This window comes from Mesoplodon densirostris, chromosome 13 (genome assembly GCF_025265405.1).
Source record: "Mesoplodon densirostris isolate mMesDen1 chromosome 13, mMesDen1 primary haplotype, whole genome shotgun sequence".
Lineage (NCBI taxonomy): Eukaryota > Metazoa > Chordata > Mammalia > Artiodactyla > Ziphiidae > Mesoplodon > Mesoplodon densirostris.
Window position 1 is genome coordinate 58660728 of NC_082673.1, and position 72089 is coordinate 58732816.

At 40.3% G+C, this 72089-nt stretch overlaps 1 protein-coding gene across 1 annotated transcript; it reads right to left on the minus strand.

The window, feature by feature from the left end:
• Positions 1–9881: 9881 nt before the first annotated feature.
• YWHAZ (tyrosine 3-monooxygenase/tryptophan 5-monooxygenase activation protein zeta) lies at positions 9882–41964 on the minus strand. The gene is made up of 6 exons (XM_060115541.1): positions 41609–41964; positions 38448–38752; positions 16950–17073; positions 15987–16150; positions 15812–15907; positions 9882–11952 (listed from the first exon to the last, which is right to left on the minus strand). Exons 2-6 carry the CDS (start codon positions 38739–38741, stop codon positions 11893–11895), a joined length of 738 nt encoding a protein of 245 aa, XP_059971524.1. The 5' UTR covers positions 38742–38752; positions 41609–41964; the 3' UTR covers positions 9882–11892.
• Between the last annotated feature and the right edge of the window lie 30125 nt (positions 41965–72089).

The following is a 72089-nucleotide window of genomic DNA, read 5'->3' on the forward strand; positions in this document are numbered from 1 at the left end:
AAGGGCCAGGCAAGCTACAGCGGAGTAGATGGCTTGTTTGTTGATGTTGTTGAATCTGGTGGAGAAGAGGTAGGAAGAGAGATGGAAAGGGCAAGGGAGTAGCATGTGTGAAGGACCGTAGGTCCATCTTGGCATAATGAGGCATCTTGACAGGCTCCGTAAAGGACACCTCCATCCAGAGGTACTATTTGAACAACAACAGCTTAACTGGAAAGGCTTGGGCACCAGCCCATCAGAACGGGCAGCGGCTGCTGACAGCCAGAATGGCATTAATGGCTGAGTATCAGGCCTGCCTTTATGTATTATAAAAGCTTTTCAAGCATCTCCATTCTCACTAAGGGGTGTGGCCCTCTCTTATCAGGCTCCCCTGACCTCACTTTCTCTTTTATCAAATGGACAGTTCTCAGATCAGGGAGAAGAGTTGGCTCCGTGGGCTGGGTCCAGGCTGGGCTTCACTTCCAGGCCACCTGTGGAGTGGATGGCACAGTTGTCCCTTCTGCCTTGCTGCTTGGGTTTTAGGGGACTTGATCCGCCTGAGGGAGTTTAGGAGCTGCTTTTCCCTTTCTCAGCCTTTCTGAGGAGAAGGAGGAGGAAGCTAAATGTTTGAGCCCCATTGGAGGCTGCAGAGAATTCTGGAAGAGTGAATACTAAAAACAGGAGAAGTTTCTGAAAAGGGTTTCTCAGCCAGCAGTACTTTAGCCCTGGCTGGGGCGAGTCACTGCCATTCTGTGTGTACGAATGACTCATCTGAGTGACTCTCTCCCTTGCCAGAGGGGACACTGGTACTTATGGAGCACCTCCTATGTGCCAGACATTGAGCTACATGTGATGTGTATCATCTCATTCAATCATCCCCACACCTTGCAAGGATTCGATCCCAGACTGTCTCCACAGCCCACACTCAGATTCACTGCATGAACTTTTGCATCCCAACCATCCTTAGAGCCCACCTATTTCATATGAAGCTCTGGGTACTGTCAGAAAAAACAACCAACATTTGGAAATAAGGCAGATAAGGTGGACGGCACATCCTTTCCATATCATAGCAGGAAAAGACCACTCAAGAGTGTCTGGAATTACCCTGCCCAATGCAATAGCCACTAGCCATTGTGGCTAGTGAACTTCTGAGTGGTTGCCTCTGAATTGAAACATGCTGTAAGTGGAAAATCTACACTGGATTTCATAGACTCAGCATGGAAAAAAATTGTAACATAGCTTATTAATAATTTTCATGTTGATTACATGTTGAAGTGATAATATTTTAGATATATTGGGTTAAATAAAATTTATTATTAAAATTAATTTCACCTGCTTTTTTAATATGGCGACTCAAAAATTTAAAATTACGTATGTGGTTTGTATTTTATTTCTATTGTAAGCACTGGTCCAGTGAAATGTACTTAGTACATCTCATTGTTTCCTATTGATTAGAAGTCCCAGACTTAGTGAAGTTACTTGTTAATTTATAAATTTTGTCCAGAGGCTTCCCTGGTGGTGCAATGATTGGTGGTGCAGTGATTAAGAATCCACCTGCCAACACAGGGGACACGGGTTCGAGCCCTGGTCTGGGAAGATCCCACATGCCACGGAGCAACAAAGCCCGTGCGCCACAACTACTGAGCCTCCACTCTACAGCCCGCGAGCCACGACTACTGAGCCTGCGTGCCACTACTACTGAAGCCCATGCCTAGAGCCCGTGCTCCACAGCAAGAGAAGCCACCGCGATGAGAAGCCTGTGCACCGCAACAAAGAGTAGCCCCTGCTCGCCGCAACTAGAGAAAGCCCGCACGCAGCAACGAAGACCCAACGCAGCCAAATATAAATAAATAAATGAATTATAAATTTTGTCCAGTAAAGAGGCAGACAATTTCTGTTGAGTGGAATAACTCTTAAGGTTTAATTGGTTTTATATCTAACACAGCCATTGTGTCCTAACATTTTGCTATTAAATTTCGTTGTTAAATCCTAACATCTTGGCTTCTCACATATTGCTTCCCTCATTAATTAATGAGTTTCAAAGAATCCTTGACACGTTCATGACACATTTGAGAGTTGTGATTTTTACTTTTGAGACAAACACTGTCTAATAGAAATAGAATGCAAGCCACATATGTAATTTAAAATTTTCTAGTAGTCACATTAAAAAGTAAAATTAGGGCTTCCCTGGTGGCGCAGTGGCTGAGAGTCTGCCTGCCGATGCAGGGGACATGGGTTTGTGTCCTGGTCCAGGAAGATCCCACATGCCGTGAAGCGGCTGGGCCCATGAGCCATGGCTGGTGAGCCTGCGTGTCCGGAGCCTGTGCTCCGCAACGGGAGAGGCCACAACAGTGAGAGGCCCGCATACCGCAAAAAAAAAAAAAAGTAAAATTAATTTTTAAAATATATGCCTTTTAATTCTATATGCACCAAACATTATCATTTCTACCTATAATCAAGATAAAAACATCTTGATTGATAAAAACATTATCAATGAGATGTTTTACATTCTTTTTTCATACTAAGCCTCAGAAATCCAGCACAGCTCAGTCTGGACCAGACACATTTCAAGCTCTTCACAGTCCCCTGTGGCGAGTGGCTCCTGCATTGGACAGTGCGGGTTTTGACTTTATCCTTAGAAGTAAAGAATATGACCAACAAATAAAGGCAGCTTGAGACATCTGGGGTCCATGTGTGAGCTGGAAGGCAGTTGTCTCTATAAAGACAACCAGAGGCCTGGGCAGAGCGGGGCTATACCTGAAAGTGTGTCCCAGTGCTCACATCACTTCAGTGGGACTCCTGAAAAAAGGGCACAACCTGAAACTAATGAGAAAACATCAGGGAAAAATAAAGGAAACAATAAAAAAAAGAAACATTCTATAAATTAATTGGTCTGTACTCTTCAAAATGCCATGAAGACAAAAACCGAGAAATTGTTCCAGATTAAAGGAAACTAAAGAGACATAACTAAATACATACAACTGAAGATCCTGGATTGGATCTGAGACCCAGACAAAAAGTTTCTTTCTTCTGCCACAAAGGTCATTTGTAGGATAACTGGTAGATTTGAATAAGGTCTGCAGGTTAGATATTAGTATCACATCAGTGTAAATTTTCTGGTTTTGATAATTATATAGTTTCATATGAGACTATCTTTTTTTTTTTTTTTTTTTTGGCTGCACTGAGCGCCTTGCAGTATCTTAGTTCCTGGACCAGGGACCCAGCAGTGAAAGTGCTGAGTCCTACCCACTGGACTGCTGGGGAATTCCTGAGACTATGTTTTTAAAGAAATAAACACTCAAGCATATAGAGGTAAAAAGGCATCATATCTCTCAAATGATTCAGAAAAAAATATTCAGGGAGAAAAATGTGGTAATATATTGACATTTGGAAAATCTAGGTGAAAGGTACAAAAAAATTCTTTGTACTGTTTTTGCAACTTTTTTGTAAGTCTAAAATTTTAAAAAGAAGACTATTTCACGTTTGCTACTCTAGTTAAGAATATGCAACCAAAAAAGGCCTTTAACTCCAAATCACCTGAAGTTCCACAATGTTGAGTCTATTTCTTTGATGAGAGGCCACTCTCAAGTTTTGCTAAATGATACAATCAAGATTTTAAAAATAAGATACAATATATAATATATAAATGTTTGTTTTCTTAATAAAAGACAAGACTTTATTCTCAGGAAAAAATAGTTGCTATTTTGTGTCATTAGGCAGAAAAGATTTTATTTCCTGGGAAAAGTAAAATTCCTCATTGTTAGTGTTTTGCTTTAAAGTTCCTTGAAAGAAAGAAAAAAAATGAAACAAAAAAATCAAGTAGGAAATAGGAACATGTTTTCTTAGTTTACTGAGCTGGGTTTTAGTTCTAAATTAGATTACCAGCCAGATTACTCAATTACCTGTTCATTTTTTTCAGTGTCTTTTTAGTTTTTTTCATTTTGGTTTCTATTCTTTCTTTCACCTTCTTAATATATCAAACACATTTTATAACTTCTTTCAGATGGCTCTTTCACTCAAGCTCTCGGTGTGCTAATCCTTTGTCTTTTGCAGACTCACCCTTGTCATTTTTCACTGAGCTGAGATTGTTTTGTAAGTGGGGATGAAGATCTACTTGCACTTCCTGTTAAAGCTCCTTTCCTTTGTGGTCCACTGCTGGAGGGACTTGTGGGCAGCTTCCTTCTCCACGTCCTCACCTGGCCCACTCCTCCCTCAGCCACTGGCTGCACTGGCTCCACCGCGGTCGCCTTGGGTGGGGGGCGGAAAAGTCTCACAGGACAGAACCTGAAGGAAACTGGGCACTGCTCTCCTCTGACCATGACAGTTGTTACAGCCAACTTTCTTAGTCACGCGCGGATTCTTTGGAGACAAGTCACAGGTTAGATCTTGAGCACTCTCCCCATCGGCGGCTGCTGCTCTGCCCCTCAGACTATGGTACAGGGATCCTATCCAGGCAGCCCTTTTAGGCCAAGTCCCTTGTCTTGATCCTGGCTTCCTGGAAACACGTCTACATTCTTCGCCTCCGCAAACCCTGAGAGAGCGGATGATTTCTTAATGCAGTTACTTCTCACGGCTCTGCCATCAGCATTGCCAGCTAGACACTATCTCGACTTGAGAATTTCCAATGAGCCTAGCTTCACTCTGTGTCATATATTAGACTCCAGAATAGTTAGTGAAGTGCCCCCCTCCTCTCCTCCACTGAGCAGGCAGGTGATGGTGGAGGGACATGCCCAGCACTCTAAAGCATTCTCCAAAGAAATTGTCTCATTTCCAATTTTTCTGGCTCTTCTACTTTGATCCTTCATAAGACCCTCCAAGTACGGACTGAAGTCACCAAAAATGACTTTCTGGACACCTCTCTTGCAAATCCTGGGAAAGAAAAGAAAATAAAGGACCAACAACCATGTCCATTTGACCTAGTACCGTTTATGGATCATATAAGTAGATTTTGTACTTTAAACTCAAGTCAGTAGACTTTCCCTACAGAAACCAATTAAGAACTCTTGAATCCAAGAGAAGATGAGGAAAAAATATTGAAAACTTTAAGACCTGGCTATACAAAGGGTATGATAGGAGATGCCTCCGTGATTCAGGACTGAATGCAGTATGTTTCCTCTAAAGGTTAAGAAGTGAGGAACCTTAGGCTGAATCTGCTGAAGTGGTTTGGCTGGTATGACAAAATTCCTCAGGCCTCACAAGGACGTACTCAGAACATGCTACCAGAAGTTCTTGAAGACTTTCCTCTTTCGAGACCCTTCACTTTTCACTTGCTTCAGTGTTTCCTAATACAGCCTTCCCAGCTCAGTCATTCTTCTGCCTAAATCTCTGGTTCTTGCTTCCTGCTCCTGCGGAGCTAAATGGAAAGGATCGTAGGACAGTTTTAGGGTGTAATGTATGGGGTGGCAATTTTTAAGTCTCTATTGACAGTTTCACATGCTGTTTCATCAAACTTGCTATTTTTCATATTTTAAAACTCTGCCAATCTTTTTACCATTCAAGCAAGCCTTTGACTAATGAATTTATTGGCCTACTGTACTGTTTCCATTTAGTTCCTTTCCTTTCTGTGACTTCTCATGCCCAGAACTGGATTAATCATAATCCTTGTTTGACCCGTTCTTGAATGGATCTCTTTCTAATGATTATTTGTGAACCCAACCGCCCTGCTCCCAAGCTGATAACTTACTTACCTTGTCTTCCTGTCCTAGCCTGCCCCCCTGCTTCTTCTCCAGTTAACCTCTATTCTAAATTTTGTACTTGTCATTCATATCCTTGGCAAAGGAAAGTTTTGTCACATATATGTATGCCTAAGCGTAAGATCTGCTCATTTTTGAACTTTATATTGTACTGTTTTATGTAGTTTACTGGGGCTTTTTTTTTCCCTCAATATTGTTCTTAAAATTCAACCATGTTCCTGACTGGACTATAGTTGACTTATTTTCACAAATGAAGACGATGTCATCAGGAAAATATCCATTTCCTTTCAATGAACATTTGGATCGTCTCCAATTTTTTCTAATTCAAATTGTGCAGCTCTGAATAATCTTTTTAAATTTCCTGAGGGCACACATGCAAGTATTTTAAATACTTAAAAAAGATATGCTCATCAGAGAATTGCTCAGTTGTAGGGATGTGGAATGTTCAACTTCACAATACCATTGTTTTCCAAAGGGATGTACTAATTTAAACTCCCATCAGCAATGTATGAGAGATCTCCATCCACATCATCTCTAATGTCTGGTGTGGCCAGACTTTCAAACTATACTAATCAAGATTAATTGTGGTCTTGGTTTGCATTTTCCTGGTTAAGCCTCTTTTCATTTATTTATTGATCAGATATCTCTTCTATAAAAATGCACTTTCAAAATCTTTGTCCATTTTTCTATTTTATTATAATTCTTTATATATTTAAACCAATTTTTTGTCCATTAGGTTTTTTCTCAGGTGCTTCTTTCCACTTCCAGATATAAAAATTTCTATGCAGTTGAATTTATATTAACGTTCATATATTAAGATTCTGAATTTACATCTAATTTTTCTAGTTAGGTTTTCTGTGTCCATCTTAAGAGATCTTTCCTTACAAACTTCAAGGTCAGCAAGTTATTCACTTACATCTTAACATTCTAAAGTTTGCTCTTAAATCTTTCATTTTTCTTAATTTGATTTTTCCCACGCCTCGTGACTTGTGGGATCTTAGTTCCCCAACCAGGGATTAAATCCGTGCCCTCGGCAGTGAGTCCTAACCACTTGACTGCCAGGGAATTCCCTGGATTTGATTTTTATGCATGGCAGGAGTTAAGGAAAATAGTAGAAATGGCATTCATTAAAAATACAGGGGCTTCCCTGGTGGCGCAGTGGTTGAGAATCTGCCTGCTAATGCAGGGGACACGGGTTCGAGCCCTGGTCTGGGAGGATCCCACATGCCGTGGAGCAACTAGGCCCGTGAGCCACAACTACTGAGCCTGCGCATCTGGAGCCTGTGCTCCGCAACAAGAGGCCGCGATAGTGAGAGGCCTGTGCACCGCGATGAAGAGCGGCCCCCGCTCTCTGCAACTAGAGAAAGCCCTTGCACAGAAACAAAGACCCAACACAGCAAAAAATAAATTTTAAAAATACAATCAAAAACCCCCATAAAATCATGTTACCTTTCTTCTCTTGACACACTAGAAGTTCTAAAGTACCTACCTGTTTCCAAACTAAACCAGGATCATTAATGTGAAAAATCTTTTGTGACAGGTAAACTTTATCATTATCTCTGCTTGGGAAACATGATCTGCTGAGCAGATCCACAAACTTTTGTTTTGCAGACTGAAGTTCTCAAGTTTAGAAACAGCTTTTATTTTTGGGGGCTGGGGGCCGCCATGGTTTTACATGCCCTTGTTTTCCCAAACGTTACACATTCCCTCTCCTCCTACAGATTTCAGCAATGTGGACACTAAGTTATTACAGCTCATGAAGTAAACACATATCCCTGGGCTTTAGAAATTAGAATCCCAGAGACTGGGTGCTGGGAATAAGCACTTTAGCCCTGATTTGATCAAGAGCATTAAAAGTGAAAGCCACTTGCCTCTTACTCAGAAAGCAGAGCCTATTTCTTCTTCCTACACGCTCTCACAGAGTTCCTCACCTGTGAGCGCACAGAAGTCATCTTTAAATTCTCCTATCTTGATGCCTTGGTTCATACTCCATCGGATACCATCCATTCTGCAAGTCTGACTCAAACATAAATCTTCTCTGACAAGTCCTTCTTAATCACTCAGAACAGTGACTGGCCCTAACCAAACTCCGATAATAAAAAAAAAAATGTAAGCCCCTACTGAAATACTGATAGGTTTCAGAAGTTCTTGAATTGGAAATAAATTTACTACTGACAAGTCTTTGATTAACATTAGTTAAGTTTGGTCTTTCAGAAATTTTATGGAATGGACTTATAAGAAAAAAAGTACTCATCACCAACGGAGTCCCTGGCATCACCTAGGATTGATAATAGCTGTGCCTAAATATATGCATTCAATATATCCTTGGTTTCTGCATCCAAAAGACACATATGCTTGCTTGACCAGCAGGATGGTTGGATATTCTTACAAACTGAGTAATTATGGTACACAGGTCAGAAGCATGTCTTCCAAATAGTTGGTCTACCATCAAGTTTTCAAATACTTGGGGGTTGACCGTCATACATAAAGTAGACTTCAAAGGACCCAGGTGAGTAGCATAACCAGACTTGGATGTACACAAGCAACATTTTTAAGGTTAGTTTTCAGACTTTTAAAGCAGATCTACCACTGTGATGGGTTCTTGAATACCATTTTGTCATCCAAGAATATCAGTTTCCTTAGAGGCCTGTTGTAAAGTTTCTAAAGAAACAAAAAACAAAAATCCTACAAAGACCCAGCAGTATCTTATGTTTAGGTCTCTAGTCTACTAAAAGGAACTAGAATTAATCGAGATTGGGATTGCTATAGGTCACACTAAAAATAACAGCAAAGTACTTTACAGATGCAATTTCACATTCAGAGAAGTATCCAAGTCCAGCCATTTTCCAAGGGCCCCGTCTAAGCCACCACCTTAAGACTGTAGATATTTCAATTCCACCACTGTAATTTCCTATATGGTATGTTAACAAAATATAGTAAAGCAATTTATTTAGTGACTCCTTCACCTTTTCCCACAGGAAGGTATGTATCTTTGAGCACCAGTTAAAGTTCCTCACACACTGCAGGCTCTCGTGCAGTGACTATGATGTACTTGAATCCAAATAAACTGCCATTCTCTCCTAATGGAGAGATAAACCATTTAAATGATGCCACCACCGCTCACTGAAGTGTCAAATTCTTAGATCTACATTCAGAGCCTACTGAAGATTTTTCAACATCTCACCATTGTTAGAGTTCCCAAATTATTCAATCAAGTTGAGACCTGACCTCAAATAATCTAAGATTGCAGATTACAAATTGGCTTTAACTAGTTTTAAAATATGCACTGGGCCATGGCAGGATTGGTGACTATTTTTAGGGAAGACAGGAAAAGAACTGAGCTCCTACAGTTACTAAACCACTTGACATTACATTCTTTTAATTCTTTTACTCCCCCACCCCAATTTCTATCTTCATCGCACAAAAAACGAACAGTTATTAACTGGAAAAGCCAAGACCATAGGCCAAAGTGGCAGCAAAAATCCATCCTTTTAACTGATCACACTCCTGCCCACTCTCAAGGCACAACTCTGAAGTGGACATATACATTTAACAACTCCAATACTACACACACACACCAAATACATTACATTGCTGGAGTCTCCAAATTCCTGAAACTGCTGACAGAAACAGACATGAAGCCTGAATTTGGGGCAATTTAATAAATGTTATAAAAAATTTACTATTCAAATCTCAAGGCAAAAAAAAATCTCAGGTTGAAATCTTCCTTTATCTACTGGGCACTACTATGTAGAAACCTATTAACAGCTAATATTAATGAAGTATTATCACAATTTATTTCAGAATCAAACTAGTAGATGAGACTGAGGTACATAAATAGGCAAATGAGACAAGCTTTAGATTTTATTTATAATTTACTTGAATAAAACCCATCTCCTCAGTCTAACTTCATTCTCCGTAGCTATAAAATGATTATTTCATGTCCTTGGCCTGGGGGTCAGGAGAAATCAATAGAAAAAGAAAAGAGCTGTGCGTGAAGATGCATTATGATGTTGTCCCAAATGCATAAGAGATCTTTTTCTCCTTGAAAGAAAGACCCCAAGGCCTCCATTGCACTTTTATTTGAATGTAACATTTGGGACAATTGTCCCAAAGGGCTATTTCCCAATTTAATCTGAGGTCATAATAAAACAAGCAACAAAACAGTATTCGGGATTTCAGTTCTCACCCTTATCATCAAGACTCACTGCCTCCCATCATCAGTATTTATTGAGCATTTACAGTGTACTAGGCACAATAGAACATACAGAAAACATTGTCCCTGCTCTCGAGGAGCTTACATTCTAAAAGAAAAAAAAAAAATACACCTCTTTTAAAATGGTATTTTTGTTTGGTGTTTTCTGCAAGGTACTGAGGAAATAGCTTGTAGGGTGAGCTTTGGGTATAACTTAGCCCCATCATTATTCAAAGAGGGGAAGAGGAAGGATTTTAAAGGCAAAGACAATGACAGACCATTCAGGATAGGTAGGGTTTACAGGGAGATAAACACAATCTCATCAACTAGGGAGAGATTTGCTGCAGTGTATAGGATGAGGGAAATAGTTTGTGGGATGCAAGCAAAGGAAGCAGGGTATCCTTAGGCATTGAGTGGAGCCAGAAAGATCATGCGGCCTTTTCCCCAAGAACATGGCCACCAAGTAGGAACGGTTGGTGACAAGACACAAGGCTTAAAAAAGGTAATCCTGTGCACCTGACAAATAGAAAGAATAAAAGATCAAAATTGAAGGCAGGCTATAAGAGTATCAAGAAATTCTTAAAAACAAAAGTGATTTGGAAGCACGAAACTTACAGTTAATGCTACCCAATGTTATGATGGGCCAAGAACATTGCGGCTTCCTAAGTTAGAAAATGCCATATACCAAAATTTTAAATGGAACACATTACTTTTTTTTTCATTCAATCCCCCTGTCTCTGGAAAAAAAAAAAAATTTTTTTCAGGGGGAGGGGGGAGTAGGGACATGGCTGGGAACAGTAGTAGTTATCTTAGTAGTATTTTGTTGTTATGATAAACTTTGTATTCAAACTTAGTAAAAGCCCATTAGCTGCCAAGAGGGAATAAGGAATAAATTTCCAAAAATGTACAATTTTCTTTAGAGAAGTTTCAGAACCAAAAGACTAATTTACATGAAAAGCTGTAGAGAAAGTAGTTGAAAAGTCCATTCATAAAACTTTTATTCCACTTACATGAACTTAATACACGTGTTCTTAACAATTATGCTTGGATTGTTCATGAAAATTTCATAAGACATTAAACAAAGCTAGCCATCATCTCAAGTTATTTCCCTGTTAACTATTTTTACAGCACATGCATGTTAGGCAAGTATCAAAAAAAAAAAAAAAAAAAAAAAAACCCAAAAAACAAAATAAAAACAAAACAAAAAAAACCCACAAAAGCAAAAAAAAAAAAACCTAAAAAATGTTAAATACATGGGTTTTTTGTTTTACTGCTGTGCTTGATATACATGAAGTAATGAATATCAAGCAATTCATTTTTACTGCATCTTTACTTGTACATTTGTTCTTAGGTTGCCTAAAACATTTAAATACAAATAAAATGAGTGTAGCAAAAATAATGAAAGCAAACAGCAGTTAACTTTACAAATAATGGAATGTGAACCGTTTCTGCCCTTATCCAGAGTAAATTGGGTCACAACTAAAGGAACACTTCTGTAGCTGTAGTCAATGGTGTGCACATTGAGACTTGAGTATTCCACAGATAACACATGGTTTAACATGTAATATCTATGGGATATCTATTTCTACTATAGCCTTATAAGTGCTCCAAACCTTAAAGTACCCACAGCTACACCTGTGACTGGAACCAATTATCCCTTTTATTCCCCACCAGGACAAACCAATACGAGGCAGTTTTCCTTGCTTAGACATGGAAGCAGTTTTAACCCTGGCCCTTGTTAAGCCACAATGTACCAAAAGTACTCTGCCAGACATTTATAACTTGTATAACAATTCCACATCCCCGTATTGGCCACCTCAGGATGAGAACAGGTAACTCCCTAAATGTCAACTGGCTCTACTCCCCTAACCTTAAACATAAAACCACATGGGAAATACAGAAATTCAAATAGAAGGAACATAAACCTGTCATAAGTCGTAAACAAAAAACTATGTGTGGGACAGCATGGATGACAAATGGTCTACTGTGTAAATTTTAGAATGAGGCAGACAAAAGTTGGAAGGCCTTTTAATTTTCCCCTCCTTCTCCTGCTTCAGCTTCGTCTCCTTGGGTATCCGATGTCCACAACTAGTTAAAAGAGGAGGGGGGGGAGAGAGAAATTTTAGTGTATTTCAGTTTAAAAAAAACCTTAATATATATGCCAAAGTACCAGAATCTAAGCAGTTTTTGTTGGAAGGCTTTCTTTAAAAAATTGCAGCATTTAAGATAGCTTCAAGATGTAAAACGCCTCCAGGGAATTATATTCAATATCCTGTGATAAACCACAATGGAAAATAATATGAAAAAGAATGTATATGTGTATAACTGAATCCCTTTGCTCTATAGCAGAAATTAACACAACATTGTAAATCAACTATACTTCAATGCAATAAATTTTTAAAAAGATATAAAAGACCTCAATATAATACATTTATTTCCTCCCTAATCATTCTGTAAGCATAGTAAGTACACAGCAGAGTTGTCTTCAAATAACAAAGTCAGATACAGGAAATTCTTGGTTATTCATAGAAGGTGAAGAAAAAGTAGAAAAAATCATAGAAATGCTACAGTTCTAAAAATATCAATAGCTATCAGAATAGTAGATTGTCCCAAATAGCCCCAGTGAGAGACGGATGTATAAGTTTAGTGCAACTGAACCAGAATCATCAAATTCAGCCCATGCTCAAGGAGCTCAGGCTGACTACTTTCCCCTGGTAGACTTAGACTTTAGACTGCCACTCTAAAGAGAATACCACACTCTATGAAATTCAAGAGTCAGGATCAAGTCAGAACTAAAATACAAATTTAACTAACATTTTTAGTTTACAAAAAAACAAAAAACCAAAAAACTACCTTTGTGAATTTGTCTGATTCAAAATTAATAGATGAACACAAAACAGTATGGTCAGAACCAAATCTTCGAAGAGGTAAAAACTGAATTGTCCCATAGTAGTAGGCCTATGGTGTCTATTAATTTTTAGATTAATGTTACAGTTTTTCAGCAATTTCAAAAGATGATTTCAAAATTATCTCAGCTGTTTCAAATATTTTTTTACAAGTCTTAGCACTCTATAATGATTTTTAGAGGTAATTATAAAAGGATTGTTTCAAGATACCTTAAATTTATATTGCTTATACACTGCAGAATGAAGGGGGGAAAAGCTCAATATTTTTCTATCCCCCAAATCACCCCTTAGTTTTATTTATTTATTAACCAAATATGTTACTGGCCTGGAAAGGAGACTTCTTTGAACATCATACAGTTAGCTGAATGACCTCTAGAAGTCTGTAAGCTTCTATTAAACTGGTAGTCTCGTAAGACAAGATGAAATTATTTTATCATCTCTTTCCAGTTCTTTCATGGATCCTTGTCTTTTCCATATAAACATTAAAAATCTGATGAAGGATATTTATATTTCTCTTCCTAGGGTTATGTGTTGACAACACTGGTCAACCAGATCCAGACTCAGATACTAGATAGTTTTGACAAAATTTCTTTACTTGACAGATAAGTGATCCAATCAACCTATAATGGTAACAGGCAATACGACAAGAGCTCAGAGAAGGCACATAGTAAATAGTGACGGAATCAGAATCAGAACCTTGGTTTTCTTCTTACTCAGCTGTTGTAATACGCTCTGCATGCTATACTGATACCAAGATTCAGCTGGAAGCATATATTTCAGATCAGGCCTTCTCAAAAAGTGATGACAAAACAACTCAGTAGTGACTAGGTCTCAAGTTCTACCTTTTAGAACTATCTCATCATTTCAAACCAGAAAAATTTGAAAAATTCTTAATATTAAAATTAGCTAACAAACTGAAGTGCTTCTTTCATTTGATACACATAAAATGATTCACTCTTTAAGGAACTATACCTTATCCTCTTGACTAAAATAATCTCCAGAGTGTGTACGTAGCCTCCAATTATACTTTCTAAAATAATTTTCAGTGTTTAATAATAAACAAGTACATAATGACGTTCAAAAAACTGCTGAGAATATAACTGGTTCAGAAAATTGGCAATGGGTTAGATAAAATAAAGCTGAGAAAAGTTAAATGTATACAATGATGATGTACAGTCCCCAAAACAAATGCCCCAAAGCTAATAAAAACCAGCAGCCTAAACTATAATCTTCATTCCTAGCTCTTTATCTGGCACACAGAAGATACTTGATACTTTTTTCATCCAAGCCTCAAAACTTCAAATTTAATATTTATGTGAAGGAGAAGAATGTGAAAACCTATGGGACCAAAGAGACATATCTACCAACTGCAATATGTAGACTATTTGGATCCCAATGCAAATAAAAAACTGTTGGAAGAAAAAAAAAAAAAAAAAAGACAATACAAAGAAACACAAAAAGACAACTGGAAATTGAATGCTAGAAATTTGATATTATTAAGGAATTAACTATATATTTTTTCAGTGTGATACTGGCATTGTGGTTTTTTTTTTTTTTTAAGTCTGCAGTATACCAAGGACAATCATGACCTGCCACAGTAAGTCTTTTTTTTTTTTTTTTTTTACTAAGAGACTAGGCAAAATAGATGTCCACTTGGACTCCGCAGAGTATCTGAAATTTTGTAACTAAAGTTATTAATGCCCTACCATAGCTACATAAATATAGAAGCAACTTTATGGTCACCATTTTTAATGGAATTTAAATATGAAGAGAGGGCTTCCCTGGTGGCGCAGTGGTTAAGAATCCTCCTGCCAATGGAGGGGACACGGGTTCAATCCCTGGTCTGGGAACATCCCATATGCCTTGGAGCAACTAAGCCTGTGCACCACAACTACTGAGCCTGCGCTCTAGAGCCCGCGAGCCACAACTACTGAGCCCGTGTGCTGTAACTACTGAAGCCCAAGTACCTAGAGCCCGTGCTCCGCAACAAGAGAAGCCACCGCAATGAGAAGCCCACGCACCGCAACTAAGAGTAGCCCCACTTGCTGCAACTAGAGAAAGCTCGCGTGCAGCAACGAAGACCCAATGCAGCCATAAATAAATAAATAAATAAGAAGAGAACTTAAGGGACTTCCCTGGCGGTGCAGTGGTTAAGACTCCATGCTCCCAATGCAGGGCACCCAGGTTCGATCCCTAGTCAAGGAACTAGGTCCCACATGCATGACACAACTAGGAGTTTGAGAGCCACAACTAAGGAGCCCGCCTGCTGCAACTAAGACTCAGAACAACCAAATAAATAAATAAAAATTATTTTTAAAAAAAGAACTTAAGTATGTTTTTGATATTAAAAGCAAAACTCTTCTGTGACTAAAATGGAAAAAAAAGAATCAACTATATTGAAATGAAAAATAAAATGGCTTATATAATTGAAAGTTCAAAACCATGAATTACAAAGTCATTTTAAAAACCAGAATTTTAACAATGGGTATATGTAACTAATGAAAGGATACATTTTTACTCCTTAGTCTAATATTTCAGTTTCTGTAAGATGGTTTTCTTCAGAGTTTTAAAAGCAGATAGGCTCTTACATTAAAAAAAAAGAAAAAAAAGACAAAAAAAAAAGGGAATATAAAAATAAACAGTCACACGAATTTTTTGTTTCCAGTGCATATGTTATGTTTACACCATACTGTAGTCTATTAAGTATGCAACAGCATTATGTCTTTAAAAAAAACAATGTACATATCTTGTTAAAAAATACTTTATTGCTAAAAAATGCTAATCATCAACTGAACCTTCAGCAGTTGAAATTTTTGCTGGTGTAGGGTTCGAAACACTGAAAATTACCAAAATATGAACTCAAGAGACATGAAATGAGCAAACACTTTTGAGAAAAACAGCACCCATAGACTTGCCCAACACAGGGTTGTAACAAACCTTCAATGTGTAAAACTCATAGTATCTGCAAAGCACAATAAAACAGAGGTATGCCTATAATCTCTTCGCCATGTTAACCGCTCATGATGCTGGTATATACTTACTGTCAAATTGTCTCTCAGTAACTGCATTATTAGTGTGCTGTCTTTGTATGACTCTTCACTTAATGTATCAAGTTCAGCAATGGCTTCATCAAATGCCTGTGATAAAAAAAATACATTTCAATGCTCAAATAATAATGATTACTAAATTTCCACATAACAGGTAAAAAATACATACTGTTTTTGCAAGAGAGCAGGCTTTCTCAGGGGAGTTCAGAATCTCATAATAGAACACAGAGAAGTTAAGGGCCAGACCCAATCTGATAGGATGTGTTGGCTGCATTTCCTTTTTGCTGATTTCAAAAGCTTCTTGGTATGCTTGCTGTGATTGATCCACAATCCCTGGATAATAAAATACACCAAAATGTATCAATAAAAGTTTGCACTTCACCTTCACCCCCCAAACCAAACCTTTACTATCCAATTATAAACTCTGAAATATTAAGCTGTAGCAACCTTAACTGATTAAGGCTCCTACATTTAAAAGAAAAAAAAAAAGAAAAGAAAAAAAAAAGAAAAGCTTCTCCTGGAAAACTACACTAGCCATCGATCAATATCAAGACAAAATAACTCTAACCATCTCAGTATTATTTTTAATAATTAGTTTGTACTGCTCTACAGTTATACTATAACCACTATTAAAATTGTGAGGAAACATTCCTATACATAAAATTGGCTTGTTAGCAAGCATACATTTCAGAATACCAATTATTCGGCAGTAGATATATAGTTGACCCTTGAACAACAAGGGGTTTAGGGATGCCAACTCTTCATGCAGTCGAAAATCTGAGTATAATTTTGTAGGCGGCCCTTCATGTCCAACCTTGGATCATGTAGTACTGTAGTATTTACAGAAAAAAATCTCTGTGTAAATGGACCTGTGCAGCTTAAATCTGTGTTCCTCAAGGGTCAACTGTTTAGTTGAAGGAAGGACGGGGTGGGGGAGGTAAGAGGGGAGGGGAGGGGAGGGAAGGAAGAAAGAAAGAGAGAGAGAGAGAGAGAGAGCGCAAAGTCCATTATTACTCTTCATTTAGTGCTCTGAGCAATTAAAAAACAACAAAACAATTCTCTACACTCCGGAAGGGACTCCTTCCGTACTGTGTCATTTTCTAAGCGTCCAGCTCAGGCTGAAGCAGCATACCTTTCTTGTCGTCACCAGCAGCAACCTCAGCCAAATAGCGGTAGTAGTCTCCTTTCATTTTCAAATAGAAGACTTTGCTCTCTGCTTGTGAAGCATTGGGAATCAAGAACTTTTCCAAAAGAGACTTGGGAAGAAAAGAAACAGTCACAATAAGACTAAAATCTTTACAAAACTAAAAGAATCTGCATTTTTTAAGAGCATACTATAGCCTAAGTTATAAAACTTTAATACCCAGTCATTGCCAACAATACAATTTTTGAATGCCGTAGGCTCGTAAATTTGTGGTTTAAGAGCAGAATGCTTTGGACAGCAATACTTAAAATTTGAAATTAGTGTTCAGCTTATTATTTAAGGATGATAATTTGAATATTGGCCTCTCCCCCACAGTGCTTTCAATTTACATGCTGACAAAGACTGCATGTTTCAATGAATGTGAAACCATGATAGCTCATAATATTATATGTGTTATTACTATATTATTTAACAAAATGGCAAACTTTTCATTTTCAAGGTAGTCATGACACTAGAATGCAAAGAACATAAGAGATTAACTTTTTGGTACTATGGAGGAATATATGACTTAAGCAGAAACCGATAGTATAACAGACACTACCAGAGTCCATGACAGAGGAAGCAGAACAAAAGAACAAAACGTCATTTATAAGACTACAATTAAAGTAATACCTCACAACAGGTAAAAAGCTGTTCAAAGTAAAAGTTTTATTTATCCTAACTAAATTAAGACACTGGTAGGAGTATGAGAATTAAAGACCTGAAGAGTACACCTTTAGTTTCATTAAAGTGATTTTCAGCTAATAAGATACATATTTACCCATCACCCCAAATGGGTTAAACTTCATTCTACGTAATTTCGTTCAAAACTATAACAATCTGGGCTTCCCCGGTGGCGCAGTGGTTGAGAGTCCGCCTGCCAATGCAGGGGACACGGGTTCGTGCCCCGGTCCTGGAAGATCCCACATGCCGCGGAGCGGGCCCATGAGCCCTGGCCGCTAAGCCTGCGCGTCTGGAGCCTGTGCTCCACAACAGGAAAGGCCACAACAGTGAGAGGCCCGCATACCGCAAAAAGAAAAAGAAAAAAAAAAAAAAACTATAACAATCTAACTAAGTAAATCCTAACATGCTAATAATTATATTCTACAATGGACTTAAAGAAAAACTTGATTTCACTGTATTAGGGGGATAAGGCACAATAAACTAGTAATTTTTTTTTAAGGGGGAGAAAGATAATATTCCAGTAGTAGAATTAGGCAATTTTTTTTTTTTTTTTTTAATACTCCACTTCTTCCTACTAAATATACTCTAGGAATCAAGGTGAAAGTCAATTTTCAACTGGGCTTAGCCGGGCAAACAAGTCTGAATTTTTACAAGGAAAAAGGGTATCTAATTCTTGGTTTCTATTCTTCTGGTAGTAACCAAGTAGTTTAAATAGCACCTACTTATATGCCAAACAGGCTGAAAAATGCTTTTAAATAATAACTCTAACTTTGTATGTCTACCTCATTATGTTCCAAATGGTGAGTGGGAGAGTAAGCTTTAACCTGGCTTCTCCCCCTTTCTGCAACTTAAGCATCAGATACTCAGATGAAGTGGGTAGTTCCAAGTTGGCAGTAGGAGCAGGTTGCAATGCATTACAGGAAAGGGTTGGAGATGAGAGAATTCAACCTGAAATAATGTTTCCTGTGATTATTAACTGATATTTGAAACCATTGGCCTGAAATCAGAAGACCACTTTGGTTAGAATACAAAATTCTTATTACACCACACCCAGATTTTCACATTCAAAGATCTCTCAGCTGCAGAAGTGTTTTGGAATTCATTCACTCACTGATTCATTTAAACTTTGAGGCAGCTTCTAGTGTGAAATCTCAACCAAACTAGAAATAAAGGAACTCTCTGGGCTTGGAAGACCACTGCTTCCTCCGAAGAAGGAATGCCTATAACCTAAGACTTGGCAAAATTCAAACGTCCTGTCATTTTGTCCTTTAAACACCATCGTCCTCTTTGAGGCATGAACACTCTGTGAACACTATAGCTGCTCTTTGGGGATCTGCGGATCTGCCTAAACAACAAAAGATAGTTCCATTTAGTATAGTAAGTGTTTTTTTTTTTTTTTTAACTTAAGAAACAAATGACCAGGCTTTTTCAAGTTTTGTATCTTAATACAAAATGCATTATTCATTCCACTATGGGAGACGGTATAGCATAATGGCTTTGGATTCAGAAGTCTAGGTTTAACCTGTGGCACTCCACACTTGAAATTCCACTTCTGACTGGCTAGGCTAAAAGTAAGACTATGAAGTCTAACTAAGGAAAAAGTGTATTGAGATTAACCAGAATTCACAAATCACTTCAAATTAAATAGCGGGAAAAAATATATATAAATCTAAAGAAGGTTCCATATACAATTCGGTTGTGAACTGCTCTCTGGCTCATTTATGTATATTTAAGATTGACAAAGAATATTTTCAAATGAAAGAAGTGACAACAAGTAAAAGCCTAACCATGAAATCAATTCTCTACCTAGGCATTTCTATTTCATATTTTACTGCTTCAACGTATTTTTTACATTCACTTATTCTTCAATACTTAAATGGTACTGTGCTAGGCACTGAGAATAGTGAGCAAGACAGTCTCTAAGTCTGAGGATAAAATGTCTAGCAGGGGGCCTCCCTGGTGGCGCAAGTGGTTGAGAGTCCGCCTGCCGATGCAGGGGATACGGGTTCGTGCCCCGGTCTGGGAGGATCCCATATGCCGCGGAGCGGCTGGGCCCGTGAGCCATGGCCGCTGAGCCTGCGCGTCCGGAGCCTGTGCTCCGCAACGGGGGAGGCCACAACAGTGAGAGGCCCGCATACCGCAAAAAAAAAAAAAAAAAAAAAAATGTCTAGCAGGGAGGACAACAGAAACAGAATAACACTACCTCGTCATGTCCTTCACTTTTCAATGACTTTTATCTAACCCACTGTATATATGTAAAGATGAGGGCCACAAACATGTGCAGTTAGTTAAGGGTGAATCACTTAAAATGTAAAACTTTAAAGTATACATCTGAAAACTTGCAGAAGTTATTTAGGCAAGGTGTCAATAAATGTCATAAGAAATTGTAACTCATCTTTTATGAGTAATAACTTCTATATCTCTAAAAACTGTTGTTTTACATTTGGGTAACTCACACTGAGAATTTTTAAATTAGCAATTAAGCACCTCTTCCCTCAAGGTGAACACTGAATTTAGCCATAACATCTGATTAAAACAATAACAACGGCAAAAACTACTTTAAAGCTATTAACCAGAACCTACAAGTAACAAGAAGGCAAGATACCAGTAGTCAGGCTGTTTATTGGCCTAATGATAGACTAGAAGTACCAAGGATCAACAGTGGCGAATGTTTCTGGTAAAATGCTGACTACAAGAAGTTGAAAAAGCAAACTCATCACATTGTACCCATTAAATAAATATGTGCAGTTCTTTGTATGTCAATTATACCTCAATAAAGCTGTTAAAAATAAAAAGTTGAGAAAGGGATAAATGACAAACTTTTAAAATCTTCTGATGACATAAAGGTAAGAACCATTAAGATTTAAAAAACAAAAAGCAAGAAAGACTGGATTAAAGATTAAATTTGGTTCAAAAAGCTAACTATGAAAGAACAGAATGTCCTCCACCAATTCCCCTACCATCCCTGTTCATGTATGCCACTCCTCCTGTCAAGAGGTGGAATTCATTTCCTTTCTCCTGAGTCCGAGTTAACTTTGTTGTCTTGCTTTAACCAACAGAATGCGGTGAAAATGACTCCTGTTCCAGATCTAGGCCTAACCCTTAAGAGGACTAGCAACTTCCCTTTTTGCCCTCTTGGAGCCCTAAGCCAGCATTAAAAAACAAAACAAAACAAAACTATCTTGCTGGAGAGAAAGGTCAAGTCAGCCCCAGTCGTGGAACATGTTTAGTGAAGCCATTTGGATATTTCAGCCCCAGCTAAAGACAGCAATGAGTGACCACAGCCAACACCATGTGAAAAACTGTCCAAAAGAATCCAGACAAGCCACAGAGTTACAAAAAAGAATAAATCAGTTTCAGTTTTGATCGGTTTGTTATGCAGCAATAGACAACTGAGAAAAATAATGAAAACATCATTTTCAATAATAAACATGCCATTTTTGACACTTAATCACTTTACATGGATTAATTTGATCCTTCCATAACCTTACCTATGAGGTACAAACTACAATTATTGCCATCTCATAGAAGACAACAAATGGTGCCGAGCTCAAAAACCACAGCTCAGTTGTGAAGGTACAACTCCAACTAGGCAATCTGACCTGTTCTACAACATTATTCTACGTTTTCTCTATCTCAACAGGATGATATGCCTACTAAGAAGGAGAATATGATTCTAAGATATTAATTAGAAATCAAAATGAAGGATGATGATTCAGTTCTACACTGTGCTGAGGAAACCAAATCTAGAGTATATTGTTCCTTTAAAAATAGGGACTTCCCTGGCAGTCCAGTGGTTAAGACTCCGTGCTTCCACTGCAGGGGGGGCACGGGTTCAATCCCTGGTCAGGGAACTAAGATCCCACATGCTGCGTGGCTCACCCCCCTGAGCCCCCGCCAAAAGTATCAAGTTAGGCTTTGAAAAACTGGAGAGTATCCAGGAAAGCAAGCAAGAGTGTTGATGAAAACTGGAAACAGTCATGAAAACTGAAAGAATATGACATGAATGGCTCCAGAAGACAAGACTAGTTAAATTTGGGCAGAGGCATATTTCTGCACAGTATGAGAAAACTTACAAAACAAATTTGGAACAGGCCACCTCGTCAGACAGTAAGTTCTACTCTTCTTACAGAGATTTTCAGGAGAAATGAGAAAAATCACTATTTTTTAGAGGAGATTCACAAATAAGATGTAGTCTCATTCAACTCTAAGATATGGAGGACATAGAGTTCACTGAATTAATTGTAACACTACAGAGGTGATTAAGTAGTTAATTTATCAAACTAACCAAAGAGAAATAAAAGTTCAATTTTCCGGATTTAAAAGTCAGAGGAGAAAGGCAAATGTAGGGAGAAGACCATGATGGAAATAAAAACAGAGGGGAAAAAAAGGAAGCAGCACTTATCAGAAAGCAGCAGTGACAAGGAAAACTGGAGAAGAGAAAATGAAGAGAGGAAAGAACTAATAGCTATTTTCAACATACAAAAACTTCAGAAAATACCCTGCGCGAAGTATACAACTTCCTATATTTCATTCACGTGTAGTAGTAAAGTGAAGGTGATGACAACTGTGGGACATTGTGAGAATCTAAATTTAAAAGGAAATGTAGCATTCATATAAGGAAAGAAGCAAATGAGGTGTCACAACTTCTACTTATAAAACAACGGTTAGGCTGACTACTGATGAACCTTCCACTTGTAAAATTCTCCATAACACTGACCTTCTAATCTAAATGTAATTTATAACAGAAAAGGATTTTCAGGTCAAACACAAACTTTAATAACATCTTACACTCAAGCACTTAACTGAGACTACAATGTTAATATTGAGCTGATCTCCATTTTAGCCAGTCAGAGAAAAAAATAACATAAAGGAGCATGTAGTCTAAAGTTAGTACCCACTGCCCGCATGTACATTCCATTGGTAAAAACAGTCACTTGCCTGCATTTAAGAGGGACACTGGGAAATCTGGTCCAGCTGTGTGCACAGGAATTAGAGGGGAGCCTCAGTTTTAGTAAACAGATAGCAGTTTCTGTCACACAATTGATGAAGCATTTTTTCTTAGTTACTGGTATTGATTATGAATTATTAATATGAAATTGAAAAGAACTAGTGAAAATGGAAAAATGGTGTGAATTTTTTGTAGAAAAAATTAAAAAGCTAAATCTTTTTATAATCACTACCTATATGATTTTTAAAAATTTTTCACATCAGCATTATATGCTAAATATGAATGTTAAAATGTTATCAAATAATAGGGAGTAGTTACTTGTCTGAAGAGCAGTTGTACTATATATAGTGTCAAAACGGATCTTGCCGAAATAGATTTTGATTTAGAGATTCACAGTAGTTCCCCTCAAGCAGTTTTAAAAAATGTTTTTAATGACAGCTACTGTCTTTTAAAGATAACCATGGCCATTTAAAAATACCTAAAATTAATCTGCTGAATTCGAGTTAATGCACATTCTGACTTTATACAGTAGTCATCCCCACTTAACGTTATGTGGGATTGAAAGCATGAAGCCCACATCTGAAATGTCTCTGAAATGTTCCTTTAAAAATAGGGACTTCCCTGGCAGTGCAGTGGTTAAGACTCCGTGCTTCCACTGCAGGGAGGGGCACGGGTTCAATCCAGAGCTAAATACATGCTATAGTTCTGGAGAGGGTGCTGAACCTTAACCTAATCAATGGATAAATTATGTGGAGCTTGACATTTTAGAGTTAAAAGATTTTTTTTTTCCTCTACAGCGCCATGTACAATTAACCTCTTAGGCTGTAAGAACACTTAAGATATGGGGTCAAGTAATGATTTTTCCCCCAAGCCAGTCAATTTACCCAGGGCAGAATATATTAACAATAGTTTCTAGCACGTGCTTGATCCAAAGATGGTCTACATAACATCAATGCTTTGACTCTGGAGTGGATTAACATTAAGGAACCACACAAACTGACAGGTTACCTAGTTCTGACTGCCCCTCTTGAGGTAGGCTCAACCTGCCCCCACTAGGAATTTCAATAAACATTGAATTCTAACTGTGGTCAAATATTTCTAACAGAAAGTTTGTAAACTGAAAGTCTATCTCTATTCTAGTGATATACCTCTCTCACTCTCCTTTAATATGATTACAGCTGGAAATTAAGAAGAGTAAAATATCAAATCTGTAGGAACAATCAAGACTAGAAACTATCTAAAACACCAAAACTGCAGCCTGAGCTGGTGGCAAGGCCCTAATCTCTGGGCATCCAAGCATTTCTTGGAGCAACAGCTTGGTGTAATAGAAACAGTATAAACTAAAATCAGGCAGACCTTAAATCCCACTCTCATCAATTTTGAGATCTCAGGCAAGTTAATCTCTCAGAGCCTTAGTTTTCTCATCTATTAAAGAATTAAATGAAATTTTATTTTATAAAATGATTTTTTTAATAAAAAATATTTACAAATGATTAAAATGAAAATCTACTTCAAAAGGCCACTACGACGAGGTCTAAATGAGAGTATAGTTTATATAAACAGGAAAGCACCAATCACAGCTCCTAAAAGAGTAGGTACTCTACTCAGTTAGATGCAAATATAAGACATGGGGATCTTGACATCCAAAAAACCTGCTTTAGTGCACTTGTACTCTCAACTTTAGTACTTCAGTTCAGGTTCAGTAATCAAAAATTTGTGTATCTAATAAGAGTGGTGAAATAATGCACAAAAAACCTTTCATTTAAAAACACAGGATTAAAGAGGGCGGGGACATGCTGAGCTCTGGGCTTCCCCACCTGGTTTTGTGGCACCTCCTGAAGGTTCTGGTGAAGGAATAAACTGAAGTAATTACAGCAAAACAAAAACAAAAACAAAAACAAACCCACAGGATTAAATTATATCAAAGTACATAAGATAAAGGAAACATTTTCTGTCAGTACTTGTTCTTTTTACAGCAGATTGTAAAAGGCACAAGCTTACACTGCTTACTACCTATGTTCAAATGCCAGTTCACTGCTTACTAGCTATGTCAACTTGACGAAGTTCTGAAATTTCTCTGGCCTCAGGTTTCTCATCTGTAAAAGAGACAGAAAATAGGTGTGACCTCATGAATCCCCCCCAGCAGGACTCCCAGGGGTCCACAGATCACTCTTAAGAACTGTTGACTGACTTAAAGTAATCTGTACCATTCACCTTTCAATATACCCAGCTCTAACACTATGCTCTCTCTCAAGCCAATTCTCAAAAATATTCAGTTTAGTCTACATTTTCTGTACCTCCCAGGTCTGAAGAGCAGGAAATATCCTAATTTCTGTCAATATCAACAATGGACTAGCTAAATACATTGTTACACTCATCAAACACTATACCAACATTAAAAAGACTGCGGTACGGTACGTGTCAGTATGGAATGAAGCATAAGATATACATCAAAGTGTTGTGTGTGGGTTCAACTTACAGAATAGTTTGTATAAGATCCTACCTGTGTATATTCTTCAAGGACAGTTTGCGTGGGCAATGCAAGTTCCCAGGAGGATACAAAAAAGATTAGACATTACCTCTGAGGAAGTGGGATGACATCAGAAGAGTTTTGTTTTTTGAACTTTATATATATCCTATGCTCTGCAACATGTTATCCAGAGCAAGTGTAATTTAAAAGAATTATGATTTTGCACCTTTGACTTTTCACATATGTATTCTTAATCTACTTATAGGCTCCTTAAAGACAAACGTTTTCACGTATTAGGCACTCAAACATCAAATCCCAAGGCCGAATTTGTAGAGTAATTTGAAGAGCTTCATTTAAATATAGCAGAGGAAACTTAGAACAATCTTAAAGGAGAAAAGCCTAACATCGAGAAGACTATCAAAAGTTCATCATCTTAACAAACTTCTAAATATATAGTTAAGATAAAATGTAGTAAAAATTATTGAGGTTGATATTGTAGGTTAGATAATGAATATTTTGCTCAAAAAGGAACAATGTTCTGCTTCTTTAAAGACCTAGAAATTGCTCAAAAATGACAGGTGTTTGGGTGCTGTACTAAGCACATATATTCAGAAACAGCAGCCAAAGGGCAGCCAAAGCATATCCTAATATGCTTTCAGGACCCTTGGATAAGCGCCAGGTACTATGTAATGCCTCTGGAGGGGGCAACTAAGGGAGACAAACAACTACAAAGCTTCACCAGAGATAGGGTGGGAGGACAGTTCGAAGCAGCAAGGTAGAGTAAATTTGTTTGCAAGTCAGGACACCTAGATTTTGGTACTACAACTCTGCCACCAAGAGGAGTGATGGGAGTTTCAAACACAAAATCATGACACCTCCTCATTCGATCTTCTTGTGTTTCACAGTAGCATTCATTTCAAAACCTTCCTTCCAAATTTCACCCCAGGAAAGCTTCTCTAACGCACTGAACATGTCCCGCCCCCCACCACTATTCCTCACTTGTCCTTTCCTTTTTTCTTTTTTTTTGTTTTGTTTTGTTTTGGGTTTTTTTTGGGGGGGGGCGGTTTTTTGCGGTACGCGGGCCTCTCACTGTTGTGGCCTCTCCCATTGCGGAGCACAGGCTCCGGACGCGCAGGCTCAGCGGCCATGGCTCACGGACCCAGCCGCTCCGCGGCATGTGGGATCTTCCCGGACCGGGGCACGAACCCGTGTCCCCTGCATCGGCAGGCGGACTCTCAACCACTGTGCCACCAGGGAAGCCCCTCCTTTTTCTTAAATGGGAATCAGACAATGTAGAGAGTAAGGGTCCTTAGACTAAACTTTAAAAAATTAACAAGAACTCATTGTAAACCGTTTATATATTTATTTCAGCCCTAAAGAAAGATCACCTGTCACTATGCACTCAAATTAAATCACTGGGCTAACATGCCACGGAGCGGCCGGGCCCGTGAGTCATGGCCGCTGAGCCTGCGCGTCCGGAGCCTGTGCTCCTCAACGGGAGAGGCCACAGCAGTGAGAGGCCCGCGTACCGCAAAAAAAAAAAAAAAAAAAAAATCACTGGGCTAGTGGCTGTGGTTTAGCTTGTCAATTAGAATACATGAAGCCAATTAATGAAAATGTATTTCAAAGGAAAATCACAAGTTATAGAGCTGGGATTTCTTCCCCCTTTCAAAACAGTAATCCATTCATTATAAAATTACATAACCCATTTAAAAAGGACTTTGGCAAACTATATTTAGTTCTAACCTTTGGTAAAGTATTCATACTTATGGGGCATCTATCTTAAAAAAAAATGATACTTTTGCACCACAGGGTGTTTTTAGAAGTCCTCCCTGCTGTTTAAATTAGAAAATATAATGTCCTATCTAAAGATAATGGTTCGGTAACAGAACAACATGTGTCTCCTAATATGATGCACCAAGGAGGGCACAATATCATTTCCAGGAATTCTTCCCCAAAATGCACAATCTGAGTTTACTCATGAGGGATCACCAGACATATCCAAATTGAGGGATATTCTACAAAACAACGGGCCAGTTCTCTTGAAAAAAGTGGCAAAAGGCAACGACTGAAAAACTGATCCAGATTAAAGAAGAGTAAGGAGACATGACAATGAAATACAAACTGTGATCCTGGATTGAATTCTGGACCAGAATTAGGCAATTATAGTGGTATAATTTGTAAGTGCTATAGGTTATATAATAGTTTATTTTATCCATTATTTTATTAATTTATTGATTTTGATCATTATACTGTAGTTACACATGTTAACATTTGGGGAATCAAGTAAAGGATATATGGGAAAATTTGAACTTATTTCAAAATAAAAAGTTAAAAAACAAATGGTTAGAAAGGCAGTTTAATTACCATATGTAGAAGAAGCTATTTTCACTTTTGGTTACTTAATATTACACTTATATAAAAGTAAGTTTTAAAGAAAAACCTTCTTAATAGTGACTATTTCTGGGGGACTTCCCTGGTGGGGCAGTGGTTAAGAATCCGCCTGCCAGTGCAGGGGACATGGGTTCAAGCCCTGGTCCGGGAAGATCCCCACATGCGGCAGAGCAACTAAGCCCGTGTGCCGTAACTACTGAGCCTGCGCTCTAGAGCCCACTGAGCCACAACTACTGAGCCCGCACGCCTAGAGTCCATGCTCCACAAGAGAAGCCACCGCAAAAAGAAGACCGTGCACCGCAACGAAAAGTAGCCCCCGCTCGCCGTAACTAGAGAAAGCCCGTGCACAGCAACGAAGACGCAGTGCAGCCAAAAATAAATAAATAGTTTTTTTAAAAAGTGATTTTAAAAAAGTGACTATTTCTGGAAGACGGCATTATCAGTGAGTTTTGCTCTCCACTCTTATACCCTTTATGTGCTCATCTATGTTTTTCAAATTTCCTTATTGGGCTGGTAAAACTTGTATTTAGGAGAAAAAAGTCACAAAAATAAGTGATGCATTTGCGAATAAAAATGAGAGGTGGAGAGGAGGTTCCCACTTTGTCTTGGAGAGTATTCCAACAATTGGTTATACTGTTAAATTTAATTTCCATTAATTAATATACATTAAAATGTCACTAAGCAAACAGTAAATAGTCCCAGAATAATAAAGCAAAAGAATCAACCTCTAATGAGACATTTACGGACTGCAATTTGAAAACATAGCTGGGCAAGTGTCTCCTTTGACTTGATTTCACCAGATGTGTGTTGTGCATGGGGAAGACCAAGCCTCTACAACCCACTGCTCTGTTTTAGACTGTACTATCATGGCCCTCTTCCCTGAACACAAAGGAAGAGGCCAGGATAGAGATAGTACGCTTTCATACACAAAAAATGCCGATGGCTAAAAGGGAAAAGGTGCCAAGAACTTGAAGCACAAGGCCCTCAAGTGTGATTCTTGCTATTTTCATTTAAGTATAGAACCCTAAAATATAGTCTAAAACGAAAGCCATCATTTTTAATGAAATTAAACAAAGTGGTAATTTTTCCAGTTACAAGATGGGATTTAACCTTCTCTAAAAAACACTTCTAACTTCTCTAATGTCCAACTCATTAAACAATTCAAATAACATGAAATTCCAATGCAACAAAAATTGGGCACTCCTCGTAAATTAAATGCAACAGTATCTCTCCTGGATTAACAAACATGCATACAGGTCACACAATTGGACAAAGTCTTATTTTGCTTCAGCTTCTTGATCTGTGAAAATGAAAAAGCTAGGGTAGATGCTCCTTCAAGCCCCAAATCCAATGATTCTGTAAAAGTCACCTCCCAATTTATTTTATTATTCAATTAAAAAACTCAAAAGGCCCACAAATGTCATTTTAAATAATATCCTCAAAACAAAGTTTAATTCAAATTCTATAGCACAACGTAGAAGTTCACAATTCTAGTCCTGCACAATTCCCTTGTACACAGAGAATTTTCCCAGAACTTTCACTTTATTCTGTAGAGCCCCTGAGACTTTTATCATTCCTAACGTCTCAAAATTCTAAAAGGCAAGCAGCTATTTTCGTTGCAACGAAGGCCCATCAATTTAGAAATTATTCTCTTACTCCCTCTTGTGGCTGCATTGCTTTCCTTTCTTTCAATTGCAACTCCACCAGTTACTTCCAAAAGTGCTCCACCAAAACTGCTAATGAATTAGATGGTACGTGTTTGAAGACTTTCTGTGCGATGCTGGCACACAGTAAAATTTTAGGTGTTCTATAAATGACAAAGTCACACAGATATGAAGGGACAGAGCTTCTTCACTTCAAGGATGGAATCATAGAGGACTCTGACCAGTCACTTAACTGAATGCATTTTCCACTAATAAGAAATAGATGGCAAATCTGCACCATCTAACTTTTAAAATAGTAACAAGGAATTTCATAAAGCCAAGGTATATTATTCTCTGGTGTTTAAGGAATGTTGAAACCAGCCTAAAATTTCATTTTAGTTCCTGTTAAAAAGCCAGAGTAGTTGGCTCCCTGATTCTTACCAAAAATGAAACAAAAGATAACCACATAAAAACTCAATGCTGATAGAAAGCCTGGAGTGTTCTAAAATGTTTTTTTGAAAATCAGTATTTTAGTCATATTCGAAATGTACCTCCTAAAGATTAAAAGATGGTGAAAAGTACCAAAAAGAAATTATTGAGCATTGAGTGATAACTGCTAAAACTGTCTGACACTAGGGGGCTTTCCTTCTCCCCTTCCCCAGAGCCCTTCTCAGAGGTAGCATTAATGCTGACCTACTTGGGCTGAAGTTTCTCACCAATCAAGGCCCCATTTCCCAATATTTCCATCACAAAGCATTTTTTGTTTTAAAAACCTCATTTTTTATAGTGTTTCTTTAAACTTGCACATGCACACTGTGTGTTATGTATAATTCCTTAGTGGGACCAGATTATCAGCCACTTTTAAAAAAGAAGGTTGAAGACCAGCTCTTCTGAATTTGACCAACACACAGTACTTTCCCCTCTAGGTTGCTGAGATTCTTTTTATGAGTAGAGGCTTTTTATATTTATTGTTTTTCTTTATGCACAGGGCTTATAAAGTAGCAAGTAATCAATAAATATTAAATTTAAAGTTTAAGCAGTTTATTAAAATTCTCTTAAACTTAATCCAAAATTAATAAATCAAGCCACAATGAAGTGATATCAAAGAAGCACAAAAGAAGGTAAGCAGTATACTTGCTATCTACTATTACCACGGGGATGTATTAACTCTATATAAAATATCCTAGAGGTAGATGCTATTATTACTTCCATTTTGCAGATGTGGAAATAAGAGTCACAGAGATGTAATACCTGCCCAGAGTCATAAAATGAATTAAAAAAATTCAAACACCAGGGCTTCCCTGGTGGCGCAGTGGTTGAGAGTCCACCTGCCGATGCAGGGGACACGGGTTCGTGCCCCGGTCCGGGAAGATCCCACATGCCGGGGAGCAGCTGGGCCCGTGAGCCATGGCCGCTGAGCCTGCGTGTCCGGAGCCTGTGCTCCGCAGCGGGAGAGGCCACAGTGGTGAGAGGCCCGTGTACCGCAAAAAAAAAAAAAAAAAAAAAAAGGAAAAAGAAAAAGAATGAACATGCATACAAGTCAACCAATTGGACAAAGTCTTAGTTTGACTTACTTAACTCTACAGATTAACATTTGACTGACTGTCCTTACATTCTTACTTTGCCATCCTACCTGTAGCTAATACCATTGTAACCATATTTTTATTTGGGGGAGAATGGAAGAAAACTCACAAATTCTGTCGAAAGAAAGAAAAAGCTTATATGCTGAAACCTTTTAGTTATCTATTCCAATACAAACAAACATGAATGTGCCATACAACAGGACCATACTGGTAGAAGTCAGATATATTCAACCATGCTTTGTTGCCCCCAAGATCCACACTATAGCAAACTAACGCCAACAGAAAAACATTAGTGAAATCTGCCAAGATATAAGACTATTTTATACTACATCACTACTTATGTCACATTATACCTTACCAGAAAATGCAAAACTATATCAGTGACAAATGATAACTGCTACTGCATAGCAATTTTTACAGATACAAGTTTTTCATCATTATAGGGAAATGCTCACTACAGAATAAAGGAGAATGACCCATTGCAAAGAAATGTACTTAGTACAATGGGAACTGATAAGAATGTGGTGGCTAAGCATGCCATTTCTCCCAAGCCAAATTCAAATTTGTGCCAACTAAATATTAAGCGTATCATTCCTTCAGCGTACTTTACATATTAAATACCACAAATGTCAATGGTCCTGTTTTTAAGGGGAATAAAGAAATAGAGCCAATCTTCTAAAGTTCAAAAACAACATGGACTTCAAAATTAAAATAAGTTACAAATCAGAGTAATGAAACTCTCAGGAAACCCTCGGGCCATAAAGATGGGAATTAGCAATGGCTTGTGTCAGGGAAAGTAATAAGACCAAAGTAGAGCTGAAGGCTTTATAGAGGGTATTCTGGCAAAGATGGAGCAAATGAACAGAAGGAAAGCACTGTTTTATAAAAAGGTAAGAGGGCTTCCCTGGTGGCGCAGTGGTTGAGCGTCCGCCTGCCAATGCAGGGGACACGGGTTCGTGCCCCGTCTGGGAAGATCCCACATGCCGCGGAGCGGCTGGGCCCGTGAGCCATGGCCGTTGAGCCTGCGCGTCCAGAGCCTGTGCTCCGCAACAGGGAGAGGCCACAACAGTGAGAGGCCCGCATACCGCAAAAAAAAAAAAAAAAAAAAGGTAAGAAGAGTAAGAGCTGTCTGTATATAGCACAGAACTGGGAAAAGAACAGTAAAGATAGCAAGTCCGAGTGAATGACCACCACTAGCTGTAAAAGGTTTACAATTTATTTTCTGTCCATTAAAATTAGGTCAAGTTTACCCTTCCTCACACCATCACTTTCTTGCCAATATGCTTCTGAGTGGGAGAGTAATGGGTAGAACTACTACTAACTAGTACAATGGCAATGACAAATAATCCTGGGTACTACCCATGGGAGTGCATCATACAAATGAGTATCAACAATGTAAAGGGTTGAGAACCTATGATGTAGGCAACACAGCAATAACTTGCAATCAGAAAATGAAGTCAAAGTTGAGTCCAAGATGTCATTTTGATTAAGTCTAGAGAATGTGCTAAAAATTAAGAGGTTAGAAAGGACAGGTAGTTTCAAAAGGAAGATGAACTCTTGCTTGCAGCACGCTGAAATTGACAGCAATTCTAAATCCTCTAAAGGGCAGTGTTTATTCTCAATGTAAAACCATAATAAAGAAAAGAGCTATGGAAACCAGGATGAAATTACAAGAGGAATATCTCAGGAATTCTAGGAAAAAAATTCTAATGCTTATTAGAATTGCAATGGACTACATTAAGTTTTTAACTTAGCTGACATCAGAACATCCATAATTTTGACTTTTAAAAAATTTCTCATACACATACATGTTCTTCAATATAAATGTGTCAAAAATCACCTATTTTGGAATAAAAAACTTGTGGTCAAATTAATCTAAATGGTCCAATAACATTTAATTTAATATTATAAATGAAGAACTATTTCACATACTGGGCTCCCTCTATGTGGTAGAACCAGTCATCAGATATGAAAATAGGTAATATATTCATGGGGGAAAAAAAAACCCTATGTCTTTCATAGATTAAAGCCCCAATTCCAAAAAAACCCCAAGGTTAATATATGAATGATGATAAACTATGATGGAGGGCACTGAGAATCTATTTCTGACATTAGTAAAAGGAGAAAGTTAGTCCAAAGAACAGAACTGGATGATCGGAAATCAAAAAAAAAGGTCAAATCAAAAGCTCTGATTTTCTTTATAAGAGTAGAATTATTTTTGCATGTCTATCAACACACCTTGTTGCTGGCAAAATCTGGTGCCAGTTCCTTTGCCTGAAGTTTTCATATGGCCATTAAGTCCCACATTCCTTAATTTATAACATAGTAGACCCTTCATGATCTAACCTGTACCTCTCTCTCTCCCCCTAATCTCCTGCAAAATTATTGGAAAAGGCTTTTAAATAAAGCAATGTTCCCACCTACTGTTCTGATAGAATGAACCATCACTTAATTTGCTGGATTAACCAAATCCTACTTACCTAATAGACTGGCTTTACATTAGGCCTTTCATTCCTAAGTAAACAACAATCATGCCCATGACTTTGAGCTAAATACTTCAGATAGGTTTTTCGGCTACTCTCCGGAACTCCCTTCAGCTTCTATCAGCAGTTACATCCTTATTAAGAGTCCCATATTTGTTCCCCGAACTATGCCATTATATTTGGCTATAATTACTTAAAATAGTATGTTACTTAAATGTTATGAAATATAAGTATGAAAAGAAGTGTTCCTATGAAAACTAAGCTGAATGCGCCGAATGACTAGTTTTTAAAGGAGAGTCACACACTCACTCACACACACACACACACACACACATGCACACCACTTGGGCTATTCAAACAACTAAAAGATTAGAAAAATTGCATATTTCTAGGATTATGAACTGATTACTCTTCTAGCTTTTAAGTTCTCACTCTGCTATGCAAACTCAAACAGCATTTTGTAAAGGATGCCTCTATTTTAGGGGTGTCTAGTAAATTATTTCCAAACTGTACATCTATGCATATTCAAAGAAGAGGTCTTAGCTCCACATTAGCAATGGGCAAATGAACATACACATCTGTTTTAACTGAAAATAAATGTTTAGACCAAGTATGAACACATACTTGAACCACTTTCCAATTAACCAACTAACTTGGGTCTTCCTACTGTACCACTATTGAGGTGTTACCAGTAAGATTTCTTTACTGATAAAGTTGGGTTTTTAGAAAAAAAAATGAAAAGCAAAATTACTCTCCATACGCTATTACAACTCTAAGGTAGCTTTATTTTCCCTCCTTTCTAATTCAAAAGCCTCTGCTAGGGCTGAATACAATTTCTTCCTCTTTCTTGGGCAGATTAGATGCATAAGTGTGCATGTTCCTCCTCTACTTTAAGATTTTCCTCAGGTTTTTTGCTTTAAGTCCTATTTTGAATCCTTTCATCTTTTCCTCTTAGTTCACTTTTAAGTATCTTCACAGCTCATCGAATCACTAAACATCTCCAGGTCATCTATATGTCCTCTTAGAACAGGCAGGAAAGACTTCATTCTTATCTAAGTATTGCTGTGCCCAAAAAGGACAGGTAACCTGTTGCTCTTGATCAAGTTGTTATTCTTCCCCTTCCCACCAAATGGCAAACATCTACCTCTCCTTTCTTTGTTCCTTTATTTTCTTTCATTTACACTTCACACACCTCAGACTTCCCAAATATACAAAATACCTCACCAGGGTCAATGTTTAATGGTTATCATGAAAACTCTTTTAAAAAGACTACTGAATTTTATTCCCAAAAAGACTATCCAATGTACTCCTTCCTGGAAGGAACTGTTGCTGTCTGCTATGTCACATAAGGTCTTTGTACTCTGAAACATACCAAAAGCAGTTATTGACAAAAACATGTAAATATATACAGTGGTGAAAATGAATATAACACTGCAGAATTCTTCTGAGAAGCCCTTATTCCAGTAAGTGAACTGCCTAGTAATTTTCAACTTAAAATTCTATATAGCAGTTTTAAAGCCTAAGACACATATTAACACATTATTGACCGGGGGATTTCTGCAGAAACTAACGCCTGTGGCCAAAATATGTCTCTGGTCAAAAATGTGTTAACATATTCAGACTAGGAAGGACCCCAAAGCTGCCTGGTTTCCTAGCTTGCTCCTGCTTAATGGCAGTTCTATGAGCTAGAGATAAAACCCAGCGCCCAGCAACCACACCTTAAAAACCACACCTTAAAAATGTGGAGAAGCATAATAAACTGGAACGCAGTCAAGTTAACGGAATCACACAACTACTGTGGCAACTGTCACAAATGGCAGACTCACGATTTTACTGATTTGAGAGAGGAAGCCATTCTTTACCTTATACCAGTGGCTTTCAATTTTTAAATGAAACCTTTGAAAATCTGCGGGCCAGTACGGGCCCTCTGCCCTAGAAACATACACCATTTTTCAGGCTTCTTGGATCTTTTAATTCCCATTCTTGGACCCCCGAGTTGAGAGACCTCTATATTATCAGAGACAGGTTTGTACTACTGACACTGCTTTCAACAGAAGCCCAAAACGGAGATAAATTGGGGCACTAAGAGCACCTGCTTTTCTTTCTCCACAACAATCCTATGGGGTAGATATTATTCCCATTTAATTGAGCTCAGTTTTCTCTGAGGGATAAAAGATTTCTTTAGGCCACTAGGCTATTCAAGGGTAAAAAGTTGGTTTGACTCAAAACCTGGAGCTCTTTTTACGACACTACATTCTTCTTTGAGTTTGAATTAGGTTCAATCTAATATGCATATCCTCATTTCATTTTCCATTTCATCATGTTCAAGATAAACTACCCAATTTTTTGGCTTCTTGTGAGTTTAGGCAGAAGAGGTGTTGATTCCCTCCCCCACGAACACGAGAGCTTTTGGTCTAAGATCTGGTAGAAAAGGCAGACTACATTAGTTCACAATTTAACGACACAAGGAAGAAACCTGCAAATTTTTTTGGCATAAAGAGAAGTCCATGTTGTGAAGAATAAAGCCAGTGACCATTTTCCACAGTAATGATCTAAAACTTCTGTCCAAAGTAACATGTTCCCTGCTCTTTCTCTGCTTAAGTAAATGGTATAAATTAAGCAAACACTTGATAAAGTGCACATAACCAGAATGGCGGTAACCTAATAATGGACTAAAGAGCTCTTCAGAAGAACTCTGAACCGTGGAGGTTAGTTCCCACTAGTAGGAAGAAAGAGAATATTTTCTTAGCCAGTATGATACAGGTACTCAATAGAACAATTAAGTCTGGTTCATCACTGATGCCACCAGCCAATGTTACTTCTGAAAAGGAATTACCTGCTTGTTTTCCTCAAATTAAAAGTCAAAGTTCAGAAAAAAACTAGAGTAATAAAAATTATAACTGGCTATATTTTGATAAGTAAGATACTGAGATATAATTAAGCACACTTTCATTAATCATCAAGTACATCAGTTCAAACAATTTTTTTCTCTAGGAGAAATAACAGTTCTGCTATATTTTACTCTTCCATTTTACTAAAAAGGGGAAAAGGAATTTTATGCAAGATGTTTCCAGAGTCAACATGACCTGCCTGAAAAAAGATGACAGGGAAAGAAAGAAGCCTGCCTGTAACAAATCACAGTATCTGTAAATATCGAATGTTCCCAAGTTGAAACAGAAAAGCCCTTGGAAAATTAGCAGTGCTGCTGACCTAGTTCTATTATCCTCTTTTCCAAAAGAAGCCTTTTTGCTCATTTACTTAACAAATACTTGAGTATCTACTATATGTTAGGAGGCATGAGCCATGCAAGGATCACTAATGGAGCTTTACTTTCGAAAAGACTAAGGCTGGAAGCAAAAGCTTGTTTAGGATTCTCTGAGCCTTTTGTATAATAAAGGAATTAAACTTTCATTTATCTATACTTTCGAAGTGGAAATTTCGTTTAGGCTCGGTAAGAAGCCAGTGCTATTCTGAAGGAGAACATGGGTAGTGACCAGTATGAAACCCCCTTAATAATCATATCAACAAGGAGAAGCTAGTTAGAGATTAATCCAGTTATTCTCACCCACGGATCCTATTTTTTCCCTTGTTAAGGAAACCAAAGGGAAGTAAAGTTTAAAATGCTATAGTCTTTTCCTAGGAAAATCCTCACAATGACAGGACCTTTTATACTTCTTGTGTGGAAAACATGCAAATACCTACCTGGAATCTCAAATAAGCTGTAAGTAGAGGGTAAATGTTACTGCGTCCCCCATTTATTCCTAAAATTGACTTTTGTCTTAAGGGAAATTATAACTTGTAGCAAACTCTTTGAAACCAAAATAAAAACTATTTGATCTATTAGGTATAATAATTGGAGGAAAAACATCAGAGCGAACAAAACTCAGTAACGCACACAGGTACTAATCAGTAAACAGAGCAAGATGGGAAAAGCCCGACATGTTTTTTATTATAGGAAAACATCGTATTTTCAGATTTTAAATATTCTTATTACCTTAGCAAACCACAAGATGAGCATTTGTCATTTAGTAGCAATAAAAGCCAGAACTCCCTTCTCATCTTAGAAATGAATGATAGCTATCAATGTAAAGATTTCAAGTAAGCAATCAAAAACAAACCACACACAAGACAGATACCATATAAGAAGACTGTGCGCCCACGTTAAGATAAAAATTGTTCTTTAAAAAGATAGCCTAAAGAAAATTATCATTTAAGAAAAATATTCATAATTTAGAAACTGAAGATATTCCACTAGTCTCAGACTAGTATAAAGGAATCATAATACCATTATAACTTTAACAAAAACTCCAAACCCACAACATGAGAAATAATCCTATATCGCTCATTATAGTAGTTCTTCCGTAAACAAGGTTCAAATAATTAAGTAGCGCAGCTGGATTTTCAGAAGAATTGGGATACTGCATCTCTCTATTATTCCAAAAACTCCTGGTTCATTAAAAGGGGAAAGTATTAGTGTACATAGGTTGTTATATGCTAAACGGTTGGATCTTCTACCAATTTATCCTCAGATTTAAACTTTTCTGCTACAGAAAATCATCATTTGTAAGAAAATTTTAAAATTAACCAAAATGTAATGTTCACTTCTTTTAAGCTATTTAGAGAAGCAGTGCTTCAACAAGTAGATACTGAATACTTAAAATACTTCTTGAATGAACCTGGAAAAATCAAGCTTGAGTTTTTCATAATCTTTTATTGTGGTTGTCAGTGTTCAAAGTTGAGACCTCCAACACTTACACGCAGGAAGAGGCAAAAGCAACTGTGAAGCCAGCTTTCTGCATGGCTGACTCATTACATTAACATTATAGTGGCTAATCCAGGGAAGGCTACTATGTCTACAGCGAGTCTCCTATTACATCTTACCTAAAACAGGGTATGTAAAATTCCTGCATCCATATATGTACTTTAAAGAAAATCAGCTCTAGAACTACTACAAATATTCTAACCATAACTGAAACGATATACTATTACTTTACCTTTTCAATTAGAAAAACACTACTAATCTATTTGAACTGATTGATAATCATCTTTGCATTTAACTTATACAACTGTTTTAACATCTTTTAGTAATGACACCCTGAAAGACTTGGAAATCTAGAACACCCCATTTTTAAAAGGAAAAGAAAAACCAAAGAAAGAAAAAGTTGAGAGTAACCTAACTGATATGCATTACAGGAACTCTATATCATAGCGACGCTAAACTGAATGGTTTGATTCTCACCAGTACATCATTGCAGATATCTCTTAGCTCGGTCTCAATTTTCTCCCTGTATTCTCGAGCCATCTGCTGTTTTTTCTCAGCACCTTCCGTCTTTTGCTCAATACTTGAGACGACCCTCCAAGATGACCTACGGGCTCCTACAACATTTTTATAAGCAACTGAGAGAAGATTCCTCTCCTCATTGGATAATTCAGCTCCTTGCTCAGTTACAGACTTCATGCAGGCCGCCATGTCGTCATACCGCTCAGCCTGCTCGGCCAGTTTGGCCTTCTGCACCAGCTCATTTTTATCCATGACTGGATGTTCTGCCGGAAAAAAAAAAAAAAAAGTAGCATTTAGATATTTTTTTCCATTAAAACAGACTGAAAATTACACCTTTTGTAAACAAGGTATGTTAACACCTCAAACCTAATTACCTATGGAAGATTCTTTACACAAGAAATTTAATGCAGCCTCACAAAAAAATGCTAAGAAAAAAAAACTGGCATGCTCAGCATGCAGAGGGTACATTTAAAGCCATTAACACTAGTTTAGCAAAACTAAAATTGCATTACCTCATCTTTGTTCAGAAGATCCTAATTTCACATAAGGTTAAAGCACATTTCACCAAGAGGCGGCCTTAAAAACCAACCGTTATCTTACTTGGTCAAAATCTCAACTCCAGTTTCAAATATCACTAAATAATCCAAAATTAAGCAGCTTTTAGTGAAAACACCACCTATGAAGAACATTACACTATCACACTCCCAGAATCACGATACCTGTCAGTTGAATGCAATTCACGTCCTTTTACTTTGTTAATAGCTACTCTTGTCAGGAGTGTTTAAATTTTAGTTGGTATCCCCCCCCACCCCAAGTCCACTGATCTTTGCAACAGCTGATCGTAGCATGCTAATTTTCTGGGAGAAATGACCAAACTGCTTGTTTTAATATATTGTGAATGTAAAACCACCACCAAGGATCAGTACATAACTGACCCTAAGGCTTCATTTATCTGTACCTTGTTATATGCACACAGTCTTAAAAAATAACACCCATGAATCCTGGAACTTCGATTCTTACTATCTGCGAGCACTAAAATGTATATATTAAGTGCTTCCCGGTGTCACCAGTGTTTCTGATGTCACTGTTCAGTTTAAATGCAGAATTACTGCATTGTTCCTAGTAGTCAAAATTTAATTGAATACATTATCACCCGAGCTGCCCTTATATCGTAACTTCCTAATTCTTTCTCATTCTAAAGCTCCATCGACTTTTCAATTTCCCCCGTTTTACTATTCCTTAAAATATCCTTTTGAAAGGTCCTAAAACAGCACAGAAAGATACTAACCCATACAGTGATCCCACAGGGTACAGGATTTATGATGAACAGAAGAGTCACTGTCATTCACTACAGGAAATGACTCCCTTTCTTTACCTTCCCAGGGAAATCCCACAATACTTTTTTTTCAAAAAACCAAATCGGCACAGGTCCTCTGTGTTTGAACAAGTAATTAGCGAGCTTGAATGGGAACTAGACTGTTTCAGTGCGAAAACTAAAATTTGTGATCGCATAACCTCCCCATCCCCCTCTTCTTGAAATTACTAATTTCTCCCCTAGGAACTCAAAAATGCTCTCGGACTAACGCTGCTTCTAATGAAAATCATCTAAGACCAGTACAAAGGTTTCTCTCCCCAACCCCTCGGGTACAAGCGGGAAATGGATTAGGTTTCTCAGAATAACCAGCGCTCCAAGGACTGGCCGCACCCATTTAACCCTTAACCGGCCTAAGACGTCGAGGTGGGTGAAAGGAAAACGGGCCGACTGCGACTTTAAAGTGCAAACCCTCCCGTCCGCGCCATCCGCAACCCCCCCTCCTTGGCTCCGCCCAAGCTGGTGCCTCCGCACGGTCCCCGAGTCTCCCTCTTTGTCATGGCGGATCTGTGTCAAGGAGCCCAACCTACTGCCGAGTGTTAATTCCCCCACTGGGGCCGGAGGGAGGAGCCGCGCGCCCCCGCCCGAGCCGGGGAGGGGGAGCCGCCCGCGCCGAGGGCACCGACGCCAGCGCCGCCCGCAGAAGCGGAACCAGACGGGCCGACCCCGGACACACCCCACTCTCCCACCGGCGTCCGTCCGCCACCGGCCACCGCGGGTGCTCACTTAGTCTACGGGGATGCGACAGCTGCGGCAGGTGGGGGAGGGGCGAGCCACACCCAGGCGAGCCGGGCCACCGCCGGCTGTTATGCTCTGGCTCACCCGCCCCGCAGAGCGGGGTCCCCGTCTACACACCCAGACCAGGACCCTTCAGTTCCAGCCCCCGCGGGAGCGAGCGAGACGCGCGGCCCACCGTCTTCCCCATCCTCATCCCTACCTGGGCTTCCAGCCCCCCTCCACCCGGACACAGAAAGCCAGCCCATCCCCCACCCCGCCAGGAATATTCAAGTCCCCGCCCCCCGCGGAACCCAGGAAATTCGGCTCTGGGTCGCGGGCGAGCCCCACCCCGGAGCCGGCTCGCCCGAAGTGCGGCCTCTCCCAGGTCTACCTGGCGGGCGCTTCCGGGCCGCCTCGGCTCGCAGCCCGGTGCCCGGGCCTCCCGCAGCGCCGCCGCCCGGGTGGGGGAGGGCTGGGTGCCGCCACCGCAGCGCGGGGCGCGGAGGCTGCGCCGAGGAGCGGGCGGGAGAGGCAGGGGAGGGGGGGGTGGCGGGGAGGGGGCGGCCTCACCTGCGCCACTGCAATGCCCGCAGCCGCCGAGTCATTATCTCGGGCGGAAGCGGGCAGCGGGGCGGCGCTGAAGAGGGAGCTTCGGGGGCGCGGGTGGGAACAGATTGCAGCCGGCGGTGCCTCGGCCGGCCGGGAGCCGGCGACCGGGCGGGTCCCGGGGATCTGGCGTGTGGGCGCCCTTCCCACCAAGGGGGACGGGACCGGGGCCGGGCGCTCATCGCGGCCGAGGCGTCGATGCGGAAGCAAGTAGCCCGAAGCAGCCGCGAGCCGCCCGCCCGAATCCAGCGGAAGAGAAGCCGCCGCCCGTCTCCGCCTGAGGAGACTCCGCCTCAGCCAAGCGCCGCTCCCGCCGGGCGAGTGGGGCTGAAGGGATGCGGAGCGGGGACGGCCCCCGCGCTTTCGGAAGGCTGGCCTAGGACAGGAAGGAGCCAGGCGAGGCGGCGGCGGCCGGGTCCCTTACCTGTGTCCGGAGTGGGTGGCGACGGACGGACGGGGCTCAGCGGTCTCTGGGCGGCAGCGGCGAGGCTGAGACTCTGTCCCTGGATCTCTCTGCTCACAGGCTACAGCCGCTCCGCAGACACGGGGTTTCCTCCAATCACCAGCTCCGGCAGCAGGGGCGCCACACGCACGATGACGTCAAACGCTGCTATGGCAACCGTTGATTGGTGCCCACAGCTCGGGGGGCCCAGAGCAACCGCCGCTCCCCAGCGCGGGGCCGTCCTGCCCGCCCGCACTAGAGGGCGAGCGGAGGAGCGCGCGTCCTCTCCGCTCCCAACATTCCTCCCCAGCCCGCTCGACTTCCAGCTTTTCTACTCCTGTCCTGAGTGCGCCTGAACAGGAAGCTCTTTTTTTTTTTTTTCTCCTGGCCACCAATACCCCCACCCCTTACTCGCCTTCCCTTCGGATCCCCCCGCTACCTCCGCCGGCTCACTCTTCTAAACCAGCCAGGAGGAAATTTTTCCCCACCCCCACCGTAGCTTTTCGTGCAATCCTTCTGCGCCTGCGCCAGTTACTCCCTCTAGAAGGGGCTCCCGTTCAGCAACATCCGGGACCTTTCACATCCTCCCCCACCGCCACCTCCCAGCCGCCTGGCCCGCCCAGCCCTCCGTGTTTCGCGGTGGTAGCTGCCCCCGGGGCCATCCGAGGGGCGGGATTACGAGAGCGGCTCCGCGGCGCTAGCATTATGATCTGGACTTGGGGTGGTGGGAGGGCGCGGTCAGCGGGTCGGAGAGGGGCGTGGTGGCGCGCTAGCCCGCTAGCCCGCCGCTCCCCCACGCCGGGCGGGGCGACCGGGGCGCGCGGCCCCTCCCTTTCTCCCTTCCGCCGCCGCGGCCTTACCTGCTGGCTCGGGGAAGGCAGCCGGAGGCCTTTTAAGGCTCGGCGTACAGTGAGGCGTCCGGTCCCAGAGGGTGGGCTGAGCGACGGGCTGGTTTTCCAATCGGGATTTGGGGATCAGCGCGCAGTGACAGCTGCGAGGGGACAATGGGTGGGCGCGAAGTGGGGCTGAGGTGGGGCGGGCGGGCGGAGCTGAGGCCTGGAAGGAGGCTCTCAGAAAGCCTACAACCTCCGAGGGGAAAAGACAGCTTCCTTAGATGGAGGCTTTGAGGTGGCCGTGGAGGCCTTAACAAGAAGGGAGGCAAAGAAAGAGGTTTGACCGTATTGCCTCGTTTCTCGTAGGTTACATTTTTCTGTCCAAATAAAGCTTTCACTTAAAGACCACATGCTGCAATGGTTTAAAACGTAATGATGATTACGTATTTTCTCCTGAAGCAAGGGACTCGGGGGTTCCCGGGGCCCGGATTGACCCAGCTGGCGGTGGGCCGCAGGCAGGGCGAGGAGCAGGGACCGGGGAGCCAGGAAGAGAGGAAAAAGAAGGGCGGAAATTGCAGGTGCCGCATTAACGTGCCAACCTAAAACGGTAGGGCCTCCACCCAGTCTATTTAAGGAAGTTCTAAGAGATGCATTCACAGTGTGAAATGTCCCTGATCCGTCTTCCTTTAAATGTATTAGAGCTTAGAAAATATTAGTGCCTGGTTGACCTGCAAAACCAGTTGCAAAAATCGTCTGGAGTTTATAGAACTCAGAGCTCTTCCTACTACCTACGTGTAAACTCCATCTTGGCCTCACTGACTTTTCCAACATCTCTTTACTGAGCACCTACTAGGGCCCTGCTTTAGGCACAGCTGACAAAGGAGCCTCACAGGAGTGGAGCCTCACAGGAGTTCAGCCTCAAGTTCCGCAGAGGATTGAACTTACCGATAGCAGACACATAAAATGTTTCCTCCCTCGTCCAGCACCTGGTTCTTCCGAGCACCTTGTCTTGTTCTGTATGATGGATACAATGTCTGTGCCACAAGACTGTTCTACAAATGACGTTTTGCCTGAAGTTCCAACTGGCATTTAGATAGTAAAAGATAAACCAGGAAGAGAGTTTTCCAGTGACGGGTTCAATTTCAGTGTTTTTTACTTTCCCCATCGGAACAGAGTCATAGTAGGCTGAATGGATGAACAAATTGATCAGGGTTTTGTTTCTGGGATATTAAAGTCACCTTTCTTTGACTCCCAAGCAAATTCTTTTAGGGAGTGACTCACTTAAAATGACTAATATTTCAAAAGATTTCTTAAAAAAAATTTTTTTGTCTCCAGTTTTGTGCTAGGCACCAGAAATTTGACAGAAGATACTAAGTTTAAAAAATCTTTCTTAAAAGGAAATTGATGGGAGTTCCTGGTGGCCTAGTGGTTAGGATTCCAGGCTTTCACTGCCGTGACCTGGGTTCAATCCCTGGCCAGGGAGCTGAGATCCTGTAAACCACGTGCCCCCCACCCTCCCCAAAAAACTGATGTTTCTTTAATATCTCAAATACATGTCTAGATAGAATATATGCCCTTTGTTTTAGAGGAAGTTTAGGGATTTCTCTGCATAAATAAGTTGTGGATTTACCTTAGGAAACAGCTAAGTTAGGTTTTTGCCTCCTCCTTTAAATAGCAAGGCTTTTTTGGTGCAACGACAGGAGCTATTAGGTTTTACATACTCAGATTAACATGCTCATGGAATAAAATGTAATGAGGTTGCAAGGGAGCAAGGCTAGGGAATGTCATGAAAGCCCCAATTGATAAGTATTTTGAGGAACAGGAATAATATATGGCAAGGATCATTGAAAACGAAGAAATAGAACCTATGAACTTGAACTCTAGGACAATTACTAGAGACTTTCAGTAGTAGCCTAACCTGTTTTTATTTTCTTCACTGCTCAACTCTGTTGCCTCTGTCAAGTTGCTTAACCTTCTGTGCCTTTCTTCCCCCAGCAATAAAATACTGGTAATAAAAACACTTAACTCATTAAATGATGTTGAGGATTAAATGAAGACATATATAGGGGACTTCCCTGGTGGTCCACTGTCTAAGACTCTGCACTCCCAGTGCTGGGGGCCTGGGTTCGATCCCTGGTCAGGGAACTAGATCCCACATGCTGCAACTAAAGATACCGCATGCCACAACTAAGACCCGGTGCAGCCCAATGCATAAATAAATATTTTTAAAAATAAATAAATGAAGATATATATATACACATATATTTATATATACATATATAAATGTATAATAAAGGTATAAGTATCTTATATAAGCAATTATGAGTATCTTAAAATGTGAAAGATATACATATGTATAATATAATAATGTATAAGTGATCTATATCATATATTATAGATATATATTATACTTATACTTAATTATCCTTATTATAATATATATAATATTATGTATTTTATATACATAGTGCCTAGCAGCATTCCCTGCTAACTTAGCTATTATTATTCATTTGTAGATGGATATATCTGATGTCTCTGCTCTTCAAAGGATTGTGAATATATAATGAAACCATATATTTAAAACGTCTTTGAAAAGTATGAGGTATAAAGGTGTTCACTCTGGAAATGCAACTTTATTAGTCTGTTAGCGCAAAGGAGCCGTAAGTGGTAGGACAGTGACTATTGCTCCATTCCTGTACAAGAGACTGCAAAGGTCTCCTCAGATCTATGTTATATATTAAAATGGGAAAGCGTTCAGGTGAATTAGTGTAAGTCCATCGTTTTAATTGGGAAAACATCTCACAGGACGGACTCTATTGATGATGTGGCAGTTACATGATCTTTTAAGCTTAATCACAATTCAGTCAGGTTATAATCTCACTTCAACATTATGCTTTAATTGGAGAAATGCAGCATAGTGCAGTGGGCTTTGGAGTCAGAATGGGATACAAATTTTCGTTTGTCATTCAGAGCTACATGACCTTAGGCTACTAAATTGGACATACTAATATCCAATTCCATCAGATTATTGCAAGGATAAGTAAGAGATAAAGTAAGAAGAGAGCTACACATAGCGCTCTATATCACAATTATCTATTGTTGGAATAACAACCTAGAGTTTGTGGTAGAGGCAGACTAGTTATTCACCAAACCTATTTTTCTCTCTCAGAGCCTCAGCTGGACTCCATTGTCCAGTCTCCCTTGCAATTGGGTGTGGCCACGAGCCTGAGCAGTAACTAACAGGATGTGACCAAAGTGATGTGCTTCACCTGTGGCCTTGGTCCATAAAAACCTCCCTGTTTGAACCTCTATTAGGTCCCTTAGTGCACCTCTCTTTGCCACCTGAAATGGAGAGGATTTCAAGGCTTTAGAGGAGAGAGACCGTAAAATGAAAGGAGCCTGAGTCCCTGAAAGTCTATGAAAGTCGGCCTTGAACATTTTGGACTTTATTGAGGAATATCTTCTCTTTTTTAAGCCACTGAGATTTAGGATTTATCTGTTACAAGGGCTAGCACTGTAATGTCTGTAGATGTCATTGGCAAATCCAAAGCATGGTAAAGATTTTTTTTAAGAGAAAATGGGAAAGAAAAAAGGGGGTTGTGAGGGAAAAGAAGTGAGAGAGTAAGAAAAGGGAACCTGATCTTGTGATAAAAGGTATTTTATGTGTTTGTGACTAATCTATTGACTTGTAGCATGACCTTGGGAAAGTAACATTTACTCAATTCTAAATCAATCTAAGGGACTTCCCTGGTGGCACAGTGGTTAAGAATCCGCCTGCCAATGCAGGGGACACAGGTTCGAGCCCTGGTCCGGGAAGATCCCACATGCCGTTGAGCAACTAAGCCTGTGCGCCATAACTACTGATCCTGCGCTCTAGAGCCCACGAACCACAACTACTGAGCCCTCACACCTAGAGCTCATGCTCCACAACGAGAGAAGCCAACGCAATGAGAAGCCTGCACACCACAACGAAGAGTAGCTCCCACTTGTTGCAACTAGAAGAAAGCCCGCGCACAGCAATGAAGACCCAACACAGCCAAAGATAATAAATAAATTAAAAATAAATTAATCTAAGAGTCTCACTACTTTACTTTTTAATTTACTATTTACTTGATGCCATCCTCATTCTTTTGTCTACTACTTTAGCCTTATTTTTCTAAAAAAACCTTTCAGTCCATGCCTTTTAACTGTATCCCCACATCCCAGACTCTAGCCCTGTGTTCTATGATACTTCGGTCACAGACTGGGTTTTTTGCATGCTGATTAAGAAAACAAAAATGTAAACCAATAAGAAAGCCAAGTCAACTGTGAACTCTCATTTCATACCTTCATCAGGCACTTAACTAGGGCCCACTGGTCAGAGATTATGCTGCACTGGAGGGGTAAAAATGCATGGATCATGCTCCCTCCCTGAAGGAGCACACAGTCTAGGGACAGAGCCAAACACCAAATGCAATTACAGTGAAGCACAGTGAAGTAAGGGCTTATAAAGGTAAGCAGATTGTGTTTTGAGAAATCATAGCTGTGAGCACTGTCCATGGAGAAGTGAGGAAGTTTCCCCGAAAAACTCATATTCATCCTATAAATTACTGATTTGATCATCAGCAGAGTCAATTTTGCTTTTTTGCCTCCAATGGCATTTTTAATTCCACAGTGAAATTTTTAGCTTCCTTACATTTTTACCTTACCAGTGACTGATAGATACCATATCTCCCCACATCCTATTAAGTACACAAAGAGACATTTTCTAAAGTTTTCTTTTCCTATAGTAAATCATCTTCAGTTGTATACTCTTCTTTGGAGTCTTCAGATAGCACTCTGTTTCCTTGTGCTATAGAGTTTTTTTCGATCCTATGTTGGGGTGGTGATTGTTTTCCTATTACATGTCAATAAGGGAAGTTCCTTCCAGTCTCAGAGTTGGCCAACTGGCAGATGAAATTTCCTCTGCTTCTCTTTACCATCCTCTTGAAAACAGCTCTAAAGTGGTAGGGAGAGTGCAGGAATACACTCACCTATCCAAATGCTGGAATCCTGCAGACATTTACATTTATCACCTGTTGAGCAACCGCCATGACAGGATCTTCCCCTGACCCATTGTTCAGATGTCTGCAAGGAGGAGAATTTATGTTGACAAGAATCAGAGGCTATCTGGGGTTCTTCTTTAATCAGCTGTGATACATGGAAAAACTACAATCTTGAATGCTGAAGCCTGTCAGCATGCTTCCCCACAATGCTTTATCTGCAGCCCCTTATACCAGGGGTCTATCCATCACATTCTGTAACCAGCCACCCCTGCCTCCCTAGTCCTCTGTAATTCTACTGTGCCTTCTCCTGGGATTTGAAAATTCTGACTGAATAACAGTGTGAAGGCTTAACTTCTTCATACCCATTTTGCTCTTCTTTCTCAGAGGATAAAATATTCATGATAGGGCTTCCCTGGTGGTGCAGTGGTTGAGAGTCCGCCTGCCAATGCAGGGGACACGTGTTCGTGCCCCGGTCCGGGAAGATCCCACATGCCGTGGAGCAGCTGGGCCCGTGAGCCATGGCCGCTGAGCCTGCGCATCCAGAGCCTGTGCTCCGCAACGGGAGAGGCCACAACAGTGAGAGGCTGGCATATCGCAAAAAAAAAAAAAAAAAAAAAAAAAATTCATGATAAAGTTTCTTGGTTTAGTTTCCTCTGCACTGTACTCAGTGGAAATGCCCCTTGCAAATGGCTGACTCTAATTTTTCAAAAAATTTTCATGATATTTTAATGGAAAAATGGGAACCATTGTAGCAAAGATTGTAGCTTGGCACCATTTTAACATCTTAACCTTTAAGTCTCCTGTTACAGTCTCCAGTAGAATTTATTTTAGGTTCACAGCAAAATTGAGAGGAAGGTACAGACATTTTCATATAGCCCCAGCACCCTCTTATGCATAGCTTCCCCTATTTTTGACATCTCCCACCAGAGTGGGATGTTTGTTAAAACTGATAAAATTGATTTGTTAAAATTGAGTGGTGTTTTGTTAAAATACATTTACAAATCATTATCACCCAAAGTTCAAAGTTTACCTTTGGGTTCACTCTGGGTGTTGTCCATTCAATGGGTTTGAGCAAATGTATGATGATACATATCCATCATTAAAGTGTCATATGGGGTAGTTTCACTAAAAACTGTAGTTTCACCTAAAAATTCTCTGCTCCATCTATTCATCTCTCCCCCCAACCCGTGGTAACCATTGATCATTTTACTGTCTCCATAGTTTTCCCTTTCCCAGAATGTCATATAGTTGGAATTATACAGTAGCACTTTTTCACATTGGCTTCTTTCACTTAGTGATATACATTTAAGATTCCTCCATATCTTTTCATGGCTTTCTTCCATGGATTTTCTTTTCTTTTTTTTTTGGCCATTCCCACGGCATGTGGGATCTTAGTTCCCTGAGCAGGGATTGAACCCTCGCCCACTGCAATGGAAGCATGGAGTCTTAACCACTGGCCCACCAGGGAAGTTCCCTGGATTTTCTTTTCTTTTCTTTTTTAGGGCTGAATAATATTTAATTGTCTGGATATACCACAAAACTGTGATACACCCATTCACCTACCAAAGGACATCTCTGTTGCTTCCAGGTTTGGATAATTATGAATAAAGCTGCTATAAACATTCATGTGCAGGTTTTTGTGCAGACATTAGTTTTCACCTCCTTTGAGTAAACACCAAGGAGTGCCATTGCTGGATTGTATGGTCAAAGTATGTTTAGTTTTGTAAGAAGCCACTAAACTGTCTTCCAAGCGACTATACCATTTTGCACTCCTGCCAGCAATGAATGATAGTTCCTGTTGCTCTACATCCTTATCAGCATTTGATGCTGTCAGTGTTCTAGATTTTGGCCATTTTAGTAGGTGGGTAGTGTTATCTCATTGTTCTTTGAATTTGCATTTCCCCGATGACATATGATATGGAGTATCTTTCCATATGCTTATTTGCCATCTGTATATCTTCTCTGATGAGGTACCTGTTAAGGTCTTTGGTCAATTTTTTAATACAGTTGTCTTCTCATTGTTGAGTTTTACGAGTTCTTTGTATATTTTGGATAACAGTCCTTTATCAGTCATTTGCAAATATTTTCTCCCAGTCTGTGGCTTGTCTTCTCATCCTCTTGATCACTTATATTTTTTAATATATTATATTTTTATATTTTGTAAGCAAAGGTAAAAACTTTAATTTGGTGTTAAGCATTAAAATAACTTTTGGAAGTTACCATTGAGATTAGTGGCACAGAAATGAAGGTGATGGTTTATGATATTTACCAGAAATGTCTTCTGAATTCAGAAATCATTTCATGTGAGAGGTACTCATATGTACAAAGCAAAATGAAAAAAGGTACAGGTACCACCATGTCTGATCATCTTTTGGAGATTGCCACCATTTGATAATGGTTTGAGCCAGATGAAAGCAGCTGGGAACTCACAGTTTCAAAAGTGCATCATTTACAATTCAAAAGCAATCATGGAGTGGAAAGGTCAGAAGAAAAATTTGTCCCCTTCTGGCCTGTATTTCAGTCCTGAGTACCCAAGAATAAGCAAAGGGAACATGTGGAATTCATTAAGGGTTGAAAATACAATAAGAATGCATATATATCAGAAGACTTAAAATAAAAATTCCCCCCTTTAGGCATCTGGAAAAGGCATCAAGGGCAATGTGAATTTCTGGCAGTTTTCCCAGGACCTGATATAAATTTTTCTGGACCTAACAACAGAATTTCTATATTCTAGTTTCCCTGCTCTTTCCTCTGGGGTAATTGCTCTCAAGTTGAAATTATTTTTAGGAGGAGTTCACACACTTTCTTAACCATGAAATCCTCAGGAATCCCTGAAATATTTCAATATTTCAGTGACTAGATAGGAAATTTAAACCAAACCCACTCTATAGGACATGAGATGGTTATTTTGGGCAGTCAGATGTGTGTTTTTGACATGACTAACTTTCATACAGTTAACCCCTCACTTATTTGTTAAACATTGATTTTTCAGTCAGGTTAGTATAGTCAGCAGGCTTCAGGCTTGGTCAGTTAAAAAATGAATAAGTAACAACCGCAGGAACATTTAAATTGGTAAGGGACCAGTAGAAGGAAAGGGCACATGTGTTGAACTGTTTCTCTAAACCACCATTGGCCAAAAGATCTATCTAAGCAATTTATAAGATGAGGTCACCTTCCTTTTGTGACTTTCCTATCACAGCTTTGCAGCTAGCAATAGCTTATGCATGCAAGTGGCATAAATAAATCAAAGCGTATCTGCTAGGCAGCGGCTATATATATGAGAAGGTTGGGATTAGAAACAGTACAAAGATCAAGCTTTAGAAAGAACAATCAACCCTGAGCTGCTGACAAAGAAGACTTGATTGTTTTATTAGAGTAAGTTGAGAGTCAGAGGTCAGGGAGAAGTGAGAGTTGTACTTGACTGAGAATAGAGGGAAATATAAATGCAGGAAAAGCGCCGACATCTGCTGCAGAGAGACGGAGGATGGAGAGTGCATTCTAGGACAGGCCTTCTGTATGGTACCCTACTGTTCTCCTTTGCTGAAACATCTCAAGGGCCTTTTTGGAAGGGCAAGTAAATAATACCAGAACCAGGGGATTCTGGAATGTCAGTGAAACACTCAACATCATCATGGATTGTCTTCATTGTCTTTAGGAAAACAGAACAACATCAATGGATCTGGGTTCTGGAAAGACCACATTTATTCTTTCATTCTGAACAGATGTTTACTGAATAGCTACTTAAATACCACATATAACAGGTGCTGAGAGTGGAAAGATGAAAACGTCTAGACCACAATAGAGTCATATTTTGGTGGGAAAGACAAATATATTAGCCACCTCTTTGTACGTAATTAATAAAGACTGGTTGAATGGAGGAATAATAAATAAATAAATGGATTTTTAAAAGAGAATAGCATTTTGGAGATTACTAATATTGCTACATATGAATAATAACATGAATAAATGAAATTCACCAATAAACACATTCTCAGTATTTATTTAAACCCAGAAATACTAGGAAGTATTTCTTTATTAAGAAAAACTGAGTAAATTTACTTTATGTACATTTCTCTGCAGAGGACCCCAGGAGAGGTTTGGTTAGTGATGAAATAAGGTAGGGGAATCAAAGGAGAAGAGAAACAAGTCCTGGATAATCCAGTTACATATAAATATTGAAAATAAAAAGGACCTTGTCATTTTAAAAATATTTACTGTATTCAGGGGACAGACTCAAAACATAAACTTAAAAATCGCTATTAGAATTAAAATATCACCTTCAAGTCTATTTCTGAAAAGTATACAAATAAACAAAGGATTATATTATAACAAAAAAAAACTAATATTCTTTAAAAACCAAAATTTAATCCCTTGTTGGTTAAATCAATTTTATAGAACTTTTTTCTTAACTTCAGACTATACTACAAAGCTACAGTAATCAAGACAATATGGTACTGGCACAAGAGCAGAAACATAGATCAATGGAACAGGATAGAAAGCCCAGATATAAACCCACGCACCTATGGTCAACTAATCTATGACAAAGGAGGCAAGGATATACAATGGAGAAAAGACTTTCTTTTCAATAAGTGGTGCTGGGAAAACTGGACAGCTACATGTAAAAGAATGAAATTAGAACACTCCCTAACACCATACACAAAAATAAACTCAAAATGGATTAGAGACCTAAATGTAAGGCTGGGCACTATAAAACTCTTAGGGGAAAACATAGGAAGAACACTCTTTGACATAAATCACAGCAAGATATTTTTTGATCCACCTCTTAAAGTAATGGAAATAAAACCAAAAATAAACAAATGGGACCTAATGAAACTTAAAAGCTTTTGTACAGCAAAGGAAACCATAAACAAGACGAAAAGACAGCCCTCAGAATGGGAGAAAATATTTACAAATGAATCATCAGACAAAAGATTAATCTCCAAAATATATAAACAGCTCATGCAGCTCAATATTAAGAAAACAAACAACCCAATCCAAAAATGGGCAGAAGACCTAAATAGACATTTCTCCATAGAAGACATACAGATGGCCAAGAAGCACATGAAAAGCTGCTCAACATCACTAATTGTTAGAGAAATGCAAATCAAAACTACAGTGAGGTATCACCTCACACCAGTTGGAATATGCATCATCAGAAAATCTACAAACAACAAATGCTGGAGAGGATATGGAGAAAAGGGAACCCTCTTGCACTGCTGGTGGGAATGTAAATTGATACAGCCACTATGGAGAACAGTATGGAGGTTCCTTATAAAACTCAAAATAGAACTACCATATGACCCAGCAATCACACTACTGGGCATATACCCAGAGAAAACCATAATTCAAAAAGAGTCATGCGGGCTTCCCTGGTGGCACAGTGGTTGAGAGTCCGCCTGCCGATGCAGGGGACACGGGTTCATGCCCCGGTCTGGGAAGATCCCACATGCCGCGGAGCGGCTAGGCCCGTGAGCCATAGTGGCTGAGCCTGCGCGTCGGGAGCCTGTGCTCCACAACAGGAGAGGCCACAACAGTGAGAGGCCCATGTACCACAAAAAAATAAATAAATAAAAATAAAACAAAAAGAGTCATGCACCCCAATGTTCATTGCAGCACTATTTACAATAGCCAGGTCATAGAATCAACCTAAATGCCCATTGACAGAAGAATGGATAAAGAAGATGTGGTACATATATACAATGGAATATTACTCAGCCATAAAAAGGAATGAAACTGGATCATTTGTAGAGATGTGGATGCATCTAGAGACTGAGTGAAGTAAGTCAGAAAGAGAAAAACAAATATTGTATATTAACACATATATGTGGAACCCAGAAAAATGGTACAGATGAACTGGTTTGCAGGACAGAAATTGAGACACAGATGTAGAGAACAAACGTATGGACACTATGGGGGGAAAGCGGTGGGGGGTGGGGGTGGGGGTGGGGGTGAGATGAATTGGGAGATTGAGATTGACATGTATACACTGATGTGTATAAAATGGATGACTAATAAGAAAATAAATAAACATTTTTAAAAAAAACAACAACCAGGTATTGTTAAAGAAACTACAGATCAATAGTAAGGGTTTTGGTTTTTTTGTTTTGTTTTGTTTTTTTGCTACTAATAATGAGGGATATTTTTTCCCTTGAGTGTGTCTTTATCTTAATGATTTAGCATCTAGCACAGTTTCTTGAAAAAAAAAAGTATGTTTATTGATGAGCCAATTAATGAGTGTTGGGTGTTTTTTTAATTGAAATTTTTATTGAGATAATATTAGATTCACATACAGTTTTAAGAAATAATACAGAGAGATCCCTTGCACCCTTTATCCAGTTCCCCCAATGATAACATGTTATAAAACTATAGTATAATATATTGACTACCATATTGACACTGATACAAGCTGCAGATCTTATTCAGGTTTTCCAGCTTTACTTGTACTCATTTGTGTGTGTGTATGTTAATTCTATACCATTTATCACATACGTGGTTTCTGTCTACCTCTAAAGTTAAGTTACAGAACAGTTCCATCACAGGAGGGATCCTGTTGCACTTTTATAACTACATCCATTTCTCTCCTGTATCCCCACCTCCTTTTTCACCCCTGACAAACACTCATCTGTTCTCCATTACTAAAATTTTGTCATTTCAAAGTGTTACATAAATGGAATCATATAGTATGAAGTTGTTGGGAGTTAGCTTTTTTTTCACTTAGCATAATCTTGAGATAATCCCCTTGAGATGCATCCAAGCTGTTACAAGTATCAATAGTTCATTCCTTTTCATTGCTGAGTAGTATTTCATGGTATGGGTGTACCAGAGTTTGTTTGACCGTACATCTATTGAAGAACATCTGGGCCATTTCCAGTGTTTGTTTGTTTTTTTTTAACATCTTTATTGGAGTATAATTGCTTTACAATGGTGTGTTAGTTTCTGCTTTATAACAAAGTGAATCAGTTATACATATACATATGTTCCCATATCTCTTCCCTCTTGCGTCTCCCTCCCTCCCACCCTCCCTAGAGTGTTGGGTGTTTTATATTTTTATAGAAAAGTCATATTTTTTGTTCATACTTTTCAAGAAGAGAGAGGCTTGAGAACCATTGAAGAAGCAAATGTAAATGTGGCCTGTGGAAGAGTCTGCAAGTTTTCTCCAATACATCATCTTGCTTTCTTCTAGAAACAGTAATAGAATTTCTGATATTCTGCTGGGCACAATGTTCCCTGGAAAAAAGACCACATTTCTTACCACCCACCCAACTGGGTGGGCCTTGTAATGGCCAAGACATGTAAGGAGATGTTTGATGTGAGACTTCTGGGAAGTATCCAGAAAGGGAAAGGATGCTCACTGCTTTGTCCCTTCCCCTTCCTGCTGGCCAGAGTGTGGACATAGTGAGGGCTAGGTAAGCCAACCTGGACTGAGGCAGAATACCAAGAAAAGTGGAGCAGCCAAGCAGAAGGAGCATGGGGCTCTCACAACTTCTCGAAACTGCTGTACTAACACTAACCTGCTTTTTTGTTGTTTTTGTTAATGAGATTAAGCCCCTGCTAATTCAGAGTGTCTATCATTTGTAGTCAAAAGATTGGGATTGACATATATACACTAATATGTATAAAATGGGTAACTAATAAGAACCTGCTGTATAAAAAAATAAATTAAAAAAAAAAGTAATCCTAGGGACTTCACTGGTGGTGCAGTGGTTAAGAATCTGCCTGCCAATGCAGGGGTCACGGGTTCGAGCTCTGGTCCGGGAAGATCCCACATGCCATGGAGCAACTAAGCCTGTGAGTCACAACTACTGAGCTTGTGCTCTAGAGCCCACGAGCCACAACTACTGAAGCCCGCACGCCTAGAGCCCATGCTCCACAACAAGAGAAGCCACTGCAGTGAGAAGCCCATGCACCACAACAAAAAGTAACCCCCGCTCGCCACAGCTAGAGAAAGCCCATGCACAGCAACAAATTAATTGGACACCTAATAGGTGCCAAATTGTGTGCTCAGTGCTTTATATATGAATTCTCACAAAACTAACATGAGGTAGGTTTCCTTATTCTTATTTTTTTTTAACAGGAGAAAAGCATACAAATTTTATTGAATACTTACATGTACACGGGAGCCCTCACAAGAGAATGGTGACCTGAAGAAATGACCAGAGCAGGACGCTTTGATACCAGGAAAATTTTAATAGCCTGGTTTTCCATTTGTTGTCAGGTAATCCACTTGTTGTCTGATGTGAAAGTTGACAGGTGCAACTGCAAAATCTCTGCTGAGGGGTGGTGTTTTTGATGGGCTTGTGACTCACCCCGGGGACATAGACACTGGTTCAGTCATACTGGAGAGCATTCAGCCACATGAACAGCCCTGGGGACTGACATCTTGGATCATCTCCTTATTCTTATTTTACAATAATAGAGACCCAAATAGAGACCCACAAAGGGGAAGTAATTTGCTCAGTATTCTTTAGTTAGTCGAGGGGCAGAGCTTGAATTCAAACCAAAGCCAGATTCTGACGCTGGTATTTTAACCACTGCGATCTCTTGCCTCCCATCTTTATTTTTGTTTGCATTCTAAGCTTTACCTAATCTATACCTCACCTTACCTTAAACCCCTCAGCTATGTTTGCAGATATCATTGCAGATATTATTCATCTAAGTTATTGGAATTGTAGCACATATAAACTTGAAAAATATGTTATCTGTTTAGCATTTCTGAGTTTTCTCCCTGACAGGCTCTGAGATCTAGAAGCTGACTTCTTCCAACTCATTATTCCATTCAGTTAAAAATATCCAAAAATTCCCAAGGACTAGTGTAGAGAATGAATATTGTATTTGTTGGTATAACTCTGATTTTTAATTAACATATTGAAAGGAAATGTATGAATTTGAGTATTACCCTTGTAACTTTTTCTTATTTCTTCTTTTCTCTTTCACCTTTAAGCGCTTTAAAATTTTAATTTTCAAACTACAATTTTGATCACTGTTTTAAAAATTAAAATTCCCTGCAATACCTCTTAGTAGTTCCCCTTTTCCATTTTAATCTGGCTTCTGCCTGGGAATAGATGATCCTTATTCTATGACCTGAAGGTGGAAGAATTCCAAACCTGTAGTAGAGGCAGGGAATTATAGAAACAGAACCCTCCCCTGCTTCTAAGTTGTACGTGTGTGTGTGCGCGCAAGTGTGTGTGTGTGCAGGTGTGTGTGTGTGTGTGTGTGTAGCTCAATTCTGGTTTGAAAGCACGCTTTTAAGGCTTTTCATACTGGGAGGTTACAGAGATTTGGCATTAACAGGTAGTATTTATTTATTTATTTATTTTAATTTTTTTTGGCTGCGTTAGGTCTTCTTTGCTGAGCGCGGGCTTTCTCTAGTTGCAGTGAGCGGGGGCTACTCTTCGTTGCAGTGCCTGGGCTTCTCATTGCGGTGGCTTCTCTTGTTGTGGAGCATGGGCTCTAGGTGCGTGGGTTTCAGTAGTTGTGGCGTGTGGGCTCAGTAGTTGTGGCTCGTAGGCTCTAGAGCACAGGCTCAGTAGTTGTGGTGCATGGGCTTAGTTGCTCCATGGCGTGTGGGATCTTCCCGGACCGGGGCACGAACCCGTGTCCCCTGCATCGGCAGGTGGACTCTCAACCACTGCGCCACCAGGGAAGCCCTGTCAGTGTTCTCTTTAACCTCTTCCTATAGATCTGACCAAGCACCAAGTGTTGCCAAGACTTTTCTAAAATGTCTGTCAGATTCTCCCATTCCTTCCCTCCTGGGCGGACAGACACCTGTTGCTCAGAGACCTCTTCAAGAAATGACTGGCTGCCCAGCCACAGGGTGTGTGATTGTCCAACAGCCTGCAGCCGTCAGCTCCCTCAGGATCTGCTTCAGCTCTTCAAGTCAAGGTCACAGTCTTCTGGGGGGATCCCCAGCCAAGGGCTGAGTAAGATGGCGGTGCTAGCCTAGCCATGTCCCCTCAACGCAAGACTCCTCTGCCAGGCAATCCCTGTGACTGATCTCCTCGTGGGGCTGGCAGACTTTGTCAAGTCTGATGGCCTTCAGACCACTCTGCCTGCCCACTTCTGCTTTCTCCCCATCTCCTTTTATAGGTCTTACCTCCCAGTAGACCTTCTGTACCCCTCACTCTTTCTCAGCATCTACTTCCCGAAGAACCTAACCTGCAATGGTGGCTCCCTTCCCCTAACCTGAGGTGTGTCAGATTCCACTGCTAGACGTGCTGTGGAGTTTGCAAAAGTCTCCCAAGATCCCACACCCACCCCAGTGATGCTGATATTTCCCCCTGGGAACAGTGGAAAGTACTGTTGACTTTTTACCTAGAGAGGAGACGTGTAAAGGAAAACACAAAAGATGTGCTCGACACTTGAATAACCAACATGTGACCAAAATGAAAAATGGGTACAAATCACCCAGCTTGGGTTCAATATTGGAATTTTTTTCTTTCTTCTGTTCTTCATTTTTTGCAGGTTCTTTTTCATTTTTTCCAATAAAACTATTCACCACAGGCTCATCTTAGAATGTCTCCATAATGCATTTAAACTCACTGATTTACAAATTTTGAACTTACATTTCCCTTTTCTCAGAAAGTAGCTATCAAGTTAAGTAGCTATAGTATGCTTGAAATAATTGTTCTTCAATATTGTAGGGGACACATAGTGATAGATTTGCTTTTTTTTCTTTTCTTTTCTATAGCTGAAAATACTTGAAAGAACTGAAGAAACACTGAAACTTGACTTAAAAGAGGTCAAGAGGCTCTCAAATGAGGAATGAGAATCCAAAACAATCCATCATTTTATGTTGTGAAAATAATAACAACGCAGCCAGTTTTGTGCAGAGGGTGAATGAGACATGGTGAACAAACCTTTTGCATATGACACACATGTAAAATAATGTTGAGATGGTGGAGCAGACTTGATTTGCCCCATTTGATGAAAGAGGGGAACTGACCACGTTTTTCTTTCACTTTTTAATTGTTTTAAGTAGCTATTATTTTCACACAACTCAAAATGCAAAAAGTACAATATGCGTGAGCAGTCCCCCGTCCACCCCGTCCCATCCCGGGGAGCACTCTGAGCCCTCCTTGGCCTTTGAGCCACCACATCAGTCATTCACTCATTCCACAAACATTTATTGAGCACCTACCTGGTGTGAGGCACCATTTGCAGGTGTAAGGATACAGCAGAGTATCAACAATGTCCCTGCCCTTCTGGAAATGACATTTTAGCAATGCAGAGACCCACGCTGAAGACAAACAGAATATACAGTCTATCTGATGGTGATTGGTATACAAGATGAGGAGTAGCAGATTGCAGGGACGCCGGGGGTACTATCGATAAAGATTGGTCTTGGAAGGCCTTTTTGATAAGGAGATATTTAAGCAGATACCTGGAGGAAGTAAGGAGGCAAGCTGCATGGCTCTGTTGGTTTCCAGGCTAGAGGGAACAGGAAGTAAACAGGTGGATTTGAGGAAGGCTGGTGTCCTGTACTGCTCTACTTTAAGAGTAACTTTTAGGAAATATACTCAATATTTTGTAATAACCTATAAAGGAAAAGGATCTGAAAAAATGTATATATATAACTGAATCACTTTACTGTACACCTGAAACTAATAAATACAACATTGAAAATCAACTATACTTCAAAAAAAAAAAAAGAAAGAAAGAAAGAAAGAAAAAAGAGTAACTTCTGTTCCTCTTCCAAAGGGAGATTTATGGGACAAATCACCTTCTCAATATTTTATTTAAAGCCAGAGGTTGAACTTGACTTGGTCATGGTGTTGTCTTTTTCTTCACACCTAGCCACAATATGTATTAATTGGGCCATTTACTTATAAGAAAGAATTGTTTTATGTATAGATGTACTTGGCTTAACTAAGCTCTTATTTATTTATTTTTTTGGGAAAAAAATAAGTTATGTGTTGATTGGATTTTTGTAAGTCAAATATCTTAAAAAACATTGTAAAATTTTGTACCTGCCCTGAACCCAACCAGTATTGTACTTCTAACCTCTCTTCAATGACTACTTCAGAGCAACGGTTCTTCAGTAGGGATGATTTTGCACCCCAGGGCACATTTGGCCATGTCTGGAGGCATTTTTAGTTGTGACAGTTGCGTTGGAGGGAGGAGTTTCCACTGGCATCTAGTGGGTAGAGACTGGGGATTCTGCTAAACATCCTACAGCAATGAACAGGATTGCCCCTCAAACAAAAACTTTTCTAGCTCCAAATAACAAGAGTGCCAAGGTTGAGAAACCCTGCTCTAGGATCATAAGCTTAAGCTAAAACTTAAGGAGAGTGGAGAGGCCTGTGGCACATGCATTCTGACCAGGTTAAAGCAGATGGTGTGAGGCCATGTTTTCTGTTGCTCTTACTCTAGTTCACTCATTTGTTCAACAAATACTTGCTAAGTGCTGGTATTTGTTAAATATTACTGTGTACAAATTACTTCAAAACTTAGTAGCTTAAAACCACAATGATGTGAATGTGGTCACAGTTTCTTTTTTTTTTTTTTACAACTGTTCTGTGACTTTTTATTTTATTTTATTATTTTTTTAACATCTTTATTGGAGTATAATTGCTTTACAATGGTGTGTTAGTTTCTGCTTTATAACAAAGTGAATTAGCTATATGTACACATATATACCCATATCCCCTCCCTTTTGCGTCTCCCTCCCACACTCCCTATCTCACCCCTCTAGGTGGTCACAAAGCACCGAGCTAATCTCCCAGTGCTATGCGGCTGCTTCCCACTTCCCATTTACTGCTTCCCAAATGTAAAATGTATCTATTTTACATTTGGTAATATATATAAGTCCATGCCATGTTCACATTTTCTGTGGGTCAGGAATTTGGAAGTGGTTTATCTGGGTGGCTCTGGCTCAAGGTCACTCATGATGGGAGCAACCAAGATGTAGTCATCTGAAGGCTTGACTGGGGCTAGAAGCACTGACTCCAAGGTTCTTCTCTCACATGATGCAGACTGTTGGCAGAAGACACAGGCCTTTCCAGGCTGCTTGAATGTCCTCACAATATGGCTTCCCTCACAGCAGGTGATCCAAGAGAGAGCAAGGCAGATGCCATATGATTTATTCCCTAATCTTGGGTGTCACACATGGTCACTTCTGCAATATTTTATTGGTTGTACAGGTTGTGTTGGTTGTACTGAACTCTGTGACAGACAGCACCCAGCCCTCACAGAGCTTTCGTCCCCAGTGAGAGGAGATAGACAATAATTAAACTGATGAACAAACAGAGTAAGTGCCGGAAAGGACATGAAGCAGGGGGTGAAATGGCGATGACTAGCTAGGGAAGCAGAGGCACTCAGTTGGATGGGGCAGTCAGGGAAGACCTTGCTGGGGAGGCATCCTCTGGGCTAGGACCTGAATATAAGGAGGAACTGCCAGGGAATACCCAGTGGCAGAGTGTTCCAGGCAGAGGGAATGACAGGTACAAACTATCATTCATAGTAACTGGTGGAATCTTGATTTGCACATGAGGCTGAGAATGTAGAGCAACCAAAAGAATATTTGGTTTCATAACAGTTACTCCTTATTCAATTAAGGCAGGAAGTAGTATAGAGTCGTGATGTGAGTATAAAATAGGACAGATACTTTGAAAACTTGCTCAGCAGGATCTACTGAAAGCTGAATGTGTGACTCCTTTATCAGCCAGGAATCCCACTCCTAACACCCAAGAGAAATGAGTGCTTAAGTCTGCCCAAGACATGTAGACAAATGTTGACAGCATCTTTATCCATAGTAGTCCCAAACTGGAAACAACCCAAATGCCAACAACTGAGAAGAGATAAACTGTGATGTAGTCACACAGTGGAGTCCTACACAGCAATGAAAAAGAACAAACTATTGCTATATGCACCAACTTGCATGACTCTCACAGACATAATGTTGAGTGAAAGCAGACAGACAGAGTATCTACTATATGATTCCATTTATATGAAGTTCAAGGATAGGCAAACTAATTGATGGTGACAGACGTCAGAACAAGGGCTTCCTGCTGAGGGGTGGGGTGTTTTGACTTGGGAGGGGCAAGAGGAGACTCTCTGGAGAATTGGAAATGTTCTGTACCTCAATCTGGGTTGATTATGGCTGTGTCCACCATGTGTAAAAATTCCCAAACCCAAGTAGCAAGGCACATACATAATTCTTATTAAAAACAGCAATAACAGGCTTCCCTGGTGGCGCAGTGGTTGAGAGTCTGCCTGCCGATGCAGGGGACATGGGTTCGTTCCCCCGTCCGGGAAGATCCCACATGCTGCGCAGCGGCTGGGCCCGTGAGCCATGGCCGCTGAGCCTGCGCGTCCGGAGCCTGTGCTCCGCAATGAGAGGCCACAACAGTGAGAGGCCTGCGTACCGCCAAAAAAAAAAAAAAAAAAAAAAAAAAAAAAAAAACCAGCAATAAAGAGGTTCAGTTTTATATGTGATAACATTGACTCAGATGAAACAATAACAAAGAATCTAGAGTCCTCAGGTTTACCTTATGGGTCCAAAATTTTATCCAGTGCCATAGTTGGCCAAGCAGATCCCATTTTTTTCAGAGGTTGATCGCCACACAGACAAAGCCACTCAGCTCCCAGAAACTCACCTCACCCCCCAGGAAGTCCAGCCAGGCCCAGTGGACCCCGCTGGGTTTCCTGTTTCCTAGGCCTTCCTTTTTTCTCTTTCATCATGTGCCTTTTTATTCCCTTCCTCTGCCCTAGAAAAAAGGTGTTTTCTTCAATATTTTAGAAAATACTTTGCATTCAGGAAAGAAAAAAAAGCTTTAAATCGATGGTTAGAGCAGCTTGTAAAATTGTCTTCTAAAAGCTTTTTTCAGCAGAAGTAATGGGGGTGAGAAAGGGGTGAGGGTGGGGAGGAGGCAGGAACAGGATAATGACTTAGTCACCCAGGAAACCATAGTCTGAGTGGAAGAACGTCACCACGGCTCCTCAGTAGCAGGAGAGAAACCTCTTTTCTACTAGGTTTGGGAAAGGTTGGGAATAGGAGGGGATGTCAATTTTTTTTTTTTTTTTTTTTTTTTTTTGCGGTACGCTGGCCTCTCACCGTTGTGGCCTCTCCCGTTGCGGAGCACAGGCTCCGGACACGCAGGCTCGGTGGCCATGGCTCACGGGCCCAGCCGCTCCCCGGCATGTGGTATCTTCCCGGACCAGGGCACAAACCCGCGTCCCCTGCATCGGCAGGCGGACTCTCAACCACTGCGCCACCAGGGAAGCCCGGGGATGTCAATTTTTATTGGCACCTAATTTATATTGCGTTTGGTGCCACTTTATGTAAAAACAAAGAGCCAGGGGAAAATTGGTTAGGCCTTACTTGAAAATGCGTATAGACGCTTAGCGATGTGGCGTCCTTCTCCTCAGCAGTATGGATGCGCAAGGGTATGAGCTGTTTTTTTCTGCTGTGACGTTACTACAAGAATAGCTACCTTTTTATTGTGGGCTTAACAGGCAGGTGTCATGTTAAACACCCTATATGCATCTTCTCATTTAATCCTTGGGACACCTCTACAAGGTAACATGTATAAGGTGTTATTACATATTTTGAGGAAGTGGGGCTCAGAGAGGTCAGGTAACATGCTCAAGGGCACACAGCAGAGACAGGAAAGAAATGAGGACTCCCTACACCTGAGTTCTTAAGCCCCTGCTGCCTGCCTGACCGCTGTGACCTAGCTTTCCTTTTTGTGTTCTAAGGAGGCACGGAGAACGCTTCCCATTCCCTCTCCTTCCAAATGAAATATAAGCATTTCCAATACAACTCAATGAAGCAACAAACACTTCAATAAGTTTTAAGGGTGGAATATGTCACATTTCCTTCCCCTTTGTAGCTCTCCAACCTAGCACCAGATGACCAAGCCTCTTCTGAATACTTTGGTATTTTACCTACATCATTCCAAAAGCATCAAATTTCTCTTTGAATCTGACTTTTATGCACACACACACACACACACACACACACACACTCTGACACTTAGTTCCATGGGGATCCCTGTAATTCCACAGCTCTTCGTCCACATTTCTGATATTGCACACATAATGTTGTGTTTCATTCATTCAGCTTATATGTTTGAGTCCTTCACATGCTGGGCAGTGTTCAGGTACTAGGGATTCAGCCATGCATCCCGACACAAAATCCCTCCCTCACGGAGCTTACATTCTAGTCAGGGGGAAACTGATGGTAAAATGGTAAAATATAGGGCATGTCAGATGGCGATAAGTGATATGGAGAAAAATAACGCAGGGAAGAGGGCGGGGTGATGGTAGAAGGGATGGCATTGGTGGGTCTTTTATTATCTGTTTACTCCTGTGACTTCTCAAAGGCCAGTCTTGGAGTCTTGAGTCCTTACCTTTCACACAGCCTGACCCTGTGAGGCTCAAGAAATATTTGTTGATTGAATACGGGAGGGGCCCGTTTCATGGAGCTCATTTGGTGTGGAAATAGTTTGCCTTTCACAGCTTTTGATGAAAGAAGTATTGGTTGGATTACAAATGGCCCTTCCAAGAAGGAAGTGACTGTTTATCTTTGGGGTGGGTTCTCCACTTTCTATGGTTTTATCAGGGCCCAGTGTACATTGGCAGTTTTGAACAGAGCTTCAGCACAAGCCCACAGAAAACAAAAAATAGACAGACTTGGTCAGCAACGATGAAGGTTATTCCTTTTATGGAAGACGTGAGAAATGAGAACTTAGAAGTCAAGAAAGAATGCCAGTGTCAGAAAAGGAGACAAGAAAAGGCAATGAAAGGAAACAAGGAAGAAACAACAAGAGGAAAAGGTAAAAGAGAATGAATTGGTAGACAAATCCAAAGCCATGGTGGGAGAAACTCACAAACTCTAACTGATGAGGCTCAGAGAATTGGCAGGAGTAGGGAGCAGGGAAGCGGGGAAGCATCCAGAAGCAAACCCAAGGCAGGGAATGCTAATTTATTTCTATTTTTGACCAATTGGGGCTCTCCCTGAGAGTCTGATAAGAGTTTATATCTCCACCCACTAGTATAACTATCCTAACTCGTCTTCACCATCCTTAACATCAGAAGGGTGAAGTTTGAAAAGGAGCAGCTCATCATGGACAAACCTTTAATGTGACAGAGAGATCAGGAAGCACAGTGAATGTGGGCTTGTACAGGGTTCTGGGTAGGGTCAAAACAAGTCCTCTCTCATGAAAGTTAACAGTGGAAAACCAGCAGTTAGCAAACATGTAATTGTATTAGGTCTATAAGGAGAGCTTTGCTCATTCTACTTAAAAATACTCTTCAAAAATACTCAAAAGCTAGAGTGAGGTCTCTTCTAAAGACCATTTCATGATAATTTGAATATATTGTGTGTCTGTCTTACAGGGCTGAGGGTTCTTGTCTATCTCTACATGGTTTCACCAAACACACCTGCTCTTTGACGCCTCATTATCCTGGGGAGAGTAAGGGCAGAAGAGAGGTCTAGTGAGTGTAACTGGCAGTTGGCCGCCAGGTTGAGGGACCTGAAGATGAGGGTGGGGCTCTGGTAAGGGCTCCACATCACCCATCACAAAATGTCAAGTGCTCCGCCTCGTGGTAGTACTTGTGTCCTCTCCTTAGACGGTACCTCAACCTGAGACCCTTAAGAAAGCTCATCACATTCTCCAGAACCTTTACCATCTCAGAGGGATGGGAATTCGCACCATCTACTATGAATTTATTCCAGGAAATCCACATATTTTCTTCCTTTGCCTTCTCACAGAAGCTCTAGAAGTAAATGGAAGCACGAAGTGGTCAGTAACTTACTCCGGGTCTCACGGCTAATAATGCTGGGGGTCAGAATGTGAACCTAGCTCTGCCTTTCTGTTTGTGTGTTTCTGATTTCACCGGGCTGCTCCATGGTGTTCACAGAAGGGCAACCGCAGAGCATCGAGAGGATGAAAACATAACAGGGAGGCATTTGTGATTGTTTGCTCCATTTTTTTTAAAGAACTCCTCTCCAAATTAAAAAAAAAAAAAGTTTTGTATTGGCATATTTTAAAAGTAATAAATACAATTTAAGATGAGATATTCGTAAAGCTTTTTAGCTGTCTCTTCAACAAAATAAAAATTTAAAATGTGATCAAAAGAGCCTTATAATGAGTGATACCCTACATCTTGTTTTATCTCTTCCGTGTGTACTTGATCAAGATCTTCCATTACTGCTGTTCTGTTTTTTTTTTTTTTTTTTTTTTGCGGTACGCGGGCCTCTCACTGCTGTGGCCTCTCCCGTTGCGGAGCACAGGCTCTGGACACGCAGGCTCAGCGGCCATGGCTCACGGGCCCAGCCGCTCCGCGGCACGTGGGATCTTCCCAGACCGGGGCACGAACCCGTGTCCCCTGCCTCGGCAGGTGGACTCTCAACCACTGCGCCACCAGGGAAGCCCACTGGTTTGTTTTTGTTTGTAAATCATCATTGCCAGGAGCATCTAATCATTAGCCTCAAGAAATCAAACATCAGAAGTTATCAAATGAAAAACATTCCTGGCATCGTTGCTGATCCAGGGAGTGGGGGAGGGGTAATGACTAGACAAATCTATATTTTCTGGAACACAGTCTACAACAGAAAATTCATCCTGGCAGGAAGTGCTTTAATTATGAAGATCAGGGTGGTGGTTTGTCCTGTAGGCAGGCTCTGAGAAAGGTCTCTTAAGAGTCAGAGTATGAAGGGGAAGGGAATCTGCTTAAGTAGCAATTAGTGGAGTGTTGTCTTTCAAAATATTTACATATGAATGGATGGAGGGGTCACAGGCTTTTATGAGACCAACAGTCCAACGAGGTTTGGGTTAGCTTGTTTCATGGAGAAGAGAAGAGCAAACGTGAAGTTCACAGATGTCAGTTATCGATGTGGGAGGCCCCACAAAAAGCAGGGAGAGGTGACTCTGGTCGGCTGACTCTGCAGGAAACAGGGGCGCAGTAGGGGAGAGCAGGAAGGAGAGTGAGTTGCAGACTACAATAAGATGCTCTTTTCGTGGCCCAAACTTGCCTCCTCGTGACATCATCGAGTTGGGTGCTCTCCAGAGCTCTAGGAGATCCAAGAAAGGGATAAGCAATATAAAAAGCTATTCATAGGAAAGTTGCTGTCTTCAAAAGAAAAGCATGCATAACATAAACCAATGTCATTGAAAACCCTAGGAAACTGATAGAAAAGATGTGGTTCTGTGCTTCGGGTTTTCTAAAAAATAAAGAGCCTATTTAAGAAAACAGGGATGAGTGACAGCTTTTTAGTTCCTTAGCTCTAAGGATCACTGTACCTGATGAGGATGTTGTTTGCAGGTGGCCTGGAAGACTTTAAAGCCAGTTTCATGCCACAGCCCAAAGACGGGAGGAGGGGAGCATGGGGCTGGAGCCTCATGGGTATGTTTAAGAGCTTCCCTTTTATCTTCAGATGAAGTTAAACATAGTCACAGAAATGCCTAATGGGATTGAAACATATGATCTTTATACAGCTTTGACTTGAGGCAGACAACACGCTATACCAGTATGAATTAATATTTAATAAATTCCACAATTAACTAGCTTTATTTAACTTCACTGTTTTTTATTATTACTTATTATTATTCACTATATTATTATTGCATTGCATTTGTGTGTGTGTGCAGGTTTTACCTCGTTAAAACTAAGCATTTAAACAAATACCCCAAATTTTTCCCTATTTTCAATTGTCTCCATTAAAACCTGGAGCTTCAAAGAATGGAAGTGGCTCCAGCCTTTTTTTTTACCGTCTCAGAGGCCTTGTCTCAAGCCAAGTGCCCCTTTGCCAGCTATCCCTCAGGCAATCACCTTGACAAATACAATTTTTTAAAAAAGACTTCAAGTTCATTTCCACCTGGAAGGATGGGAGGAAACAAATCGAAATGCTTAGTAAGAGGCAGGAAGTAGTCAAAACGCTGCAAAGCTCTTGGATTAGAAGGCCTGAGCATCCATTATGATGCTCCTGAGTTTGTTGGAATTACAAAGCACGCTTGTCCACTGATGTTGCGGATATAGTTTTCAGTGGAGCAGGACAGGAAAAGGTTTTTAGGTGTTTTGTCCAGATGTTTGGTCTGCGATTCTGCAAACCACATCCTTCCTTCCTTGGGATGCGGGTCCTTTGTGCAACTCCACCACTGACACCACTCACGTCTACTACCCTGTAAAACAGGAATCTGCCTCGGTAGATACTTAGGAGGAAGAATGGTAGATACTTAGGAGGAAGAATGCGACAACTTGGCCATTAGAAAAGTAAAGACATATGTCCCAAGAGAAATCCTCTGAGAAGATTAAAATGAAGCAGTAGGTGTTAGGACTCTTCCTGGAATAGTTTAGAGAAATGAGGGATATGAGATAGTTTCTTGTGTGGGACAAAAATGTGTTCGGCAAGGTTTTTTCTTCCTTTCTTTCTCTGCCTTTTTCTGAAAATGGGTGGGTACTTCTTATAATTACAGGACACTTAATGGACTCACAAGTGTGTTTTATAGTGTTGATAGTTTATTCTTTCTTAAAAATAAATTTATTTATGTTTTATTTATTTTTTGGCTGCGTTGGGTCTTCTTGCTGAGCGCGGGCTTTCTCTAGTTGTGGCGAGCGGGGGCTACTCTTCGTTGCGGTGCCTGGGCTTCTCATTGTGGTGGCTTCTCTTGTTGTGGAGCACGGGCTCTAGGCGCGCGGGCTTCAGTAGTTGTGGCGCGCGGGCTCAGTAATTATGGCTCGCGGGCTCTAGAGCGCAGGCTCAGTAGTTGTGGCACACGGGCTTATTTGCTCCGTGGCATGTGGGACCTCCCTGGAGCAGGGATTGAACCCGTGTCCCCTGCATTGGCAGGCGGATTCTTAACCACTGTGCCACCAGGAAAGCCCGGTTTATCCTTAACTTGGCTCCATCCCTCACAAACTGGCAAACCCTAAAAGATGCTATCAGCAGCTTAGAATTCCGTGTGTGTTAAAAAGTGCAAACAGTTCAGAACAAAAGTCAATCAGCATATTTATAATTAACAAGCATTTATTGTAAAGGGAAAATATAACAAGCGCAATAATTTTGTGGCAAAACTAAATTACACATAATATCTTTCCTATTTTCAAACAGGTTACTTTTGACTTATAGAGTACTAAAATTAAACATAAACCTTACTTAATTTAAAAAATTTCTCTATAGCCCTCTACGCTAAAGGACCACAAAATTTTATCTCTCTAAAAGTAGATGAACTCTCTCACGAATGCCGCTTTCCCCCGTGCCTTTGGTTCTTTATGTTGGCAAGGAGTTTCAGCTTTTAGTGATCTTGTAAAAACTTGGAACCCTTAAGCAGTGGGGAAAAACAAGTGCCTAGGTCTCTCCTTTAGTTCTGGGCCTCCGTGGGACCCCCAGGGGGCTGCCTCTGATTTGCCCCTCAAGGCAGCCACATTCCGGGTGAATGCTAAGTAAATATGTGTTGACTGATGTGTCCAAATGCAAGTCATTCTTCTCTGGAAGTGTGCTTGTTATTTATTAAGCACCCACAATGGGTCAGGGAGTCAATGAATTTCAGAGCTGGAAGGGATTTTAAAGGTGACCTGGTCCAACCCCTTCATTTTATAAACAAGGAAATTGAGATCCAGAGAGAAGGGCCCTGCCCAAGGTCAGACACCTGGTACATGGCAGAGCTGGAAACAAAACACCAGCCCAAGCTCTTTCCCCCTACCACAGCTGCATTATCCCTCATCAGACCTGATCCCTGCTCGTTAGAAATTTATAATTTAATAATACCAACTTTTGTAGCTTAAGATATTTGCATAATCGGAATGATGGAGTTGGGATCTACTTTTGGATTTAGGGAGAAACTGATGAGAAGACAGAGATAAGGAGAAAAATGAATACCCCTAACATCTATATTTTCAAAATTGATTTAACTTTATTTATATTCTACTTTGTTCCAAAAAAGATGTTAAGGAGCTTTGAAAGGGACACATACTATAACACGATAAAACAGGTAAGAACAGTAGTATAAAAATGAGTAAGAAAAATGACAAAAAGGAAACTAAATATATTTTTTAATTTTTTTAAAATTTATTTTTGACTGCGTGGGGTCTTCGTGGCTGCACGTGGGCTTTCTCTAGTTGCGGGGAGTGGGGGCTACTCTTTGTTGCGGTGTGTGGGTTTCTCATTGTGGTAGCTTCTCTTGTTGCAGAGCACGGGCTCTAGGCACGCGGGCTTCAGTAGTTGCGGCGTGTGGGCTCAGTAGTTGTGGCTTGCAGGTTCTAGAGCGCAGGCTCAGTAGCTATGGCGCATGGGCTTCATTGCTCCACAGCATGTGGGATCTTCCTGGAGCAGGGATCGAACCCGTGTCCCCTGCATTGTCAGGAGGATTCTTAACAACTGCGCCACCAGGGAAGTCCCCAAAAAGGAAAATAAAGGTAGTAAAGGAAGTTGGGAACTAGAGTGAAATTAGTGCACAAAATACGAGCCTTAAAGCCCTAGATATTTGCTACAGGGAGGCTACAGATTTGCTGCTAAGCCTCCTAGAAAGAGGCAGGAACTGTTACAAGAGTCACAATTCCCAGATAAAAAAACAAACCAGCCCTGGAAAAGCACAACGTTCTTCATAAATGAGGCCAGAGAGAAGGTTCTCCCATGTGTCCTCATATACCCTGAAGTCTACTAGGATAAACTGGAATTGGAATCCCAGGCTTTTTGAGGCGTTGGGGACCATCCAGTTCAACTCCCTCCCCAGGAACTGGAACAGAGACTTCTCAAGGTCACATCCTGGCACTGAGTCTCCTGGATTTGGAGAAGGAGGAGAGAATCCAGGCAACCTCTCCTCTTCCACAGAGAACCTCTGGAGAAGGTTGGGATGTGCCCTGATTAAACACAGATGCCCTTTTACCTGGCCAAGAAGTCATCTTCCTCCTCTTCAAGTGTCTGGAAGCCAGAGGGCTCAGATGTCAGAGAGCTGCAGCTCTTCCAAGTTACTGTGGCCCCCACTTCCCTCCCTGCCACTGTCTTAAACATGCCCCAAGGGAGACAGAAGGAAGAATCTGGGGCCAGCTTCTAAAAAGACTGTTTATCCTGACTGGCTGGCAGGATTGGTTTAAAAATGCAGAAATTATTTCCCCGGGTAAAAAGCAGGGGACCATTTAGAGCTTTAAATACACAGCATGTGAAAGAAGGAGGCCAAATTATCTGTGGGAGAGGGAAAGGGGGAGGGGAGGTGATTTACCATTTCCCCTTTAGGGGAAACGAAATAGAACATCTGGGTTCTCTGTGCCCATAAAAAGGTTGAGAGTAAAGATGTAGTATTTAGATTGCTTTGTAGTAGAGGTGGAGGGAAATCTGTTACAAAAAGTGATTTGTATTTTTTTATTCCTCAATTTCTTTTCTAGTCTACCAAGGAAATCGCTGCCGAGAACAATAAAGTGGAACTTGGACAAGCTCAAAAATGTTTAGAAGGATATCCCACCACACAGGGGAAAAGGACTACGGGTGCAGATAGAAAAATATTTTTTTTCAGTTTCAAACTTTCCCCTTTGATCTTGATTACTAAAGTATTACATAATCATTGTGTAAAATGCAAGAAGTAAATTTTAAAGGAAGAGAGGGTAAAATCCCCTTGAAGTTGATCTGTCTTAAGGTTCTGGTAAATTTCTTCCTGTCCTGTTTTTTATGTGCGATTTTTATACATAAATATGATTCGATTAGAAAATTAACTAATTTGAAGTTCAATTTCAAGTTGCAAGATAGTTCTTGAATTTGCTTCTTGTCCTCATTCTCTAAGCCTGGAAGATTGGATTTCCTCTGCAGAAAGTCTGTACGTTTTAACTATGAAGTAAGGATGCTGATTTAGCAAATCTCTCAGAACTTAACCATCTAAAATTAGCAAGTCCCCCTCAAGGTAACTTGGGAGACAATGACATTATATCACCACACATTTCTTTTAATGCTGCTGACTTAGCTCACAATGTTTCTGGAATTCCTCCTATGGAATTACCTTCTGAGTCTACGGCACTTTCTTTTGAATGTTATCCGATTGACAAGTTCTCCCACTTTGAGGGTGGGTTTGATATTTAGAAACTTCCAAAAGTTATCAGATCTGTTGGATAAGGTGTGTGATCCCTCAAGTTGAGCAATATTGCTTTTGGTTAAGAATATATTGAGCCCTAACTGCAATGAACTTATTTTCTCATACAGTAACAAGGTTTTAGTGGAAGGGAGATTTACCCTTTCTCTCTGAGTCTCAATGATTTACATAGTGTGAAGTGGAACATTGTCTCTGTAATTTTCCCCTTCACTAATTCAAATTGTGTTTTCTGACTTGTAATTACACTTTTGGTGGCCAAAATCTATTTGTTTTACAAGCTCCAAGATAATTCTATTCTCAGTTTCTAGCAAAGCAAAAAGTGTTCCATATTCAAATGTTAGATAGTCACCGAGGCAAATTGTTCTTAACCAATTAATTAGCTAAAACTACACTTGACATTACCATTATCTCGAGATGTGGAAGGCTTCATGCCTTAATTATCCTGTTACTCATTTATAATGTTCCTTTTATTCATTTCAGCCTGAACATTCCTTCCCTAGTTTCTGCATCAATCTGGAAGTACAAAAGAGAAAATTAGATGGCCCCGTTTGTCAGTACAGATTGTTAATGTTTCTGAAGCCTGCATACA

Coding starts and splice junctions, on each gene's coding strand:
- YWHAZ (XM_060115541.1), bottom strand. CDS start 38,741: ATGGATAAAAATGAGCTGGTGCAGAAGGCCAAACTGGCCGAGCAGGCT. Junction 17,074..38,447: donor ATATCTGCAATGATGTACTG/GTGAGAATCAAA, acceptor TTTCTTCCCAAG/TCTCTTTTGGAAAAGTTCTT. Junction 16,151..16,949: donor TGCTGGTGACGACAAGAAAG/GTATGCTGCTTC, acceptor TTTATTATCCAG/GGATTGTGGATCAATCACAG.